This window comes from Salvia splendens, chromosome 14, assembly GCF_004379255.2.
Source record: "Salvia splendens isolate huo1 chromosome 14, SspV2, whole genome shotgun sequence".
Lineage (NCBI taxonomy): Eukaryota > Viridiplantae > Streptophyta > Magnoliopsida > Lamiales > Lamiaceae > Salvia > Salvia splendens.
Window position 1 is genome coordinate 16,440,956 of NC_056045.1, and position 72,089 is coordinate 16,513,044.

The 72,089-nt window shown below is 41.5% G+C and overlaps 4 protein-coding genes and 1 long non-coding RNA gene across 5 annotated transcripts; all 5 read left to right on the plus strand.

The window, feature by feature from the left end:
• Window positions 1-3,633: 3,633 nt before the first annotated feature.
• Window positions 3,634-6,121, plus strand: LOC121763697. Its single transcript, XR_006042463.1, has 3 exons — window positions 3,634-4,198; window positions 5,322-5,383; window positions 5,843-6,121. It is a non-coding gene; the product is annotated as an uncharacterized LOC121763697 (long non-coding RNA).
• A 1,176-nt stretch (window positions 6,122-7,297) lies between these two features.
• Window positions 7,298-8,605, plus strand: LOC121764254. Its single transcript, XM_042160307.1, has one exon. It carries the CDS (start codon window positions 7,298-7,300, stop codon window positions 8,603-8,605), a length of 1,308 nt encoding a protein of 435 aa, XP_042016241.1.
• Window positions 8,606-16,297: 7,692 nt separating this feature from the next.
• On the plus strand, window positions 16,298-17,257 carry LOC121765350 (protein ALP1-like; the record flags this gene model as incomplete). The annotated part of the gene is made up of 1 exon (XM_042161465.1): window positions 16,298-17,257. A coding segment is annotated over one exon (960 nt), but the record flags the coding sequence as incomplete, so codon positions are not given.
• Window positions 17,258-17,837: 580 nt separating this feature from the next.
• LOC121764255 (N-acylphosphatidylethanolamine synthase-like) lies at window positions 17,838-28,374 on the plus strand. Its single transcript, XM_042160308.1, has 6 exons — window positions 17,838-17,842; window positions 25,344-25,532; window positions 25,715-25,842; window positions 26,457-26,542; window positions 27,377-27,514; window positions 27,874-28,374. Exons 1-6 carry the CDS (start codon window positions 17,838-17,840, stop codon window positions 28,150-28,152), a joined length of 825 nt encoding a protein of 274 aa, XP_042016242.1. The 3' UTR covers window positions 28,153-28,374.
• Window positions 28,375-30,390: 2,016 nt separating this feature from the next.
• On the plus strand, window positions 30,391-31,287 carry LOC121764256. Its single transcript, XM_042160309.1, has one exon. It carries the CDS (start codon window positions 30,391-30,393, stop codon window positions 31,285-31,287), a length of 897 nt encoding a protein of 298 aa, XP_042016243.1.
• Window positions 31,288-72,089: the final 40,802 nt, after the last annotated feature.

A 72,089-nucleotide genomic window follows, 5' to 3' on the forward strand; every position in this document is an offset into this window, starting at 1 on the left:
GATATGGACTGATCTGGAGGACAATACTGAGCCTGTTGCAACGGAAGAATATATGAATTAGTTTCGCCAGATCACTGTGGTGTATTTAACCAAACCCGGCGTGCATGCAGAAGAGGGATTCCACGAAACGGCACCGTCTCATAACTTTACGGTACATTATTTATACTTAACTAAACCCTGATTACTTATTTAAATTCATATTATGATATGTACTTAACTTTGAAAAATTGTAGGTGGAGACGCTTCACAATACACGCCACTTTCTAAGTGGCCGAGCTGCGACAGGACATTTCTGTCCGGATATGAAAACCATTTCGAGGATGGTTGAAGAATGACTGCAGATATCCGGGGAGGCTCAGCTGATGGACTACCGTCCTTCGCAGCGCTCTGCAATGGACGTGGACATACCCGTAAGGCAAAAGGCAAAACGACGAACCAAGAAGAAAACCGCCTGCGGAGAGTCGTCATCTCAGTTCGTACACAACTCCGATGACGATTTTGTGGAACCACCTCCACCGAGCTCTGCACTTCGAGGCCGTCATTCTGTCAGTCACACCGGTGGGACCGGAGAAGATATTGGCCTTAGTGATGTCCCCGCTTCTCCACCGCGGTCGTCTGTGCAGGATGATTTTTTTGGGGTGGATCTTGAGAACGCTGTTGTTCAAGATACTCCTCCCTCAAGGATCCCTAGATCTACATCCAAGATTGGGAAGGGGATACAGCGCCTGTTTATGCGGAAAAGTCGTGACGAGTGAACTAATTTGAACTCTTTACATTAGTAATTGGATACATTCTCTTGATATTAGTGTTTTAACTCGTTGATTTTAACTCTTTATATTAGTAATTTGATATTGGTGTTTTTTCATTTGCTTTGAACTCATTGATTTTAAGTCTTTATGCTTAAGTCTTTGGATGTATGAATTATTATTTCGTAGTAGTTGAAATGAAAACTGGCAAATAAAGAGATAGAGGAAATAGCGACATTCTGAACAAACACGCCATTTCCATTGGCGTCTTAGGTAAAACGCCAATGCAGATGGCGTGTTTTGTGAAAAACGCCAATGTAATTGGCGTGTCTAAGTTGGAAGAAATTTTGGCCAGTTTTTTCACGACGCATTCTGAACAAAAACGCCAGTCCCGTTGGCGTGTTTATGAATTAGGTAACACGCCAATGCAGATGGCGTGTTTTGTTAAAAACGCAAATGTCATTGGCGTATCTAAGTTAGAAGAAATTTTGGCCAGTTTTTTCACGACGCATTCTGAACAAAAACGCCATTCCCGTTGCCGTGTTTTATTAAAAACACTCCAGTCCCGTTGGCGTCTATTGAAACACGCCACTCCCATAGGCGTGTTTCAATAAAAAATGCCACCCAAGTTAGCGTTTTTAGCTGATCATTTAATACTTACAACGCAATTTTACTCAATATATAAGTAAATACAAATATTACCCAATACATAAGTCCAAATATTACTAAATACAGAAATCCAATATTACACAATGCATAAGTTCAATTTCTCGCCTTTTCCGCGTAAAAAAGCTACGGATACCCTTCCCGATTCTGGCGGTTGAGAGTCTAGACGGAGGAGTATCTTGCACAACTACATTCTCTAAATCAACCCCGAAAAAATCGACTCGCACAGAAGTCCGAGGTGGAGAATTTGGGACATCACTGAGACTGATGTCTTCGCCTGTACCACCAGTGTGGCTGACAGAATGACGACCTCGAACTGCAGATCTTGGTGGAGGTGGAGGCATAAAATCGTGATCGGCATCATCAGTGTGACTGACAAAATGACGACCTCGAACTGCATATCTTGGTGGAGGTGGAGGCATAAACTCGTCAGCGGCATCATTTACCAACTGAGTATCCATCCTTGAAAGAGCATTCGGGCAGTTGCGCCTGTCGTGACCTGGTTGACGACAATGTTTACATCGGCGTCGAGCTCTTGGCTGGTCAGCTTCACGGACATCCATCTGATTAGGAATCCTAGTAGTACGGTATCGACCGCGACTTTTAGGCATTAACTGAGCTCGTGAACATTGCAAAGTCCATTCAGGCACGGCCCAATAATCTTGGTGTCTGGGTGGATTGAACACCGTAGAATATTGGTGTACCCAAACACTTGTGCGGTATACGGGATCAACAAGCGACAGCATGTTGTCGTTTCTAAACCGCGCAACTGCCGCTGCATGTGAACATGGAAGTCTCCACATCTGTCACTTTTGACATTTGCAGTGCGACTCCAAGTACTTTACCTTCCACTTATTAGCGCCATTTCCACCAATTCGACGCGTTGTTCGAACCACATAATGTCCTGCAATTGTGTTGGGTGCTCTCACATTATGTAATTGACCTTTTGCATCATTTTTGCACACCTTTTCATGCGCCCACGGGGTAAGTGGTGTGGCACACTGTGTTGATACAATTGACCGGTCATTGAACCATTCTATTGTCCTCCAGAATATCATATCAATGCAAGCTTTAATTGGGAGTTGTCTTGCGCCTCTCAACACATTGTTGTAAGATTCCACCATATTAGTGGTCACCTCACCCCATCTTTTGTGTTTGTCATACGCCAGATTCCATTTTTCTAACTCCACGGCATCAAGGTACTGCAAAGCCTCGGTGTTGACGTTTCGAAGTAAACGACGTCTGATCTTAAACTTGCGCTTCTTGGTAGCAATACCAATTTTCCAAACAAGTCTTTTGACCATGATACCTTTGTGATTCTGCAAAACATTCTTTCTAACATGTACCAAGCAAAATTTGTGATGACCCACATTGGGTTCTTCTTTCCATATGGGAGAATTCATTGCATCTATGATTCCCACATGCCTATCAGATATGACACATATTTCATGTTTTGCTACATGAAGTCTAATGCGTTCCATAAACCAATTCCAACTTTCTTTGGTTTCCTCATCCACCGTATACAAGCTCAATCGCTGTCCTCCGAGCATACCATGTTTTCTTGTAACTAACTTTGACATGAAATCTATTTTCAATATCCGCCACAATTGCTTTTACCTTGTAGCAAGGATCGTTTTCTATCTGATGTCGAACACTCAACGCTATCATACCTGACGAAAGATTAGCGTGCCCATTATAGTTACGATCCCCCATGCAAGTATGAGCAGTGCTAAACACTCTAATTTGCCAGTGTTCATCATGCTTTCTCAGTGTTGCTCGGCACTCCCACAAACATTTCGGTAATGAGGTATCCTTCGGATTTCCTTGTGGCCACTTACAAACTGCATGCCATCTCTTTCCTTTACTTTCAGCAACTGTATATTGTCGGATTTTTTCCAAATGCCAATGAGTCACAGCTGCCTTCAATTCCAACTTCGTTCTAAATTTAGTATGCAAACCGACATTGCTAGGATCTTTTTCACTCCAATAATGCACACTGGGATCATCACGTTCAAAGTTTTTGTGATCAAAACTATCATATGGACCTGGTAAGGTGCGAAAATAGTTGATTCCACGCTGTGGGAACTGTGGAACTACTCTTCCTCCAACTGCCCTTCCACCAACTGTTGTTTCTCCAAGTGGAATGGATGGTCTTGAAGCAACAATTTGTTCATCTGTAATACCCGTTTTTTTTTCTTCTATCTTTTTAAGTTAAGATTTTGTTTTAAGAACGAGCGAGTGATAGACCTTGAATAAAATACCGTGTTGTTTCGATTGGTTGTGAATGCTGGAATTGTTGTTGATTAATTGTGTGGTGTAAATTGTCGACGAGATTGACGCGAGAATTGTCGATGGGAAAATTTGGGCGTTCGTTTACAATGTACTTGGAATAACACCAAAGTACTAAATTAATAAAACACCACAATTTAATCAATATACTAAAATTATATATTTTTGGGCCTATCACTTTTGTCTATTTTTTTAGCCCATTTATCCTTATTCAATTGGGCTATTTTTAATATAGCCATTTATTCCTAATTCCTATTTCATTCCTGCAGCCAACATAAATCTCTTCCTCTAAACCCTCCTACACGTTTTCTTTATTCACCAAAACCTCTACTCCTAAAATCTCTCCACCACTCCTTAAAAATCTCCAACCAAATACTCTATTAACTCCATTTATACATCTCCTCCCACAATCTCAACAAACCGTCTGGAGGAGAAACCCAAAGAGTTGTTATCTTTTCAATACCTTCTCTTCTGCAAGTTCTGCTTCTTCCGTGAAGGTATATCCACTATTTTTTTTCTGAATCATCTGCATCCCATCCCATGATTTAGTTTTACATAATCACACACGGGAATAAATCCCTATTGAAATTCTTGAAAAACTTGTTGAATGCAACATTCTTGTTAACTCAGAATTGTTACTGCCATTGCAAGCAATCAATTCTGCCTTTTATCTCATTAAATATTAATTCTTGATAACCCATTTGTCTGCCCATATAATATTTGAAATCAAATAATTAGAGATGAAAGCTTTGTTTAAATAGATAGGGAAAAGGGGATGAAACTTACAAGTTGTGAGGGGCGGAGCTACTCGGCGACGGTAGGCCGCGGCGGCAGTGTTTTGACAGAAGCTGCCGCACTGATCTGGCGGCGGCGAGTTCTATCAACGGCGAGGAGAGATCGAGGGGGAGAAAGATGTTAGCTTTGTGCTTCTAATTTTGGGGATTTGTTGTTCCTAAATTGAGACACCAAAATTTGAGAGATGGTTTGTGAATTTTAGAAGAATAATATAGATTGGGGGGGGGCGTGAGTTTTTCAGAGGCAGAGAGTGAAAATTTGAGATAGAGAGAGAGACAAAGGGTTGCTGTGTTTGAAAGGAGAAGGGAGAGAGATACGTTGATGATGGAAGGGAGTATACTGTAGTTCATTTGTTTAATGGCTTGGGCCATTTAATTCACTTACAATTTTGGGCCCCTAACTAAATCTTTTTTTTTGTTTTAATTGGTTGAGGCACCACTAACTATATTATTTGATGGCCCAATTAGTTTTAGTGTATAATAGTTTTAAAGTGGGGATTTGATATTAATATATATACATATACATGTTTTGTGAGGGAGTATATTATGTATTTTATGGTCCTCTATTTACTTGCATATGATCTGTTTTGGTCAGTAGATGATTGCTACGAGATTCTTTTTATTTTGAGCTATGTTAAGCTAATGCCAACGGATGGAAATATAATTCCGGGGATGTTGTTTTGTTTGATTGATAAATCTGATTGATTATATGAGGTTTTGGTAGAAAGAATAAATGAATAATGTGAGCGCGCACACACTTAGGATGCATGCATTGTTAAGCTTATTTTGCAAAGTCTAATTTTACACATCATGTTATTTCTAAAAGGGTGAACTTGTGCACGTTGTTGCGGTTTGGAACAGAAAGTGATTAAGGAGTAAGCTTTTGAGGTGGGCTTTCTTTTAATAAGGACTATGTCCTAAATATATTTTGATGTGAAAAGGAGGTAAAAATGTTTGTCTTGCCATGTTTTGTGTTTTGAATGAACCTATCTGAAGTGGCTATGCCATGTATGTTTAATCGAATTCGGGTCCTAGTAGGGCCGCAAACCCTGCTCGGACTAGTGTACACCCCGTAGATCGTGTGCTATCTCTTTGGAGTTGGCCGGTCTAGTGACTTGGTTCGTGGCCACGTTCCTTGTCATGTATGTTCAGATATGGTGATGGTGAATGTGGATGGAAAATGGTTGGCCGACCGAACTTGTGAAATATATGTTTTGGTGTACTTGGGTTTCTTTTAATTAAAACCCCCAAGGTCACTTGATTATGGCTTGACAAACTCTGTTTTGGCATGTGTCCACTGAGTGCATCAAGTACTCAGCCCTGCATATTGTTTTTCTTAATGTGCAGATTGAGCGGCGATGGGCGTGGAGGATGTTGAGCAGAGTTCATGGATTGTTCTGTCATGATTAATAATGTTGGATTTGTCGTGTCTTCATACTCGGCATTTTCCGTGTCTTGAACGCTTCCGCTATGAGTACTTTTCTTTAGAATTGTTTATTCGTGCAGAGTCTAACTCGTTTGAAAATTGTTTATTGTCCATTCTTTATTCACTTAGAGTTGGTATTATTGTTAGGATAATATTATGACGTTTTAAAAGTTAATTCAATTATTAAATTTTTGGTCAAATGTGTATGTTTTTCCCATTTCTTCCCCGCTTCTTTAATCCTCCCCTAGTCGCGATTAACCGTATTTTCTATCCTTAGAAAATGCGGGCGTGACAGAGTGGTATCAGAGCAACTTTCTTTCCGCTCTGGACCCAAGCGTCTTTTTTCTTTCTTGATCTAGATTAGTATCCCTAGATCAAAATAAATAAATAAAATAAAATAATTTAATTTAAAAGTGTCAAAGGCTCAACATCCGACCATCGCGCTCAACCTGAAAAGAGGTAACCAAAATTTTTTTTGTAAGAGGTTTTGAGGTAAATATTTTGGGAATGGAAATGATTAGTTATTCATGGTGGAATTTGATGTGGCGGAAAAAAATTATGTTGTGGAAACTTGTGAATATTTTTGGAAATATGTGAACTTTAAGTGAAAGCATGCTAGTTCTTTTCCTATTGAGATTTTGAGGAACATGATGTTGTTATGTGTTGTGACGTCTAGTGATAAGTGTTTGTGTATGCTCGATTATGTGGCCTTTACGTGATGATTTGAGTCATGACTCGTAGATACTGGAGTATGATATTATGAATTCCTTGTGTGATTGCGGACTATTTTGGATGAACGTTAGACCTTACATCATCGATTCTAGTTGTATGTAGTAACTCAATTATTGCTTCTCCGAGCATATTAAATGAACGTGGAACAGCGAACCACAATGAATCTCTAATATCGAAAGGATAAAAGAAAAATAATAAGGATAAACGTTTGGAAAGTGCGAATGAAAGTTTGAGTGATGATAGTTAGTGTTACATGCGCATAGATATCTTGATTTATTATACGTATTCTATAATCGTTATACATGAAAGGTTGCGTGAGAAGTCTTGATACGAGAATGTAGTGATTAATAATCGGAGTGACCATATTGATCTATGCGTTTTGAATCAGAATGCCACCGAGACGTGGACGTAGACCTAGGCGTGGACGTGGAGAGGAGGACCCTGTGGACCCTCAGAATGTAGAGGGAGAGCAACCACCACCACCACCACCACCACCTCCACCTCCACCACCACCACCACCCCCGCCTCAACCCAAACAATACATTGATACCTTTTTGAGGCAAAAATCCCCACAGTTTGATGGACTGGGAGAGCCGTCTAAGGCAGAGACCTGGATACGCACCCTCGAGCGCATATTTGATTTTATGGAGTGCACCGACAAGGAACGCCTCGCTTGTGTGACTTTTCAATTAACGGGGCCCGCAGATTTTTGGTGGGATACCAAGCTAAGGACCATGAACCCTGAACGCCGTGAAGTGCTTACTTGGGAGATATTCAAGGAAGAGGTGTACAATAAGTACGTTCCCATGAGCTATAGGCGAGCAAAGGTAGTTGAATTCCATACTTTAAAGCAAGGGAATATGACGGTGACAGAGTACGACCGTGCACTGTGTGAAATTACTCGATATGCTCCCGAGTTGGTGGATACAGATGAGAAAATGGCAGAAAAGTTACGTGCTGGTCTCAAGCACGAAATAAGAGTAGCAGTGGCAAGTCGCAGAGGACTTTCATATTCTGAGATTTTGGCTTGTGCATTAGACGTGGAAGAAGCGTTGCCTAAGGAGATGACAGTAGCAAATACTACACCAGTGCCACTTCAACAACATAATTTCAGAGATAAGAGGAAATGGGATGGAGATCGGACTCCATATGATAACAAGAGGCAGCAACCCATCAGAAACCCACCGCAATATGGAGGTAGGCAGAGTGCTCCCTATCAGAGGGGTGACTTCCGGCCTAGAGCCCTCCAGTGTGCTAAGTGCTTTAAAAACCATTTTGGGGAGTGCAGAGAAAAGAGCAATAAATGCTACACTTGTGGTGGAAATGGCCACTTCTCAAGAGAATGCCCGAGTAAGATTATGGGGATGGGAGCAGGACAGAACAATCAAGGGTTCCGTCCGCAAGTGCGGGCACTACAAGCCGAACCGAGGGGATACTTACCCGCACCACAGCAGCAGCAGCAACAACGTCGTCAAGGACTTCCCACTCAGGCAAGCGCATATGCTTTAAAAGGGAAACAGTCGACGAACCAGCAAGGGAATCAAGAGCAAGGAAACTTGGCAGGTATGGGCACGCTCCTCGACATGCCTATTGTTGTTTTATTTGATACGGGTGCATCACATTCTTTTATATCAGCATCATGTGTGAATACTTTAGAACTGCCTATCAATAGAACTGAACAAAGAATGAGTGTGACTTCACCCGTAGGAGGAACTATAGATATTTCACAAATTTGCTCGAATGTAGAATTTACTATGGGAGAACTTAAGCTAGTTGCACACAAATTACAAGTTATGTCGATGGGGAGTGTAGATATAATTTTGGGAATGGATTGGTTGGCCGAGAATCATGTTACCATTCACTGCAAAGAGAGAGAGAGATCTCTTTTCAAACCCCGGGAAATGAGCCGACTATATTTTATGGGATATCTACGAATCGACGCAAGTCCATAATTTCTGCACTTCAAGCGACGACTATGATAAGGAAGGGATGCCCAGCGTATCTCGTCTATCTAAATGGAGAGGAGAAGAAAGAAAGAAGCATAGAGGATGTGGCAGCAGTGAATGAATTTCCAGATGTTTTTCCCAACGCCTTGCCAGGACCACCACCCGATAGACAGTTGGAGTTTACAATTGATTTGGAGCCAGGATCAGCACCGATATCTAAGGCACCATACCGTATGGCGCCTAAGGAATTGGAAGAACTTAAGATACAACTACAAGAGTTGCTAGACTTGGGTTTCATTAGACCCAGTGTGTCGCCGTGGGCAGCACCAGTGTTGTTCGTGAAGAAGAAGGATGGAACATTGAGGATGTGCATAGATTATCGAGAGTTGAACAAGTTGACACTCAAGAACAAGTATCCACTGCCGAGGATAGATGATTTGTTTGATCAACTCCGTGGAGCTGGAGTATTCTCGAAAATGGATTTGAGATCGGGATACCATCAACTGAGAGTCCGACGAGAAGATGTACCCAAGACGGCTTTCCGAACTAGATACGGCCATTATGAGTTTATAGTGATGCCTTTCGGATTGACCAATGCCCCGGCTGTATTTATGGACCTTATGAATCGTGTGTTCCATCCATACTTAGACAAGTTCGTCTTAGTCTTCATAGACGATGTCCTTATCTACTCAAAGAACGAGGAGGAACATGAAAAATATTTGAGGACTACCTTGGAGACATTAAGGGCCGAGAAACTCTACGCCAAGTTCAGTAAGTGTGAGTTTTGGCTCAAAGAAGTGAATTTCCTTGGGCACATAGTGAGCGCAGATGGAATTCGAGTAGACCCCGCAAAGGTGGAAGCTGTACAGAAATGGAAATCACCAACCACACATAATGAAATTCGGAGCTTCCTAGGACTGGCGGGATATTATCGGAGATTCATCGAGGGATTTTCTAAGATAGCGAGGCCAATGACGCAACAACTAAAGAAGGGGATCAAAGTGAATTGGACGCCGGAGTGTGAGGCCAGTTTTCAGTTACTAAAAGAGAAGTTGACCACCGCACCAATTCTCGCTGTGCCAGAGCCAGACACTAACTACGTGGTGTATACCGATGCATCAAAAGTTGGACTTGGATGTGTACTTATGCAGAATGGGAAAGTGATTGCGTATGCATCAAGGCAGTTGCGGCCGCATGAGTTGAACTATCCGACGCATGACTTGGAGTTGGCAGCAGTTGTACATGCTTTGAAGATTTGGAGACACCATCTTTATGGAGTTCGATGTGAGATATATACGGACCATAAAAGCCTCAAGTACTTCTTTGAACAAAAGGATTTGAACATGCGCCAGCGTAGATGGCTTGAGTTGGTGAAGGATTATGATTGCAGTATAAACTACCACCCAGGAAAGGCGAATGTAGTGGCTGATGCCCTAAGTAGAAAGTCTCAACCTCAATTAGCCACTTTTCTCACGAACGAAGAGAACTTGACACGAGAGTTCAGTAAAATGCGATTGGAGGTAGTGAGAGCACCCGAGACAGTGGAAGGAAGGATCGCCACCTTGGTAATGGAACCCGACCTAAGGGCTAGAATCGTGGAAGCTCAAAGACGCGATACTTTACTTGAGAAAATTCGTTCGGAAGTGAGGACAGGGGAGCAAGAATATTTTCACGAGGAGGCGGATGGTGCCCTCACATTTAAGGGTAGGTTGTGCGTGCCTAGAGACGAAGGGCTTAGGAATGAAATCATGAGGGAAGCACACGAAACACCGTATACTGCGCATCCGGGGAGTACCAAGATGTATCGAGATATGAAGAGACAGTTTTGGTGGAATGGCATGAAAAAGCATGTAGCGGCGTTTGTGGAGAGGTGTCTAGCATGTCAGCAAGTGAAAGCTCTACATCAACGACCTTATGGGAGACTACAACCACTTGAGATACCGGAGTGGAAATGGGAGCACATTGCAATGGATTTTGTGACAGGATTACCGAGATCCCAACGAGGAAACACTGTTATTTGGGTGATTATTGATCGTCTCACAAAATCTGCTCACTTTGTACCGATTCGTGATACCTATGGAGCCAATAAGTTGTCTAAGATGTATGTGAAAGAGATCATACGCTTGCATGGAGTACCAGTGACTATTACATCTGATCGTGATGCGAAGTTCACCTCTAGATTTTGGATGAGCCTACAACGAGAGTTAGGCACTAAGTTGAATTTCAGTACTGCATTCCACCCGCAGACTGATGGGCAATCAGAGAGGACGATACAGACTTTGGAGGATATGTTGAGAGCCGTAGTGCTAGATCGAGGAGTAGGTTGGGAGGAAGTGTTGCCACTAATAGAGTTCGCTTACAACAATAGTTATCAGGCGACTATTAACATGGCCCCGTATGAGGCATTGTATGGGAAGAAGTGTAGATCACCACTTTACTGGGATGAAGTGGGTGAGAGAAGAGTTCTTGGACCAGACTCGGTGGAAGAAATGATTGAGATTGTTCGACAAATTCGTGAGAGGATCAAGGAAGCTCAGGATCGACAGAAATCATATGCTGATGTTCGAAGAACCGATCTCCAATTTGAGGCAGGAGATAAAGTTTTTCTAAAGGTAGCCCCGTCAAAAGGAATAACTCGGTTCGGTGTGAAAGGCAAGTTGAGACCACGATTTATTGGACCTTATGAGATTCTTGACAGAGTGGGTACCGTAGCGTATAGATTGGCGCTACCACCAAGCTTTGGGAGAGTACACAACGTTTTCCATGTGTCACAATTGAGAAAGTATGTATTCGACCCTAACCACATAATTCATCAAGAGGAGATGATGATTTTAAATCCGAATTTGAGTTACGAAGAAAAGCCCGAAGCCATTCTGGATCGGAAAGTGCAAGAGTTGAGAAATAAGTCTATTGCTTCGGTGAAGGTTCGGTGGAGAAATCATGGCATTGAGGAAGCTACGTGGGAATTGGAAGACAAGATGAGGGAGAAGTACCCAGAATTATTTGAATGATCTAAGCAAATTTCGGGACGAAATTTTTGTGAAGATGGGTAGATTGTAATACCCGTTTTTTTTTCTTCTATCTTTTTAAGTTAAGATTTTGTTTTAAGAACGAGCGAGTGATAGACCTTGAATAAAATACCGTGTTGTTTCGATTGGTTGTGAATGCTGGAATTGTTGTTGATTAATTGTGTGGTGTAAATTGTCGACGAGATTGACGCGAGAATTGTCGATGGGAAAATTTGGGCGTTCGTTTACAATGTACTTGGAATAACACCAAAGTACTAAATTAATAAAACACCACAATTTAATCAATATACTAAAATTATATATTTTTGGGCCTATCACTTTTGTCTATTTTTTTAGCCCATTTATCCTTATTCAATTGGGCTATTTTTAATATAGCCATTTATTCCTAATTCCTATTTCATTCCTGCAGCCAACATAAATCTCTTCCTCTAAACCCTCCTACACGTTTTCTTTATTCACCAAAACCTCTACTCCTAAAATCTCTCCACCACTCCTTAAAAATCTCCAACCAAATACTCTATTAACTCCATTTATACATCTCCTCCCACAATCTCAACAAACCGTCTGGAGGAGAAACCCAAAGAGTTGTTATCTTTTCAATACCTTCTCTTCTGCAAGTTCTGCTTCTTCCGTGAAGGTATATCCACTATTTTTTTTCTGAATCATCTGCATCCCATCCCATGATTTAGTTTTACATAATCACACACGGGAATAAATCCCTATTGAAATTCTTGAAAAACTTGTTGAATGCAACATTCTTGTTAACTCAGAATTGTTACTGCCATTGCAAGCAATCAATTCTGCCTTTTATCTCATTAAATATTAATTCTTGATAACCCATTTGTCTGCCCATATAATATTTGAAATCAAATAATTAGAGATGAAAGCTTTGTTTAAATAGATAGGGAAAAGGGGATGAAACTTACAAGTTGTGAGGGGCGGAGCTACTCGGCGACGGTAGGCCGCGGCGGCAGTGTTTTGACAGAAGCTGCCGCACTGATCTGGCGGCGGCGAGTTCTATCAACGGCGAGGAGAGATCGAGGGGGAGAAAGATGTTAGCTTTGTGCTTCTAATTTTGGGGATTTGTTGTTCCTAAATTGAGACACCAAAATTTGAGAGATGGTTTGTGAATTTTAGAAGAATAATATAGATTGGGGGGGGCGTGAGTTTTTCAGAGGCAGAGAGTGAAAATTTGAGATAGAGAGAGAGACAAAGGGTTGCTGTGTTTGAAAGGAGAAGGGAGAGAGATACGTTGATGATGGAAGGGAGTATACTGTAGTTCATTTGTTTAATGGCTTGGGCCATTTAATTCACTTACAATTTTGGGCCCCTAACTAAATCTTTTTTTTTGTTTTAATTGGTTGAGGCACCACTAACTATATTATTTGATGGCCCAATTAGTTTTAGTGTATAATAGTTTTAAAGTGGGGATTTGATATTAATATATATACATATACATGTTTTGTGAGGGAGTATATTATGTATTTTATGGTCCTCTATTTACTTGCATATGATCTGTTTTGGTCAGTAGATGATTGCTACGAGATTCTTTTTATTTTGAGCTATGTTAAGCTAATGCCAACGGATGGAAATATAATTCCGGGGATGTTGTTTTGTTTGATTGATAAATCTGATTGATTATATGAGGTTTTGGTAGAAAGAATAAATGAATAATGTGAGCGCGCACACACTTAGGATGCATGCATTGTTAAGCTTATTTTGCAAAGTCTAATTTTACACATCATGTTATTTCTAAAAGGGTGAACTTGTGCACGTTGTTGCGGTTTGGAACAGAAAGTGATTAAGGAGTAAGCTTTTGAGGTGGGCTTTCTTTTTAATAAGGACTATGTCCTAAATATATTTTGATGTGAAAAGGAGGTAAAAATGTTTGTCTTGCCATGTTTTGTGTTTTGAATGAACCTATCTGAAGTGGCTATGCCATGTATGTTTAATCGAATTCGGGTCCTAGTAGGGCCGCAAACCCTGCTCGGACTAGTGTACACCCCGTAGATCGTGTGCTATCTCTTTGGAGTTGGCCGGTCTAGTGACTTGGTTCGTGGCCACGTTCCTTGTCATGTATGTTCAGATATGGTGATGGTGAATGTGGATGGAAAATGGTTGGCCGACCGAACTTGTGAAATATATGTTTTGGTGTACTTGGGTTTCTTTTAATTAAAACCCCCAAGGTCACTTGATTATGGCTTGACAAACTCTGTTTTGGCATGTGTCCACTGAGTGCATCAAGTACTCAGCCCTGCATATTGTTTTTCTTAATGTGCAGATTGAGCGGCGATGGGAGTGGAGGATGTTGAGCAGAGTTCATGGATTGTTCTGTCATGATTAATAATGTTGGATTTGTCGTGTCTTCATACTCGGCATTTTCCGTGTCTTGAACGCTTCCGCTATGAGTACTTTTCTTTAGAATTGTTTATTCGTGCAGAGTCTAACTCGTTTGAAAATTGTTTATTGTCCATTCTTTATTCACTTAGAGTTGGTATTATTGTTAGGATAATATTATGACGTTTTAAAAGTTAATTCAATTATTAAATTTTTGGTCAAATGTGTATGTTTTTCCCATTTCTTCCCCGCTTCTTTAATCCTCCCCTAGTCGCGATTAACCGTATTTTCTATCCTTAGAAAATGCGGGCGTGACATCATCATCCGACGGATCATCATCTGAGTCTGTACTAACCGGGTCGGAATCTTCAGAATAATAAGGTGATTGTGGATCAAGAGAGTCGGCTTTATCAGGACCTATTACGTCCTCAACCGCATCACAATTGTCACTTTCCCCTAAATGCACGCCTCCAGCTTCAAAATCTTGTGTTGCAGCAAAATATGGTTCTTGGGCTCTCGTAGACGTACCAACATCAAAATCTTGTGTTGCAGCAAAATATGGTTCTTGGGCTCTCGTAGACGTACCAACATCATAACTTATGACATGATGACTATGATGTTGAGTAATTGCCGAATACTCAACATATAATTCAATTAGACCTCCAATAACCATACTCTCACTAAACATTAGTTGCATGCATACTTCGTCTAGTAGAACACCTACAAACGTGACTCCGGCTCCAAAGCATATTGTACGTTTCCATATTATTTGAATGTTGTTTTCATATATGATTATCCCCATCCTTTCACAAATTTTTTCCACAAGCTCATCGTACGAAATTGTTTCATCCAACATAATGAATCCTTTAGCAAAAGGATGATCATACGAAATAACTGCTCCGGGAATTATCTTTCCACCCCAATATAAATTGACACACCACGTCATATTATCTGCAATAATGTAAAACACAAATAAATATGTATTATTTTTACATACATCATTATGTAGAGTGAGCCAAATATGCTAAATAATAATTCTACACAATAATAATTCTACACAATAATAATTCTGCACAATAATAATTCTACACAATAATAATTATGCACAATATTTCAACTCAATTCACAATCAATTACAAACTCTAGCTAACTATCCAACAATTACTCAAATAATGTAAAAGATAAGCATACTAACCGAAAATAATATACAAATTTGGGGGAAAATAGCACTGATAGATGGATGGAGGGCGAATTCGCGTGGAGCGGTCTACCTTGGATAAGAGTGTGTGGGCTGAGTTTTTCGCGATTTGGGAGTGTGTGGGCTGAGTTTTTCGTGATTTGGGAGTGTGTGGGCTGAGTTTTTCGCGATTTGGGGGAGGAGAAGGGGATATATCAGATCTGTATAAAGCCGCCAATGACAATGGCGTTTTCTTTGAAACACGCCGACCACGTTGGCGTATTTTATCAAAACGACATTCTACCCTGCGTTTTTACTTGAATAAACACGCCAACGAAAAAGGCGTTTTATATTATACACGCCAATGCGAATGGCGTTTTATACTCAATACTGTATTTATAAAAAATACGACTAAAATGCGTTGCAATTAAAAGACGCCAACGTAGTTGGCGTTTTAAATTAAAACCCGCCATTGTTGTTAGCGTTTTTACTTATAAAAACGCCGATGCGGTTGGCGTTTTTCCCATATATGGAACAGATAACAAAACGGGTACATTTCCGTTATTTCTGAGGCCAACTGGCCTAGAAATGCGTTTTTCCCCTTAGACCATCCACAACGCGTCTCGCGCCGGGCTCGCGTCTCGTCTCGGAGAGACGAGACCCCCGCGAGACGCATTGCAGCGCCCATCTCGTCTCCAGCTCGCGACCGTCTCGTCGCGTAGCTCGTCTCGGCGAGACACGAAACGAGATGTCTCGCCACGCGCCAGGGACACGTGGCACGTCCCCATGCGTGCGTGACGCCCACTCGCTGGCCCGCGAGTGGGCGTCGTCACTGATGACGCAATAATTCATTTTTTTAAAAAAAAATCGATTTTTAATAAAAAAAAAAAAAAATTTCAAACGGTAATATTACCGTTAAATATTTATTTTCATTTTTTAAATTTTTAATTTTTTTACTCTATAAATAATTCTATTTCATACTCATTTCAAACACAAACACACATCTATTCCTCTCAAATCCTCTCTATCACTCCAATTTCCATCTTCAATCAACTCAAACAAATGGATCCTTTTGAGCAAATGCGCCAATTAATGGAACAATCACTCGAAGAAGATCGACGACGAGAGGCGGAGGAAGCCGCACCACCCCCACGACGCTCCCGGAAGTACATCAATCGGAACCGGGAGGAAGCCGCCGCACGGTTAGTACGCGACTACTTCTGCGATAACCCGATTTGGGGAGATACCTATTTCCGTCGCCGTTTCCGCATGCGGAAACCGCTATTTCTCCACATAGCGAATACTTTGGCGGCCAGGGAGGAGTTCTTCCGAGAAGGGTTCGACGCGGTCGGTCGTCCCAGCCACACGACGCTGCAGAAATGTACTGCAGCCATCCGGCAGCTTGCGACTGGACAAACGGCCGACATATTCGACGAATACCTGCACATCGGAGACAGCACTGGGCGCTTGTGCTTGCTCAACTTCTGCAGAGGCGTCCGGGCAGCCTTCAGTGACGAATTTCTCCGGAGGCCAACCACGGAGGATTGTCAGTTCCTCCTCAACCTGCACGAACAAGTGCACGGATTCCCCGGGATGCTTGGCAGTGTCGATTGCATGCACTGGCAATGGAAGAATTGCCCGGTGGCTTGGAGGGGTTCCTACACGAGCGGCCACAAAGGCACCCACCCAACCGTTGTACTCGAGGCCGTTGCCGACTACCGACTTTGGATCTGGCACGCGTACTTCGGGGTCCCTGGCTCGAACAACGACGTAAACGTGCTCCAACAGTCCGACCTCTTTACCGAAGTTTTGGATGGTAAAGCGCCGGCCATCAACTTCGTCGCCAACAACCGGCGGTATAAAATGGGGTACTATCTCGCCGACGGCATCTACCCGAAGTGGCCGACCTTCGTGAAGACGTGCGGCAGGCCAGCGAACCCAAAGCAGGCTCTTTTTGCGCAGAAGCAGGAGGCTGCGCGCAAGGATGTGGAGAGGGCGTTCGGGGTTCTCCAAGCGCGCTTCAACATCATCAAAGCCCCGGCTCGTTCGTGGTTCATGGAGAGCATGGTCGACATCATGTATACGTGCATAATCTTGCACAACATGATTGTCCGAGACGAAGGACCCGATGCCGGAAATTGGTTCGACCCCGAATCCCCCGGAAGCTCAACCGCAAGTAGTCCGCCGCGAAGTGGAGCGCATCCATCTATACAAGAACGGTTGGCTATTCGGGCAAGGACACGCGACTCTAGCGCCCACACCCAACTCCAAGAGGATCTAATTGAGCACATTTGGGAAAACTTTGGCGGAGAATATTAAATTATGTCATTTTTATTTTTTTAGAATTTTAATTATGTCTTCGTTTTTTTTAATGTTAAGTTGTAATATTGTTTTAATTTTAATAAAGTGTGTTTGTTTAAATTGAATTGGGTTTTAAAAAAAATTATAAATTAAATTGAATGAATAGTAATTAAGAGACGGTATAGAGACGGTTAAGAGACGGAGCGTTGCAGGTTCCGTCTCTTAGTTAAGAGATGGAGGAAAAAAGGGCAGTGGGGCCCTCAAATAGTGCTCAAATAGTAGTTAAGAGACGGTTTAAGAGACGGTATAGAGACAGCGTTGTGGATGGCCTTAGGTGTGGTTTTAGTTTGAGGTTGCATCGGAAATCGGAATCAACAAAAAGGCAGCGGCGGATATGGAGTGGGCGGCGAGAGGAGATCACTGATGGATCCGCGAATTTCTGATGTTTGTAAATGCTGGTAGAGAATGAAGATTATGACACAAAGAATTTACGTGGTTCGATTTACTGAAGTAAATCTACGTCCACGGGAAAAAGGGAGGGCAAGATTGTATTGCTTGATCTGTTTTCTACAGCTTACAAATACAAACTTGCTATTTGCTATATGGTGTTTTATCTCTAGAGAGCTTAACCTTCTCATATCAGATCTAAGTTCTATTTATATCTTGGACTAAGATCGTGGCTTGCATCACCACCCTAAGTCGTGGATGTCGTGTAGGTCATGGCCTAAGATCGTGGATGTAGCGTAGGTCATGGCCTACGATCGTGGCCTGAGTTGACACCACGTGGTAGTTGGTGTGTTGGACATCCTGTATGGGTCCACTAACTCCTTGTTCGGTCGAATACTGAGACCGAACTGCTTTGGTTGCCGATCTGAGAGTAGAGCTTGATGCCGACCTGAGAGCAGAGCTTGATTGGATGGCTTTTACCGAGCTGTAGGCTGAGGCCGAACTCTTTGGTAATGCCGAACTCATACTCCTGCTTTGGTTGCCGATCTGAGAGCAGAGCTTGATAGGTTGGCTTTTACCGAGCTGTAGGCTGAGGCCGAACTCTTTGGTAATGCCGAACTCATACTCTTCCTTGGGCTTTGGGCTGACGGGCCGTCATTGCTGTTGGGCTTGTTTAGTACGCACCCCATCACTACCCCCCCCGAAAAGCGAAGTGAATCACTTCGGCGAAGCGAGTCACTTCGGCATTCTGCAAAAGGGGACGGGGGAGGCTGAAGTCAGGGGACGTGCCCTGCGCGTGACTGCATTAAATGCGGCATTAAATGCGACAGTAAAATCCGGCCGTCGAATCCTGAAAAGGTGGGATATGAAACGGTGCGATGATTTGAAATCTTTTCCAAATCTGATAAATACCGCCTTTCTTCATCATTTGAACACCTTTGCTATTGGCTTCTTCTGCACTCTCTATCTTTTGCGTGAAAAATTTCCTTCCGCTTTCAAAAATTTCCTCAGGATTTCTTCAAACTTTCAAAGAGTAAGAACCATGTCTGCTTCTTCTTCGTCTGAGTCTGGTAGCGGTAGAAAAGGGGGTAAGGGGTCTTCTAGCCGGAAAGAATCCGGAGAGAAGACCGTAGAGTATTTTCACAGTATCTTGAGTAAGGATACTGTGATATCCCTTTACGAAAAATACTCTTTTCCTGGGGGGAAGGCGGTGGTTCCCGACGATGATCATAGGGCTAACGACCCGCCGGAGGGTTATGCCACCGTTTACGAAGCCTGCTTAGAATGCGGGCTTCGTTTCCCTCTTCCCCCACCTTTTGTAGAGCTTCTTGATTTTTTTCAACTCCCTTTAGGTCAGGTGACTCCGAATTCTTGGAGGCACTTGTCGGCTTTTGCTGCCGAACTCCGTAGGTTAGATAAGGATCTGTCTCTGCGGGCAATCCTTAATTTTTTCCAATTTAAAAGGAAGGGATCTTGGTTTTACTTGATCCCCTTACAGCCTTTTAGGGCATTCTGCAAAACCAAGTGGCCGAAATGGCAAAACCGCTTCTTTTTTTATAATAGGACTTCGGCTCCGGGCTTTCCTTGGAGAAGGCCGAAGTCCGTGATTCCCCATCCTCGGTTAGAACCGTTGGCCGAGCTCGAGGGCGAGCTCAATAAGATTCCTATGATTAGGAAACAGTATTCGGAAACTGAGCTCGTCAAGGGCGACCTCGTGTTCAATATCTCGTCTTCGGACGAAGAGGCCGAGGGTGAGGATTTCTCTTTATCTTTATGCTCTACTGCTTTAACGAAGAAAACTAACCTTGTTTTCTTGCTTTTTGGCAGTGTTCATGCTGAATAAGGCTATCCGAAAGTCCTCCGAGCTTGAGGAGCCGGAGAAAGAGAAGGCTACCAGCTCGGCGCCTGATGCCGAGAAGAATCCGAAGAGGCAAAAGACCTCTTCGGGTCCAAAGAAGCCGGAGTCGACTTCGGCAAGTAGGAAGGGGAGGACCCAGAAGCCCCCGAGAGCGCCAGAGAAAGACGTGGTCTTGGCGCCTCCTTCGGAGCATATCTGTGAGCCATTTTTATGGCCCACGGACTTCGCCGAGGTGAATTGTCTTCTTGATTCTTTGGCCTGGCTTCTGTCCTGTATTTTTGGTGCCCTCTGTTGACTTTTTTCCTTATCCATTTTCAGAGGAACGATATGCTCTCCAAGCTCGTCGCCGTCGAACTCTCCAAAGCGTCCAACGACTATGCTGAGATGCAGAGGAAATTGGCGGCTGCTTGTCACCGGGCCGAGCAGGCCGAGGCAAACTTTGAGAAAACCAGAGCTGCTAGGATTTCGGCCCAGGATGAAGCTCAGCTTGCCAAAAACCAGCTCGTCATCCAGCGAGAGCAGACGAAACGGAGTGATGCTGCCGCCGTGGTTGCCCAGGGGGAGGCTCTCCGTGTTTACACGGAGAAACTCTTTTTGAGCAGCCAGTTCTCGGCCTTTGTCGGTAGCCTGGTAAGGCTAATTGCCGATAAGGGCGAGCAGGGGGCCGATGTCGTGCTGCCTCTGTACAGCCGAGAGATAGCAGCTCGGCTTCAGAATCTGCCGCTCCTTGAGGAGCTCGCTTCATCCTCGGTCCTGCTTTCTGCAGACCGAGTCCGGAGTTGTCGAGCTGATCGGGACGAGAACCTGGAGGCTATCTTTGCCTCCGTGGGACCCGTTTCACCCGCTTCGACTTACAACGGAGAGGGTGAGGCCGAGCCGCTGGAGCGGGAGGCCGAAGTCGAGCGAGCCGGGCATCCGGAGAAGGAAGCCGATCAGGAGACGCAGCAGATCGGCTACGGTGGCGCCGAGCAGGCTGAGGAGAGCAAGGAGGCAGAGGCTGAAGCTGAAGCAGATAAGGAGAAGGAAGCTGAACCTCACCGAGAAGGTGGAGACGAAGCTAGCGAAGTATGATTTCGTCTCCCTTCTCTTAGTTTAGTTTCTTCCTTTATGTAAAATGGCCTTGAAGCCCTCGTATAGAAAATTTTTTTTTTTTTTCTTATGAATGAAAAAATTCTTCTTTCTGCTCTTGTGTCTTCGTATAGCCTTTCGTACTCTCTTACTCCTGTTGTGGTTTACTACCTGCTCGGTAAGCTGAAATGCCGAACTGACGTAGCTGCTTTGTATTCTTAACTCTCAAGGAGCTGGAGGTACTTCACTGGAAGCGGCTGTACTCTTCGGCTTTAGACGAAGCTGAGAAAAGAGCTATAGCCGATCAGACGAAGAATGACGAGCTTCTGGCTCGTTTGGTGAAGCTGGATGCCGATAATAAGGACTTAGAGTCCGATAAGAATGATCTGGAGGCCGAGCTGAATACGACCATTGCTGAGAGGACTGCGTACGAGGATTACATCCGTGTGCGCGGGGGAATGACCATATCAGATGTTCAGAGTCGAGTTGACGAACTGTGGGAGGAATATAATGTACTCCGGAGGAACAATGCGCTGGAGAGCTCGGCTTGCCAACAAGTCGTGACATCATTGCGGCGCTGGGCTTCTCGGTACAACATTGTTCTTTCTCGGCGCCCCTCCATAGAAAGATTCCTTCGGCATATCGTGCCAACAGATGCTCGCACTCCAGATCAAACCTTTGATTCACTTGCTCAAAACCGTACTCCAAGTCAGCAACGAACTCTGGAACAGCCGGAAACGTCAAGACGAGAACAGGCTGAAGTTCGTAGAGGAGCTGTGATTATGAGTGAGCAAGATCAACAAATGCTTCGTGAAGAGACTCTTCGCCGCCGAGGTGCTAGGGCTTCCCGGGCTCAGAGAAGAGGTGGCAGGTCGATTAGAGCATCTCGTCGACCTGCTTATTCTGCAGCTGCCTGGAACGCCCGAACTCAGCTTCACGAGGATTTTGTGAATAGATGGCTCAACTTTAGCAACCCTGGACAGTAGAATAGTCATTTGTAATAGCGTAACGCCATCTTGTAGGGTAGCGGAGTTGTGTGCCGAACAAGATTTGAAAATGAAATTTTGTTTTTGTTTTCGCTTCTAACACTGTGTATTTACAGCTTAGCGAAAAAATTTCATCGTACTTGTCCTCGGTCTTATGAAGTAAACTTCTTTGACCGGACTTGTCTTTGGTCTGATGAAATAAACATCTTTGACCGGACTCGTCTTTGGTCTGATGAAATAAACATCTTTGACCGGACTCGTCTTTGGTCTGATGAAATAAACATCTTTGACCGGACTCGTCTTTGGTCTGATGAAATAAACATCTTTGACCGGACTCGTCTTTGGTCTGATGAAATAAACATCTTTGACCGGACTCGTCTTTGGTCTGATGAAATAAACATCTTTGACCGGACTCGTCTTTGGTCTGATGAAATAAACATCTTTTGACCGGACTCGTCTTTAGTCTGTGTTCTAATTTGGCGATTTTTGTCGCCGGGATCGAACTTTCCCTTGTCCTAATTCGGCGAGTTTTATCGCGTGGATCGGACTTTCCCAGTTAACCGAAGTGGTCTTATGCAGTAAACCTCTTTGACTAGACATGGTCGTCCTCGGTCTTATGAGGTAAACTGCTTTGACCGAACTTGGTCGTCCTAATTCGGCGAGTTTTATCGCATGGATTGGACTTTCCCTTGTCCTAATTCAGGCAAGTTTTATCGCGAGAATCGGACTTTTGTTGCAGTTCGTTTCAGACGAAGTGCTTGATTCTTAAGCAAAATTGTGGTCTTGTATCCTCTTTAGAAGCTTTGACACACAATCTTTGGCTTGTTGCAGCTCGTTTCGGACGAACTGCTTGTTTAAGCTGAATTGTGGTCTTGTATCCTCTTTAGAAGCTTTGACGCACAATCGTTGGCTTGTTGCAGCTCGTTTCGGACGAACTGCTTGTTTAAGCTGAACTGTGGTCTTGTATCCTCTTTAGAAGCTTTGACTCACAATCGTTTAGCTTGTATATGTTCTAAGAAGGGGATCAGCCTTTGAAGAACGAGATACCTCAGTTTTATTTGTAAGAGACGACACTCACATAGACACAACGCACGTAGAGACAAGAACAAGTAAAAAACAAAGAAAACACATAAGACTGACTGACCGGACTGTCTCTTACAAATGGAACTTTTTGAGGTTGGAAACGTACCATGTTCGGGGTACTTGTGCTCCTGACGCGTGAGTCAATTTGTAAGACCCTTTGCCGAGGACTTCTGACACCCGATATGGACCTTCCTATGTGGGCTCGAGTTCGCCCAGCTTTTCTGCTCGGCTTACTTCGTTGTTTCTCAAGACGAGATCTCCCACTTGAAATTGCAGCTTCTTCACCCTTTGGTTGTAATACCGGGCTACTTGCTCCTTGTACTTGGCTGCTTTTAGGCAGGCCAATTCTCTTCTTTCTTCGGCAAGATCTAGTTCGGCTCTCAGTCCATCACCATTCATTTCTGAGGAGAAATTGAGTTCGGGGACTGGATATGCCGATCTCAACCGAATCACGGCTTCAGTGCCGTACACCATCGAGTTCGGCTCCGGTGTGACTTCGGTCATTTCGCCGGCCTCTGATTCCGGCTGCTGTGATTGCTATGCTGGATGGTGCCGAACTGATTGCTCGGCACTTTTAAGCGCAATCTGCGAACACACTTGCTCTTTTTCGATCACCTCGGATGACCGCTATCTCTCCTTTAGTGGAGAAGGTGTTCGGCGAGGATGCCTCTGATCGCTATGACCGGGCTTCTTTTTGTCTTCTCTGGATGAGCTGTCTAAAGACCGTTTTCGACGGTCTGCCTCATCGGCACGAGAAAACTTGTCCGCAATGTCCCACATCTCTTGAGCTGTTTGCGGACCGCACTCCACGAGCTTTCTGTAGAGAGCTCCGGGCAGGATTCCATTTTGGAATGCCGAAATGACAAGTAGATCATTGAGATTATCTACTTGTAGGCATTCCTTGTGGAATCTCGTCATAAAATCGCTGATCTTTTCGTCGCGACCTTGACGTATAGAAAGCAGCTGAGCCGAAGTGATCCGGGCTTCCGCTTTCTGAAAGAACCTCCTGTGGAAAGCATCCATTAGATCTCGGTAGGATCTAATGCTGCCTTGGGGGAGGCTATCGAACCACCTTCTTGCGTTCCCGATAAGCAGCTCGGGAAACAGCTTGCACATGTGGACCTCGTTGAGACCCTGGTTCGCCATGTTATATTGATAGCGTCCCAAGAAATCATGAGGATCCACGAGTCCGTCATAGGTCATCGACGGAGTTCGGTAGTTCTGTGGTAGGGAAGTTCGGGTAATATCGTCCGAGAACGGAGTCCTCAATGCTCCGTACATGGCGAACCCGACATTTCTTCGGTATGGAGGAGATGGAGTTCTCCTGTGATTCCGGTACCGAGGATTCTTTCTTCTGGAAGACATGATACTACTGCGGTAGTGACTGTCTCGTATGGAGGGAGAGAGAGAATCCGCCGTTTTCGCCTCCGGCTGCTTTTGGCTTCTCTGCAGGAAGGTTAAGAATTCCTCCTGCTTTTCAGCCAAAAACAGCTTGACAGCCCCGTTCAAATCGGGCTGCTGGGAAGACTCGGTGTGACGGCTTTTGGAGCGGCTTGTTCCTCCGCCATGAGAACTGGTGGTGGATTTATCCCTAGGCTGTTTTCCAGACCTATGGGATGGATTGGCTTCCTCCTGGTTCTCCCGGGCAGGAATACGGGTACTCTGCGATCTGGTATGCATTTTTTGGGTTGAAAAAATGGTCAAAAATTCGCTTTATCACAAATTTGGTTCTCTGTTTCCCACAGACGGCGCCAGTGATGGATCCGCGAATTTCTGATGTTTGTAAATGCTGGTAGAGAATGAAGATTATGACACAAAGAATTTACGTGGTTCGATTTACTGAAGTAAATCTACGTCCACGGGAAAAAGGGAGGGCAAGATTGTATTGCTTGATCTGTTTTCTACAGCTTACAAATACAAACTTGCTATTTGCTATATGGTGTTTTATCTCTAGAGAGCTTAACCTTCTCATATCAGATCTAAGTTCTATTTATATCTTGGACTAAGATCGTGGCTTGCATCACCACCCTAAGTCGTGGATGTCGTGTAGGTCATGGCCTAAGATCGTGGATGTAGCGTAGGTCATGGCCTACGATCGTGGCCTGAGTTGACACCACGTGGTAGTTGGTGTGTTGGACATCCTGTATGGGTCCACTAACTCCTTGTTCGGTCGAATACTGAGACCGAACTGCTTTGGTTGCCGATCTGAGAGTAGAGCTTGATGCCGACCTGAGAGCAGAGCTTGATTGGATGGCTTTTACCGAGCTGTAGGCTGAGGCCGAACTCTTTGGTAATGCCGAACTCATACTCCTGCTTTGGTTGCCGATCTGAGAGCAGAGCTTGATAGGTTGGCTTTTACCGAGCTGTAGGCTGAGGCCGAACTCTTTGGTAATGCCGAACTCATACTCTTCCTTGGGCTTTGGGCTGACGGGCCGTCATTGCTGTTGGGCTTGTTTAGTACGCACCCCATCAATCACCTACGTGGAGTTCCTCGCAAAATGATTTTCATGGCGGTGGGAGCATTCTCCAAGGCTGTGGCCAATCTGCTAAACACCACCACCATTTACAACGCCGAAACCCTCCTCCGCCTTGTCCGCCACCGCCCGCCTGGCGTCCCCCTTATCACTGTCAGCAATCACATGTCCACGTCAGTCATCCTCTCATGTAATTAAACTGCTAGCACTTTCGTCTTGATTTTATACTGATTTCGGAAATTGGAGAATGTTGATTAATTTATAGAGGATTTTCTATGAGATCGGAAAATATTTTTATTTTTTTGTTTTCTTTCATTGGGTAATGGTGAATTTTGAAATTTTATTTTTTGTTCAGGTTGGATGACCCAGTATTGTGGGGATTCAAGGGTTTTCCTATAACGGATGTTGAGTTAGGGAGATGGGTACTTGCAGCTGAAGATATATGCTTCAAAAACCCACTCTATTCATATTGTTTTCGACTTGGTATGTATTACTATTGCTTAGTTGATATATGTTCTGCATAAGTTCTATTACTATTGTTTTCTACTGGAAATGGCCCTATTCTTGAAGTTGCTGGTTTGTGATTATATGTGATCTTGAAACACAACAGAGTAACCCTTTAAATGATACTATAAAGCGTTTATGTTAACTTTCGCCTTTGCAAAACCTCATCACTGGGATTAGAGTTACTTTGTGGTCTGGCGTAGTTTATAATTGTTCACTACTTAATAATGCTTCTGTTTCCAGCTATTGCTGGTGGTTTCTTGTGCCTACTTGATCTTTGAGTAATGCTGCTAATACATACTCCGTTCGTCCCATTCAAGATGTCCATATTCTTGAGTGGCACGGGATTTTAGGAAGAGTTGTTAGGTGGAGTAAGTAGAGAGAAAAATGTAGTTGAATATTTTAATGAGAAGAGAGGACTGAGAGATTTTTTTCCAAATATAGAAAGTGGACGTCTTGAGTGGGACAAACTATAAAGGAAAGCTAGACATCTTGAGTACTATTTTATTAGTATTTGTTTGTTTATCTAGTAGAAAGTACTTCTCTGAAATAGTAACCGTTACTTGAAGTCACATTGGGTGTGGAATTAACAGGGAAATGTATTCCTATAACAAGAGGTGGTGGAATCTATCAGGAGCACATGAATGAGGCACTTGATCGCTTGGCTGATGGAGCTTGGGTATTTTCCTTTGTCTTACTTATTTTGAAATTTTGGAAGAATGGGGTGCGCTCGCGTGTTTCTTTTTAGCCCGTGTGTATATTGGTAGGAATTTACCACTCCTATCAATTATTAGGACTACTAACTTTTTTTTATTGTTGCTTGATTTTACTCTTACCTCTGTAATACACAGAGATTTGAAACTTTGATGTGGCCAGTTGCTATTCAGTAAAGGCTTTCATTTCTGTCTCACATTACCTATTGGCTAGTGAGTTTAAAACAAGTTATGTTTGTTAACTTCGTGTCTTTTCAAAACTACCAAATTTTTGAAGTGACTGTCCATAAGAATTTTTTCTTCAGTAAAATAAACATTCTATGGTGTAAATAGCAATGCTAGATTATATCAATTATCTTTTGTGGTTTCACATGTGTTGAGGATCTTACATTATAAGATAGCACATGTTTTGTCTGATTATGATTTTAAGCCACTAATTTATTGTAACCATCAATTTTTGACTCATTTGATATAATAAATATTGATGCTCAATTATATAATTTCTATATGTTTCATATGACCTTGGAACCCAATAACTATGACGATATGCTGATAACTACCAGGGTATACTACTATCAAAGCTTGTGATTTAGAGTAGACATTTCCTCATGCATTTTTTTATGCTGTTTGGTGAATATAGTGTGTAAGAAAACTGTCATATGTAAACCCAACCAACTAATTATGATTATGTTGTCAATATCATGACCCTGTGCTACGATCAGAAAATTATATGTTCCCACAAATAGAAAAAATGCAGTTGCTCTGAAGAATCTGTTTTTACTTTTATGCCAAATGAACAGTTGCATACATTTCCTGAAGGGAAAGTGTATCAAGAAGATGCACCTATACGGAGGTTGAAGTGGGGAACCGCCAGTCTCATTGTTCGTGCCCCCGTCACTCCGATAGTTTTACCAATAGTTCATCATGGTTTTGAACAGGTATTCCTTCTGTCATCAATTTAATATGATGTACCTTAGAAGGTTTGCCAATTGTGATCTTGATTTTCTCGTGCTTGTGTTATAGTTATAATTATAATATATTCAGAAGTCATGAGCAAGTTACCAACCTATACTATGTACAATTTTCCTGGACTGTTTGCAAAGATCACTTTGAGCTTATTTGGGTTTTGGCACTGTTGAGTCTTCTCTCCATGAAGAAGTTTATTGAGCAAACTAAGGGCTTGGGTTAGGCCAATTACAGTTGTATCTGTTGTTTGTGGTAGTAGCTCTTCAAGAAATGTACAATCACGATTCGCTAGTTCCCTTGTTAAATAATTAATGAATGTAGCATTTTTCAGGTTATGCCTGAGAACTATATGTTTGGCAGAAGGCCTCCTTTCCCTTTGTGCAACAAGGGCGTTCGGATACATGTAGGCGAGCCAATTGTGTTTGATGTCCCGAAACTGAAGAAAGAGGCAGTAGAAACGTCGAGGGATTTATCATTCTCTCACTCTGGATGGCCCAAGACCATGTGTGGATTGGATGAGTCAGCACAGAGATCGCTTTATACCAATATATCGGACCAAATACGACAGGTCTTGGAGAGCTTGCGGACATCATCTCTCAAACCCAACTGATTCACTCTACGCCAAAGAATCTTCATTTTCTAAACTTTTTTATATTGTTGTTAGATATCGTTCTCCTTATTACACATGAACATCCAAATTTTTGACAAGATGCCATTTTTGCTATACTTGACTTTCTTCTCGTCTTTTTATTCTCATAGATTCTCAATTAGGACGGCCCCAACCCCATTAATAACGGTTTTCTTTTTTTTGGCTCATTATGTTTTGTTTATATACACTTCATCTGTTCTATATTACTCGCACTTTTTATTTTAGGTCGTAAATTTGAGATTGATTTTTTAGTGTAATTAAATTAGAATTTTAAGTGTAATGAGACATCACTTAATAAAAGAGCTCTTAATTTAAACTAACATATTAATTAAATATATTAATTCTAATTTAAACTAGAAATAGTGTAAGTAATTTTTGACGAGTTGAAATGGAACTGTGCAAGTAACATGGAACGGAGGGAGTATATATTTGTAATTTTTGCATATCTCAATAGACCATTAATTTTTTCTCTATCTACTATTGCGGGTTTGTTTTTGAGTGAAAACAAGATAATTATAGCATTTCCATTTCTTTTTGCACCGAAATTGAGGAAGGAGTGTTAGCGAGAAGAAAGTTGGAGATTGAGTATAGCAGGTAAATGTTAATAGAGAGAAAAAATAGAGATTTAAAGATATTAGATATGTTGATTTTTATTATAAAATAAAATGACATATTAATTGTAGAATGATTATGCGCGTGAGTTACTCTAATAGTAATATGATTAATATCCTAAACTTAAGATCTTAGGTCAAATCCATCCTATACTTCTATTCATTTGATAATGAATCTTTTATTGACAAAATAGTTATACTACAAACGTTGAGATACTATTAAGGGGCTTCTTGGATGGATGGTATTTGGTATGAATGGAATGGGTTATGCTTGGTGAACGTAAGGAATACAAATGGAATGGAATTGGTATTGTGTGTGAATTATGTGTAATGTGTGTGGTGTATGTATAATGTGTGTAGTGTGTGGATTTTTTTAATAATTAGAAATTCTATAATTTTAATTTTATTATAAAATTGAGTGGTATTGAATTTAAATATATTTTGTGAAAATCTAAAATAAAAAGAAAAGAGAATGAAATGGAATGGAATGTAATGACCATTCTAAAATTGAAGGAATGGCTATTCCCATGTGGAATGGAATGGTGATTCCAAATGGAGGTAGGAATGTCATTCTATATTCCTCCATTCTATTCCACCATACCAAATAGCCCCTAAGGGGCTTCTGGTTATGATGGAATAGAATGAGAAGGGAATGGAATGGAGATGGGAATGAGAAGTTCCAATCCATTCTCGTGATTGGTGAATGTACGGAATACAAATGAAATGAAATTGTGTAGTGTGTGTGGTGTGTATGCGCATAATATGTAGTGCGTGTGTGTGTGTGTGCAATGTGTGTGTAGTGTGTGTGCGCATAATGTGTGTGTAGTGTGGATTTTTTTAATAATAAAAAATTCTATAATTTTAATTTTATTATAAAATTTAAAAATTATTAAATTGAGTGATATTGAATTTAATACTCCCTCTGTCCACGAAAAATAGAGCACATTTGTCATTTTTGGTTGTCAACGAAAAATAGAGCACATTTAAAAAAGGAAAGTTTTCAACAATTTATCTCTTACTTTTTCCCTTCTCTCTTACTAATAATATGAACCTCACATTCCACTAACACTACTTCTCTCTTACTTTTTTCCTTTCTCTCTTAGTAATAATATGGATCACATATTCCACTAACACTACTTCTCTCTTACTTTACCAATTTCATATTAAAATCCGTGTCATTTACAATGTGTCCTATTTTTCTTGGACGGAGGGAGTATAATATACTAATAAGTAGTAAAATTTTGTTAAAATTTAAATTAATAAAAAAAGAGAATGGGATAGAATGGTCATTTCTTAACTAAATGGATGGAATGATTATTTCCATATAAAATGAAACGATGATTCCTAAAAAAATTTACAAGCAAATAAATGAAATGAAGGCAGAAATGTCATTGCATTACACCATACTAGTCATTCAAAAAGCATGTGTTAATGAATCTTTTAGTGACAAAATAGTTACCGAGTCCTATTTAGTGGCACATGTTTTAAAATATATAAAGAAAGGTGAGTTTAAAAATATGAAAGTAAAAATTGATTGATATTTTATGGGACTTCTAACGTAGATAAGAGAATACTATATGCGTCGAAAATGGTAATCCTAAATCTACAGCAATCTCCTTCTACGGCGAGCGGCCGCCTTATCGCCTTCACCACCCCACAGAACTACGCCGTTAGACTCTCCCGCCTCATCCAACTGAATGGCTGGACTCCTCTCTGGTGCCCCACAGTCACCGTTGATCCCACTCCGGCAACCATCTCCGCCCTCCAGCACTTCTTCCTCTCACCCAATTTCCCTCTCCGCCACTTCTCCGCCCTAGCATTCACTTCCAGAACCGGAATCGCCGCCTTCTCCCAAGCCCTGGCCGGAATCGACGCCCCTCCTCTATCTCCAATTGGGGAAATCCTCACCATTTCCGCCCTGGGCAAAGATTCGGAGCTTCTGGATTCACATTTCATAGGTCGATTATGCGAGAATCCGAGGCGAATTAGGGTTCTGGTGCCACAATTAGCCACGCCGAGTGGGATGGTGGAGGCGTTGGGATTAGGGTTAGGGAGGAAGGTTCTGTGCCCCGTTCCGGTCGTGATCGGACTCACGGAGCCGCCGGTGGTGCCGAAATTGGTAGCGGATCTGGAGCGGCGGGGCTGGGAGGCGGTCAGAGTGAGCGCCTACGAGACGCGGTGGCGGCGCGGCGGCGCGGCTGAGCTGGTGGAGAGGATGGGAGAGGAATGCGGCGTGGACGCGGTCGTTTTCACGAGTACTGCGGAGGTGGAAGGGCTGCTGAAGAGCCTGGCGGAATTGGGGCTGGATTGGGGAAGGGTGAGAGAGATGTGCCCGTGGATGGTGGCGGCGGCGCACGGCCCGGTGACGGCGGCGGGGGCGGAGAAATTGGGGGTGGGAATTGATGTGGTCAGTTCGAAGTTCGATAGTTTTCAAGGGCTGGTGGAGGCGCTTCAGTACAGGTGGAATTGCTCTGAACCTAATTAATTATGTTAATTATTTGGTACTAATAACTTGTTTTTTGTATTAATAGTGATTCTCTTTTGAATGATTATTCGTTAGAGTAAAACTTTGATTCCTCCCTCCATCCGTGAAATGTTGTCCAGTTTTATTATTTTGGTTCGTTTGTAGCTTTTATTTTATTTTTAGTAAATGATCCCCACTTTCCACTAAGACTCTTATTTACTAACTTTTTCAACTCACTTTTCTTTACATTTCTTAAAACTCGTGCCGAGTGAAACTTGAACAATATTTCATGAACGAAGGGAGTACAATTTTATACTCTCTCCCTTCCATAGGAGTGGAGGCTTTTTTTTCGGTACGGAGATTAAGATAAATTATGTTAAGTGCGTTAAGTAAAGGAAGAATAAAGTAGAAAATAGAAAAGGCAGAGAGATAAAGATAGAATAAAGTAAAAGACAGTAAAGTAATTGAGAAGAAATGTGTGGACTTCTACTCTAAAAAAATCAAATGACACCACTATTATAGAACGTACCAAAATGACTTTAAAATGACAAAATGACTCCAAAATGACAAAATGACTCCAATACTATGGAACAGAGAGAATAGTAACTAGAAAGAATGGAAATGTTTAATATGTTAAGACACATTGCAAAATGCAATTGCAGTTGATAAAATGTGTTGAGAAAAAATGTGAATAGTATAAGAGTATAAAAATAAAAAATAGATATAAGTTCAGAAAATATATCTATAAGTACTCAATTGTAAGGGCCAAAAGTGATCCTTTACATGTAACGATTTTATTATTTTTGTCTAAAATATTATCTTTTGAATTATTGAGTCCCAAACATATAAAAATGGAACAGATTCGGTCCAATTTTGACAGAACCATTTATTTTTAACAATCAAAGTTAATTAAATGTCATTTGACTAGATTAATATTTCTAATTAATATATTTAATATTTTGTAAATAATAATTCCAGTTGAACCCCACACTTCATCTTCTTCTTTCATCTTCTTCTTTCATCTCCTCCATAACCACCTCCACACCACCTCCGTAGCCACCACCGCTGCTGCCGCTACCATCACGGAGAGGGCCACGGAAACTGCCGCCGCCTCCGCTGCCGCGAGACTGAGCCTCGATGACGGTGATGCTGCGGTTGTCCAATTCCTGGCCGTTCATAGATAAGAGAGGAAAAAATGATAGAAATAACTCTAAAAAGCCCAATTCAGTAAACTACTTAGTGGGTTTCTGGGTTTCTTCTATCTTTCAACTCCAATAGCAAATTCGATGTTTCTTAGTGGCCATCGTCTTCTTCCTCCCCTCCGCTGCTTCCGCCGCCATTGGACGTCAGTGTTATACTTAAATTTTCTAACATTTCCCAATTTTAAATCTGACTTTCCCTCCCTTCACCAACACTTGTTCCATATCTTCATCTTAGCATTCCCTTTTCAACTTCGTCATCTCACTGCTCCCCAGATTCGCCGCCTCTTACCTTTCCAAACTCTCCTCCCACTTCACTTCCCCTTGCCTCTTCTTCTCCATCTCTCCGCACACATCGACCACAGGCAGCCACCGCGGCACGTGCTTCAGTTTTCCTTGATTGTACCACAAGCTATTATCCCTAATTGTCAACACTATACCCTTGATCGGAGAAAATCATCCTCAACGGCGACGGCTGAGCAAACAGAATTCGATCCATATACTTCACAAACAACGGTGGCGGTGGCGGAGGCGAAGGCGGTTTCCGTGGCCCTCGTAGTGATGGCGGAGGCTATGGAGGTGGTAGTGGTGGCTACGGATGTGGTGTGGTGGTGGTTATGGAGGAGATGAAAGAAGAAGATGAAGTTCAGCTAATTATTATTTGCACAATATTAAATATATTAAATAGAAATACTAATACAGTCAAATTTCATTTAATTAGTGTTGACTATTAGAAATAAACGGTTCCGTAAAAAATGGACCAAATCTGATTTCTTTTTTATTTGTTCGAGGCTCAATAGTTCTAAAAAAAATGTTATTGACTAAAATCGTAAAATCGTCATATATTTAGAGCATCCACAATGAGAGCCTATCTCCGGAGCCTATCTCCATTTTTTCCTGCCACGTCAGCAGGCCCATCCCAGAGCTTATCTCTCTGCAATGAGAGCCCATCCCAGAGCCTGTCTTAGAGCCCATCTCATTTACACAACATCACTATTTTATTTCACTTTTAATTGTTGATGTAAATTAAAAGACAACGTAATATACATATTTTATTTTAAAAACTAAATAAAGCATAAATGTCTAAATAATATAAATAAAATTACATAATAAATTCATTCTTCGATGTATTACAATATTGGAAAACAGAATATAACGAGAACTGAATTTAAATAAAATTACAATAACACATCAGTGCCTCCGTAACCAAAGTTCTTCAATCATATCATGTTGGAGTGCACGATGGGCTTCGGCTTGCGCATGTCAACAAATGCCTGAAGACGCTCATCATCGTTGTATGGTAGACCTTGGCGATGAGACTCGCTTGCAACACCGTCGCTTGGTCCAGCAGTGTTTTCATCGATGACGTCTGCGATTCCTTCATCTTCATTTTCGACTATCATGTTATACATGATGATGCATGCATACATGATATCAGCGAGATCTCCAAGGTAAAATAGACACGAAGGGCCTTTAACTAATGCCCAACGTGCTTGGAGCACACCAAATGCCCGCTCCACATCCTTTCGAGCGGCCTCTTGCTTTTGGGTTAAGATTTTCTTTAACTACTGGACTCAGGGGAATTTAAGAGCACTTAACTAACTACTAGACCTAGGAACGAGAAAAAGCACGTACACATGCATGACTCATGAGATTAAAATTAGCTAAGAGGTGCAACAATCAAACTACCAGGTCATGTTGAATATTTCCCAAAACAGTTAGACAGACACGTAAGAAAAAAACTACCAGATCGGACTTCAAACATTACGATTAAGCAGAAAAAACTACCAGATCTAAACTACCAAGTCGGGCAAATCGAAAGCCACAGTAAAAACAGCCATAACCATGCAGATCCAAAGCAGTACGTATCAGATCCACAACTCCAAACCACGATCCAAAACAGATCCATCTGATCCCTACTCAACCACGTTCAGATCCATGTCTACTCAACTCCGATTCAACCGATTCAACAACAATTCTACTCTGATTCAGCCGATCTCAGATCCAACTCAACAATCAATTGCGAAAAGCATCCAAATCCACAAAACATCAACATCGGATAAAATAGAAAACATAAACATCCATAGCAACTGGAATAAGGTTCAAAATAGAATACTAGATGTCGAGCTTCCAACAGAGAAGTTCACGACGACAAAACAACATAAAATCAAAGCAATTGTATCTTCGCCCCCTTGGGACGGTGTTACACCACAGAAACAAAGCTGAACCGCTGTGAATGCCCAGAATATTTACCTCATAGATGCCAAGTGCGCAAGATGTGTGTGAAGTGAACTAAGCTAAGCGAAACTAAAAGAGAATTTTGAGGTGATGAAGCTGCCTCTCTTCAAGGTAATGGTCTCCTTTTATAGTTGAGGCTTAGATCTCTAGGCTCTTCTTCTTGTTGATTGCCATTTCTGCCCTTCGAAAGAGATCCTTTAAAATATGCTCCTTGTTTCACTTTTTGCTCCTGTTAGCATTTTTGTGATTCTCCTTGGTCAGGTTAATGGCTGGCACTTTTCACTTCAATATCTTCTGCTTTCCTCTGCCCGGTCAATTTGCATACGTTTCCTGGATCTGGCAGATTTCTCACGCACCTGAACTTATAAATATTGATTAGTCCACTAAAATCACAGAATTTAGCCCCATAACCAATGCATGAAATGAGCATTATCAACTGCTGATTGAAGAGTGGTGAGGACTGCAGGACGTTGAAGTCGTTATTCGACCCGACAACACCGCAGTAAGCATGCCAAATCCAGAGCCGTTGATCGGCAATGGCTTCGAGTATGATGGTTTGGTGCGTGCCTTTGAACCCGGTTGTAAACTGGTCTCCCCACGCCATTGGACAGTTCTTCCAATGCCAATACATACAATCTATGCTGCCCAGCATTCCTAGGAAGTTGTGCGTCCTCCCGTGCAAATCCAACAAGTACTGGCAATCAACTACAGTCGGCTTCCGCAGATAGGTGTCTCCGAATGTCTCTCTCACTTCCTGACAGAAATTCTTCAGACACTCGCGTCCGGTCGTCTCGCCAACGTGAAGATATTCGCCGAACATATCGACGGTTCCTCCGTAAGCCAATTGTCGTATGGCAACCGTGCATTTCTGCAGCGTCGACAAACCGATCCTTCCGGCGGCGGCGGTGTGGAGCTGGAAGTACTCATAACGCGTTGAAAGCGCATTTACAATGCGCAAGAAAAGCTCCTTCTGCATTCTAAAACGCCGACGGAAAATTACCGCCGGATAGCGTGGCTCCTCGGCAAAGTAATCCGCTAACAGTCAATCGTGAGCTTCGGCGTGGTTACGGTGAATCCTCCGACGACGCGGATTGGCCTAGGGACTGTCGCCTGTACCAGTTCCCGCCGCTGTTGTTTTGCAATCTCCGCTACGCACTCCCACATCTGGACAATGATTGGGTTGCTCTCATCGACATCGGAATCGGAATCCGAAATGAGGGTGAAATTAAACATATCTAGTGAGAAAAAATGTGAAATAAAGAATGATGTAGGTGTGTGAAATGAAGAAGTGGAGATTGAGGTATTTATAATAGGAGAATAAAATTAAAAAATTAATTTAAAAAAAAAGAAAATCAGCTCCGCCATCGGCCCGAGCCTCCGCAATGGAGGCCTATCGAGGGCCGATGCGGAGCCGATGGGGGCATCGGCTGAGCCCATTGATCGGCGGTTGTGCGGAGGCGTTGGAGAAGGCCGATCGGCCCTCCCTCCGCAATGGAGGCTGATCGGCGGCGATGTGGTGGCCGATCGATCGGCTGTAGTGATCGGCCACCATTGCCAATGCTCTTAGGACCACTTTTGGTCTTTACTCTTAATTGTTTATCTTGATTCGTGCATTGAATCATTGGAGATTTGAACTTTAAATTCGTTTGTTTTTAAAACATACGTCTAGTATGTCTTAATCTACATAGTGATTAGATTGATAAAGATTAAGTTGTTTCATCCTTATTGAGCTATATTAACACATAAATTTGACTTTATTCTTCAAATGTCCATAACTACTATTTTAAGTGTTTAAGCCTATTTCTTTGGATGTTAAACAATGAGAATGAGTTACTTACAGTCATCTTGGTAGTTATTTTAAGTTTTTAAGCTTATTTCTTTGGATGTTAAACAATAAGAATGAATTACTTACACTTATCTTAGTAGCTATTTTAAGTTTTTAAACCTATTTCTTTGGATATTAAACAATAAGAATAATTACTTACACTCATGTTGGATAGAATTAGACCTGCCCAAGGTTTACCGAACCGGCGGTTAAAATCAAAACTGTAACCGCTGATTACGGTTCCGAACCGAAACCTCGAGAAATATGCCGAACCGAAACCGTGATTTTAGAACCGTGGTTCGGTTCAGGTTCCAAATTTTTCGAACCGAAACCGCGACCAAACTGCCGGTTCCGACATGAGGCACGAGGAATCGCTGCACCAAGTGACGTTTCAGCTTTTTGCGCTCAGTTTGTTAACCAAAACTGGCGGTTCCAATGTTTTCCTTTTTCCCATATTTCATGTTTTTTTGTTTACGTTGAGTCGAGTACGATACTTGTAAATTTTATCACATTGTAATTTGTTTGTAAATTTTATCACATTGTAATATGTAAATGTAAATTTTATCACATTGTAATTTGTATATATAAATTTTATCACATTGTAATTTGTATATGTAAATTGTATTTGTAATGTATTGTTGTCCGTTTCAACTCTAATTTAATGAACTTGATATCATTTTCATGTTATTCGTCTTACTTCAATTTAAACTATCAATTTTCTTGTTCCAGTTTATTTAATAATTTCAAACTACATGGCAAAAGAACCCTTCGAAAACTAGCAGTTCAGAACTGAAACCGAAACCGAAACCGAAACCGAAACCGAAACCATGAAACAGCCTCACGGTTCGATTCCGGTTCCATATTTCCCAAAACCGGTGGTTCCGAACCGAAACCACCGGTTCATGAACCGTGAGTAGGTCTAGATAGAATACTTTGCAAAAAAATTGGATATATAAGTAGAGGTGAGTATAAAAACTGAAAACCGAATATCTGGACCGAACCGAACCAAACTGAAATTTTGAAATTCGGTTCGGTTCGGTTTTGAAAATATAAAATTTTCGGTTTTTCGATTCGGTTCGAGCGAAAAGAAAAACTGAAAAACTAAATAATCGGATTATATTTTTAAGTATAATATTACTCCTTCCTTCCCACTAGAGTTGTCAACTGGGCCGGGCCGGCCCAACCTGGCCCGGGACTACCGAGGCCTATATTGAGGTTTAGCCCGGCCCAGGCCCATGTCTGAGGCGGGCTGGGTTGGGCCGGGCTTTTTCTAATTTTTCTAAGCTTGGCCCAGCCCAGGCCCACTTGCTATTTGGGCCCGAGCTGGGCTGAGCTTTGTTTAAATTTTTTGTTTATGTATTCTAAGGATATCCAAAATGTATTATATGCAAAAATAAAACATATAACTTGTATTTATATCTCATTAACTACATTTAAATTTAAATAATGTGTTTAAGTTCATTTATTGACTTTGTATTAATAATATTTTTCATGTTCTTTATTCTATTTGAAAGAAAGTGTATAACTAAAGGATTAACCAATATTGTTAGTTTTGTTAGTAAATGATGAAACATGAGTTGATGTTGTATTTTTAAAACTACAAGTATATGAACTAACTAACAAATTTAAATAATTCTATAATTATTCATCAAATATTAAGGTTTGAATACATGATATTCCTAAAGTTAAACTTTATAACCATCTTTTTTACCTCTTAGATAAAAAAATATAAGAAAAAAATTAGATGTAGTGAAGATTGAATGTTGCAATCATGATTAGTTGGAAACTTATGTTGATATTGTCCAGAGCCTTTGCCCTGGCGGCAAGGAGCTTAGACATTATTGTATAAGGTGTCGAGTTCGAGCCCTCTTGACATCAGTTGTAATTTCCACATTTCTATAGGAGTTTATTTGTAATTTTCTCCATATAGGAGATAATTTTTTAAAAAAAGTAACTTATGTTGATATTAAACTATTACGCTGTTTAAGTCCATTCGGAGACACCAAAAAAATGAAATAATATAGACAAAATTAACATGTCTCGTGCACAAAATAACATGCATAAATAGAAATATATACTATTATTAGTGATTAATCACCTAATTACATTTAAAAATATTAATTATAGAAGGTGGGCCTCAGATGGGCCCGGCCTGGGCTAGTCATGGGCCTGGGCCGAGCCTGGGCCTGGGCTGGGCTTCAGATGGTCATGGGCCTGGGCAGGGCCTGGGTTTACAAAACGGCCCAATTGGAGCCCATCTCAACTAATGAGCCCAGCCCAGGCCCGCTTCGTTTCATTGGTGGGACAGGCCTGGGCCGGCCCATGCCGGGTGATACGCTCGAATTTTTTGCACTGTTTTAAAGTCATTATTTGGTTCATTTTGAGTGTCAAAGTCGCATTACATGTCCATTATTTGCATATTTTATCCATTTTGGTATTTTGACGTGTTTTATGAGAAATGTGCAACACAGGGCAGAAAAAGAGCATAAAAAGATCAAAATTCGGAAGCTGGAATTGAAGCGCAACCCAGCGGCCCGCTGCACCTAATGCAGTGGTCACTAAACCGAGTCCAGACTATTCTGGAGCTATCCAGCGACCCGCTGGATAGCCTGTGTTCAAACTCAATTTTCTTGAATTTCTGAAGTCCTATCAGGGCGTTCTACATGTCATTCTCTTCTACTTCGAAAGAGATTTACGTTGGTACCAAGTTTATCACAATCGGAATTTTGTGGAGAAAGTTATGGCCATTCTACGAAGACTGCGCAATGTTGTCAAGTGCAGACGGGAATTTAAAGAAGGAAAAAACTATTACCTTGTTAAGCCAAATCTTTTCCTTAACCTATGGGGCACGAAAATACCATCTTTCCTATTATTAGGAGGACACCTTTTACCATGTTTAAACATTTTTCAAGTCTATATATACTCCATAACCTAATTCATAATATTCACACATCCATAGCCCCAAAAGGGGAGCCTCCAAGGCTCCTCCCTCCATTCTCCATAACCTAATTCTTACATCATTCTTGGAGATTGAAGCAAGGGAAGAGGAGCATGAAGACATCAAGATTCAACCTTGGGTTTTGTTTGTTTATTTCATGTCTCGTACTTTAATTATTGTTTTAGTTCTTTTTTTAACTCTTATATGAAGGAGGAAATTACAAATAAACTCCTATATCAAAGAGGAAATTACAACTGATGTCAAGAGGACTCGAACTCGGCACCTCATACAATAATGTCTAAGCTCCTTGCCGCTAGGACAAATGCTCTGGACTAATTATTGTTTTAGTTCAACTGTCTATGGATTGCTAAACAATAGAATTTTGAGGTTTGATAGTATTTGACTTTTATGTAGTTCTTTTTATGTTTAATGTTCAGAACTCGTTTCCACTTGATTTTTCTTGAGCTTTTGTTCGACTAATTGGCCGTTACCTTGATTATTGTCAATCTTTGATCGGTGATAGTTTTGATTGGTTTATCTTATATGTTCATACAATAATTGTGACATGAGTATTGATGCATGATAGGGAGAAATCGTGGTCAAACTTGAGTCGGATGAACATAGAACTAATTAGAATAACTAAAGAGTTAGTGAAATCATTATCCATGAAATTTATCTATTTGCCTAATTTTATCTTTTTAGCTTTGTTTCTTTATTCATTTATGTTTTTATATCCAAAACTTTGTTTCTCTAAATAGTATATGACGCTTAGTATATGATAGCCAGTTGCAATTATATTCCATGAGTTCGATATCCTGGTACTGACCTTGAGCTATACTATTTCTGCCTTGTATACTTGCAAGTAGTTGTAGTGCTAAAAAATAGGGCATCAAGTTTTTGGCACTGTTGCCGGGGAATATTATTGCTTTAAGCTGATATTGTAAAAAGGTTGATAATACTAATTTAGAGTGTAATATTATTTATTCTTTTGATTTTTTTTCCAGGTACTGCAGGAGAACAAGGAGCACAACAATGAAGGTGTACCAATTTTGCTTTATTTTTCTTTAGATTTTTTTTATTTTTCATTTCTTAAAAAAAGATAAAAAAATAAAATATTTTTATTTTTCATTTTTTATTTTCGTCTTTAAAAAAATTTATGAAATTAAATTTTTTCTGTTTAGTTTATTTTCATTTAAAAAAAATATTAGAGTAGCGAAAGAAGAACAGTGAGGACAAACCATCATCAGCGGTCCGCTGGACTGCAGTCAGCGACCGCTGTGGTAAGACAGGCACGACAGTTTTTTATAAAGTATGTTTCCTCATTCCTTCTTTCATTCTTTTTCTTTGTAACACTAGCATCCACTCTCCCCCTCTCTTTAAATTCAATTTTCTCCACATTATTCACATACCACACTTCAAATTCGCATCCCCTACTCAAATTCTTTGGATTCTATCAAATTGTTCTTGTGCTCAACTGTCAACCAACGCAAGGTACGTTCTTTTTGTAATTTCTGAGCATTGATCTTGAATTCTTTCGTTGAATGACTTTGTTGTTGGTATATATTTTGGTAGTTTGAATTGGAGTTTGATGGGGGATGATATCATTGTGATAAATTGTTGGTGATTTTGTGAGTTGGATTTGTTGGAATTAATCATTGTTGTGTATCATTGTTGGGTGTGCATGAATTGGCTTCTTTTTGTGGATGAAATTTGAATACCTTTGACTTGATTGTTGATACGCATAGTTCATGTTCATAGCGTTGTGAGGCTATTTTATCTTGCATGACTTGTGCATATTTTTGAGCTTATATTGTTTTGCATGATCTTGGTCTATTGTTGAAAATTCTTGCAAATTATTGGGGGATATATATCATGATGGGCGATGATTTTTTTTAGTCAAGGTAGATTAATTGGTCTTGCATGTGATTATTTTTACACCTTGATTTTACTCGAGTTTGGGGGATTGCCAAATATTATGTGTTGTATCTACTATAATTTTCTTCATTCTATGCTCACATTGCGAAATTGTAGGTACAAAGGCATCCCAAAGGAATTCCCACGATGGGAGATAACTCATGAACTTCAAAGAACGTCATGCTAAAGATGAAAAACAAACGCTTGTTGGGAGGCAACCCAACCATTTATTTTCAGTTTTTGCAGTGTTTTTGTGTTTAATTTTCGTTTTCATGTTGATTGGAATTTTCGCAGGTTCTGGACTCCGACCAACGACCATTGGCGCTTGCGCAGCGGCCCACTGGCTGCTCACTAGAATGGTTCTGACTCTTTCCCAGTGACCGCTGGATACATACAGCGGCCCACTGGCCATTCATCGCACTCCAGCCGTAATTTTTTGAATTTTTTGAATTTTTGCCCCGTCCAGCCTCAACGCAAAAATTTCAAGGTATCTTTACTGTTTTCATAGTTTACTCACGTCCCTACCGATTCGAAAAACTTATTTTACACTTTGATGTAAATAAGTTTGGGGGATGAAGTGGTGGACCGTGAGTTTAGGTTTTTATTTTCTTTTTGTTTTAAAAACCCGAGGTGAATTGTGTCATGAGCATAACATGGAGAATCTTAGAAACACGCATATATAGGGACACATTAGACCGAGTTTCCAACGATATTAAATTCTTTCATTTTTTGATTAAGTATGGCTTATCGTTTTGAGTTGATGGCTTGGTGAAAGTATGCATAATTAGTGAATTGCTTGTTCTCCTTGAATCATGTTTATACCTTGTGAGATTTGAGACTCAAATTCTTTCTTGGGTGATTTATCTGCATCCATGTATATGTTTCTAGAACTTGCTCCTAGTCTGCCTAAGTTTACATAGTGTTTAAGTTGATTTAGGAGGATGATAGGCCATCTTTTCATAGCTACTTTTATATCCAAAATTTTTTACCCTTTTCGAAAAAATTCTTTATCCCTTTGGAGCCAATTTTGAGCCTTTAAGCCTTTTCTTTGGAAACCAAATCAATGGGGATAATTCATTGGGTTAGTACAGTTATTTTATTTTATCTTTTGTAAAGGAATTGGAGAGATAAGGGGAATTTATGAAAAGTGAAAAGTAGTGTGCTTAAAGTTGTAAAAGTACATGGTGAAAAAGATAGAAAAATTCAAAAGTGTGCTTGATCTAAAAAGGATGCCTATGTAAAAAAAGAGAACGAAAGGAAAGAAAAGAAAAGAAAAAGAAAGAAGGTTGTAAAGAAAAAGAAAAGAAATATCAAAGGTTTGGGAATGTGAGTTGAAGGAGAATAAACGTCAAAAGTGTCTTGGTTTATAAGAAAAGTGGAGTCTATTGTACTCTACTTGGAATTTTATTTTTAGCCACTTTTTAGTCAAATATTCTTCACCTACCAAAGAGCCTACATTACAAACAAAAATTAAATACCTTTCGGACGTTTGATACTTAATCACATCTAGTAGAGGAGGGATTAGACTTTGAGCAAGCCTATGGAAAACTTTGCATGATGCATGATTTGAGTGCTTACATACACATTGCCATATACACTTTGAGAGTGAGAGAACACTTCCCATCATTGGAAGTTTGCCACATGTGGGTGCATGAATTCAAGGTGTTCCACTAGCTAGTAATGAAAGTGCATTAATAAGTCTTACTTGATTTGATTTCGTTAATTCATGCTTAATCTATTTATTCCATACTTGAGGCAATTATGACGTCTAGTCCTTGTGCAATTCGTGCCTCTATTTTATATTTCTTTCTTCTTTTGTCTGGGGACAAACAAATATTCATGTTTGGGGGTATGAAACGCTCGGATTTTACACTGTTTTAAGGTCATTATTTGGTTCGCTTTGAGTGTCAAAGTTGCATTACATGTCCATTATTTGCATATTTTATCCATTTTTATGTTTTGACGTGTTTTGTGAGAAATGTGCAAAACAGAGCAGAAAAAGAGCATAAAAAGATCAAAATTCGGAAGCTGGAACTGAAGCGCAACCCAGCGGCCCGCTGCACCCAATGCAGCGGTCGCTGAACCGAGTCCAGACAGTTCTGGAGCTGTCCAGCGGCCCACTGGGCCCGGTCTCGCACAATAGCCTATGTTCAAACTCAATTTTTTGGCGATTCTGAAGTCCGATCAGCTTTTCTACATGTCATTCTCTTCGTCTTTGAAAGAACTTCACGTTGATACTAAGATCATCTCAATCGGAATTCTACGGAGAAAGTTATGGCCATTCTACGAAGACTGCAAATGTTGTCAAGTGCTGACGGAAATTTAAGGAAGGAAAGAAACTATTACCTTGTTAAGCCAAATCTTTTCCTTAACTTATGGGGAACGAAAATTCCATCTTTCCTCTTATTTGTAGGATACCTTTTACCATGTTTAAACTTTTTTCAAGCCTATATATACCCCATAACCTAATTCATAATATTCACCCATCCATAGCCCCCAAAAGGGGAGCCTCCAAGGCTCATCCCTCCATTCTCCATAACCTAATTCTTCCATCATTCTTGGAGATTGAAGCAAGGCAAGAGGAGCATGAAGACATCAAGATTCAACCTTTGGTTTTGTTTATTTATTTCATGTCTCGTACTTTAATTATTGGTTTATTTCATCTGTCTATGGATTGCTAAACAATAGAATTTTGAGGTTTGATAGTATTTGACTTCTATGTAGTTCTTTTTATGTTTAATGTTCAGAACTCGTTTCCACTTGATTTTTCTTGATCTTTTGTTCGACTAATTGGTCGTTACCTTGATTATTGTCAATCTTTGATCGGTGATAGCTTTGATTGGTTTATCTTATATGTTCATACAATAATTGTGACATGAGTATTGATGCATGATAGGGAGAAATCGTGGTAAAACTTGAGTCGGATGAACGTAGAACTAATTAGAATAACTAGCGGTAAAGGGCGCTGGATACCGCGACCATCCTGGAGGTCACGAGTTCGACCCCTAGGAGGCGCATCTTGGGGATTAATTTCCCTTGGGGGTGATGGGTTCACTGGCCTGGACCCAGGAGCTGGGGGAGGTAGCCTGTACCCATGTTTAGGGGAGTGGCCTGGACCCGTGCTTGGGGGAGGTAGGTGAAGGGGTTGGCAGCGGAAGCGTGCATGAATTACCGATCACATAAATTTGATCTATTTAGCAGATTATTTAGACAAATTCTATTCGCGTAATTATCATCATAACTTGAATTAAAATCATGCTTTAGAATATAAAATCCCTAAAACATGCATACTACAGAGTTAGCCAAATTACCTCGTTGATTCGATTAAGAATCGAAGATAGCTTGCGTCTTCTCCACGTGAAGATCTTCAGTACTCGACCTCGGACCTTCTGACTGGTGTCTCGGACTATACACTGATATTTGTGTGGGCAAATCTCACCAACGTACTAGGACTTGAATAACGAAAACAGAAACTGCTCACGGAGGAAGCACAAATTTCGAACTCTCTCTCTAGAGGGGGACGAAAATTTTTGATAGAAAAAAATGTATTTTCTGTCTCCTTTATTCTCCTATTTTATAAGTCACATATTGGGCCCAGTCAGGGATCTAAGGAACAATTTGGATCAGGCCTCACCCAATTAGCTTTTTACTAATTAAATTGAACCCATAATTTAATATAAGCTTATATTGGAATATTACAAGCAGCCACTACAGAAGTAATATTGCACTGCCTTCCAAATCCGAAATTACAAGTATTCCGGGTTTCCTTTAATTGCATTTAATTTATTTCCCGTGCTTAAGATAGAAACATCCATTAATTAATTATTGTCTGCTATGGACTTAATTAATTAACATATTTTAATCTCCAAGAGTGGACTTAGCAAGAAACTCTTATTTATTATTCACAGAGTAATTAAACTCTAACTAGCTAGGTTCCGAATAATAAAACCTTGTTTCGAGCTCCTCTTGTGGATGTTATCAAACGAGACTCTCCTCGCGCACGATTCAACGTAATATGTCACGCCCGCATTTCCTAAGGATAGGAAATACGGTGGACCGCGACTAGGGGAGGAATAAAGAAGCGGGGAAGAAAGGGGAGAACAAGAATACTTGACCCGAAAACGTTTAATTAGAGGAAGTTCACTTCAAAACAATGTACTGTAGCGACATTTCTAAAGTTAAAGTAAACAGAGTTTAAATGAAAACATTGTATCGGATTACAAAGCAGCGGAACAGACCAAGAGATAGATAATGCCGGGTATGACGACACGACACCATCCAAAAGGCAAAGTAAAAACACAATTTTGACTTTAATTGCTCAACATCCGTCATCCCCATCGTCGCTCAACCTGCACATTAAGAAAACAACATGCAGGGCTGAGTACTTATTGCACTCAGTGGACACACGCCAAAATCATAGTTTGTCATGCCATATCAGTGTAACCTTGGGGTTTTAAGTGTAAGAAAATAACCCAAGTACACTAAAACATATTTCATAAATTCGACTGCGCAGTCATTTTCAGATATTGCCACCCTTATTCCCACCATCATACACTATCTGATCCAACGGGTGACAAGGGGCGTGGCCACACCCCAGGTCAACTAGACCGGCCAACTTGCTCTCAGATGGCTCCCGATCTCGTGTACACTAGCCTGAGGGTTCGCAGCCCAACAGACCCGAATTCGATTAAACATATGTGGTAAACCACTTCAGATAGGTTTCAAAACAAAACAGTTGGCAAGACAAACAGTTCATCTCCATAAACATTTCCGGAACAGCGTCCGTATTAAATATAACCCACAAAATAGTAGGGTAGAAAAGCCCACCTCAATTGCTTAGCTTTTAAATAGTTCCCTTCTTCAACCACAATTTCCTCGTAAAAGATCACCCTTTTGAAAGATAAATAAATATCATAATTAGAGTCAGGAAAGACGAGGTTTAAACGACAATGCATGATTCCTACGTGGATGACTTCAACATCTAGCACGTTACACGTACACACACTTAACAACATCTTATAAGCCAATCACACAAAATCACACGTCCGGAACACACCACGCACGCACCCGACACGCATACAACGTACTCAAGACGCGCACACGACACACACGCAACACTCATACTCCCGGCATACCCTCACTGTGCAAACGGCTCACTTGGCTCGGAAAAGGTTCGGAAAAAGGATCGGCGTCTCGGCCTGGCTCGGTGTCTCGGCCGCCTGGCTCGGCACCTCGGCCGGCTGTCTCGCCGCCTGGCTCGGCACCTCGGCCGGCTGTCTCACCACTTGGCTCGGTGTCTCGGCCGACCGTCTCGGCTGCCTGGCTCGGTACCTCGGCCGACTGTCTCGTCCGCCTGGCTCGGCACCTCGGCCGACCGTCTCGGCCGCCTGGCTCGGCACCTCGGCCGACCGTCTCGGCCGCCTGGCTCGGCACTGGCTCGGCGTCTGTCTCGGCATCTGGCTCGGCACCTGGCGCGGCACCTGTCTCGGCACTGGCTCGGCACCTGGCCCGATCAAGTGTACACCCGTTTTCCCCCAACCCACGATTCTCAAACCTTATACGACATTCCCACCATACATTCTACATCCCAAAACACACCCAAACCCATGGGATCAACCCTTCAAAACTCTCCACAACACTGCCCTAGGCCGAACCCCAAAGCTCTCGGCCAACACACACAAACCACCCGAACCAAACGCTGTTTTCCCCGAGCCATCCCCTGGCCAAACACATCCACATACCTCACACTATCGAAGCACCCAGAATCACCCCCATTGCACACAAATACATCCCCCAAAAACATACATCCATCAGAAAAGCGCAGTTCACTTACAAAAATCATTATAAAATCATCTGACATCCAATGAAGCTGAAATTTACACACCACACAGAAGACACACCAAAGTTTAAACAGTTAAAATTTCGTACTAAAAGGAGATCGTTTGCTCAGTCAAAAAGGGGTAGGAACCCACTGTCAGTCACCACCGAAGACATACCCCACACAAACACATAATCACAAAGCCTATTCAGCATCTAAAACATTCAAAACGTCCTAAATGCATGTGTTTTCGAAATTATCATGAGTTAGGGTCTTGGGTTACCTTTCCCGGATAGTTCAAACGTAGTTCAAACGCTTTACTTCCTCTTCCGACTCCGATTCACAACGAGAGAGAGTAACACCTTGAAGAATCCAAGATTCGATGAGAGGGAGTGAAAGGAAAAAGGTGAGAACCGAGGGGGAGAAAGAGAGAAGCCTTACCGGTGAGAGAACAACTTCGAGAGAGAGAGAGAAATGAGCGACGGTGAGAGGGAAAGGTTGAGAGAGAGTAGATAGTTTTTTTTTTCTATTTTGGATCGGTTGTGAGGAGTGGGGAGAGGTTGAGAAATTAGTGGGAGAGGGGGAGGGGTTTTCGAAAAAGGGAGAGGGAGAGAAAACAATTAGTTAATTAGGATGTTTAATTCATTGATTAATTAATTATCCCAACTAACAAATGCTTAGGTAAAAACATATCCACAAAACAAAAAAAAAAAAATTAAATAAACAAATAAGATTTACCAACCATATCTTAAACAAGATATTCACAAAAATTCAAACCTTACTTAAAAGAATAAAATTCTATATTTTTTTTTTTTCGGATATTACATTCCTCCCACCTTAAAAGAAATTTAGTCTCGAAATTTGCCTAGATTACTCAAACAGCTCCGGAAACTTCTCTCTCATCTTATCTTCTAATTCCCATGTTGCTTCTTCGACCCCATGATTCCTCCACCGTACTTTCACCGAAACAATTGACTTATTCCTCAATTCTTGCACCCTTCGATCCAAAATGGCCTCGGGCTTCTCCTCATAACTTAGATCGGGATTTAGGACCATCATCTCTTCTTGGTGAACTATGTGTGTGGGGTCAAACACGTACTTCCTCAATTGTGACACATGGAAGACGTTGTGCACATTTCCAAAGTTTGGTGGTAGGGCCAATCTGTATGCTACCGCGCCGACTCTATCCAAAATCTCGTACGGACCGATAAATCGGGGTCTCAGCTTTCCTTTCACACCAAAACGAGTTATTTCCTTAGAAGGGGAAACTTTCAGAAAGACCTTTTCTCCGACCTCGAATTGTAAATCGGTCCTTCGAACATCCGCATATGATTTCTGTCGATCCTGTGCCTCCTTGATCCTCCCACGGATTTGTCGGACAATCTCTATCATCTCTTCTACAGAGTCTGGTCCGAGAATTCTTCTCTCACCCACTTCATCCCAATAAAGTGGCGATCTACACTTCTTTCCATACAATGCCTCATATAGAGCCATCTTGATCGTCGTCTGGTAACTATTATTGTAAGCGAACTCAACCAAAGGCAACACTTCTTCCCAACCCCAACCTCGATCTAGCACCACGGCTCGCAGCATATCCTCTAAGGCTTGAATCGTTCTCTCTGACTGCCCATCGGTTTGTGGGTGGAAGGCAGTACTAAAATTCAATTTAGTCCCCAACTCGCGCTGCACGCTCGTCCAAAACCTAGAAGTAAATTTGGCATCGCGATCGGATGTAATTGTCGCTGGTACTCCATGCAAGCGTATAATCTCCCGCACATATATTTTAGCCAACTCGTTGGATCCATAAGTAGCACGAACCGGTACAAAATGAGCAGATTTGGTGAGACGATCTATAATCACCCAAATCACAGTGTTTCCTCGCTGGGATTTTGGCAGTCCTATCCCAAAGTCCATTGCAATATGTTCCCACTTCCATTCTGGAATCTCAAGGGGTTGCAATCTCTCATAGGGCCGTTGGTGTAGCGCCTTTACTTGTTGACATGCCAGGCATCTCTCCACAAATGCTGCAACATGCTTTTTCATACCGTTCCACCAAAATTGCCTCTTCATGTCTTGATACATCTTGGTACTTCCTGGGTGAGCAGCGTATGGGGTTTCATGTGCTTCTCTCATGATTTCGATCCTCAGGCCTTCATCCTTAGGCACACACAACCTTCCCTTGTATGTGAGACCATTATCCGCTGCCTCACGAAAGTTTCCGGGTTCACCCGTCCTCACTTCTGAGCGAATCTTCTCTAGTAACGTATCTCGCCGTTGGGCTTCCACAATTCTGGCTCTTAAGTCGGGTTCCATCACCAACGTGGCTACTATTCCTTCCACAGTCTCGGGCATTCTCACTACTTCCAACCGCATCTTACTGAACTCTTGGATTAGACTCTCCTCGATAGTAAGAAAGATGGCCAGCTGTGATTGAGACTTCCTACTAAGAGCATCGGCCACTACGTTTGCTCTTCCCGGATGGTAATTTATACCACAATCGTAGTCCTTCACCAACTCGAGCCACCTACGTTGGCGCATGTTCAACTCCTTTTGCTCAAAGAAGTACTTTAGACTCTTATGGTCCGTATATATCTCACAACGGACTCCATAGAGATGATGTCTCCAGATCTTCAGTGCATGTACCACGGCTGCCAGTTCTAAGTCATGTGTCGGATAATTCAGCTCGTGGGGCTTCAATTGCCTCGATGCATATGCAATCACTTTCCCCTTCTGCATAAGTACACATCCAAGTCCCACCTTCGACGCATCCGTGTACACCGCATAGTCAGTCCCTGACTCCGGTACAGCTAGAATTGGTGCGGTGGTCAATTTCTCCTTCAACAACTGAAAGCTCGCCTCACATTCTGGTGTCCAAATCATCTTGACTCCCTTTTTCAGTTGCTGTGTCATTGGCCTGGCTATCTTCGAGAATCCCTCAATGAATCTTCGATAATAGCCCGCCAGTCCTAAGAAGCTTCGAATTTCATTTTGTGTAGAAGGCGACTTCCATTCCTGCACCGCTTCCACCTTGGCCGGATCTACACGAATTCCATCTGAAGTTACTACATGTCCAAGAAAATTCACTTCCTTGAGCCAAAACTCGCATTTACTGAACTTGGCATATAGTTTCTCGTCCCTTAGGGTTGCTAGGACGGTTCTCAAGTGCGCTTTGTGCTCCTCCACGTTCTTTGAGTAAACGAGCACATCATCGATGAAAACTAGGACAAACCGATCCAAATACGGTTGGAACACGCGGTTCATAAGGTCCATGAACACTGCCGGGGCGTTCGTCAGTCCAAAAGGCATCACAACGAACTCATAGTGACCATATCTTGTTCGAAAAGCCGTCTTGGGTACATCTTCTCGCCGAACCCTCAGCTGATGGTACCCAGACCTCAAGTCCATCTTAGAGAAGACTCCTGCCCCTCGAAGTTGGTCAAACAAGTCGTCTATCCTTGGTAGTGGATACTTGTTCTTCAGCGTCAGTTTGTTTAGCTCTCGATAGTCGATGCACATCCTCATCGTTCCATCCTTCTTCTTCACAAACAACACTGGTGCTCCCCATGGCGACACGCTAGGTCTAATGAATCCCAATTCCAGTAGCTCTTGTAGTTGCACCTTAAGCTCCTCCAACTCTTTTGGCGCCATCCTATAAGGTGCCTTGGATATTGGTGCCGATCTGGGCTCCAGATCGATCGTGAATTCTACTTGCCTGTCGGGTGGGGGTCCCGGCAATGCATCGGGGAAGACATCGGGATATTCACTCACTATCGCCACATCTTCTATCTTCCTGTCTTTCTTCTCCTCCCCATTCAAATAAACAAGGTACGCTGGACATCCCTTCCTCATCATTGTAGTGGCTTGCAGCGCGGAGACAATGGACTTGCGTCGGTTCATTGAGATTCCGTAAAACCTCGTCGGCTCTTTTCCTGGGGTTTCAAACGAAATTTCCCTTTCTCTACAATGAAGGGTAACGTGGTTCTCCGCTAACCAATCCATACCCAAGATTATGTCTACGCTACCCATCGTCATTACTTGTAAATTATGAGCCAACAAACTGAGTTCACCTATTCCAAAGTTCACACACGCACAAGATCGGGATATATCTATAGTCCCGCCTACCGGTGAGGTCACACTCATAGTGGGTTCGGTCTTAACAGTAGGTAATCCTAATGTATCCACACAAGAAGTTGATATAAAGGAATGCGATGCACCCGTATCAAACAAGACAACTATAGGCATGTTGAGAAGTGTGCCCATACCTGCCAAGTTTCCTTGCCCAAAGGTTTCTTTCCCGTTTGCCGGCTGTTTCCCCTTCAAGGCGTAGGCTCTTGCTTGCGACGGCAGTCCTTGGCGGCGTTGTTGCGGTTGAGGTGCAGGTAGTGCCTGGGATGGTGGACGGAAACCTAACTGGTTCTGTCTCGCCCCTGTCCCCATGTCCTTATTTGGGCAATTTCGGAAGTAATGGCCACTTCCACCACAGCTGAAGCATCTGGGGTCTCGACACTCTCCGGTGTGGTACTTGAAGCATCTTCCACATTGAGGGTTCCTCGGCGGAAAGCTTGCCCTCGGGTGATAGGTATTCTGTCTCCCGCCATTGTAGGGTGGGTTCTTCATGTGTTGTGGCCTCTTGCCACCATACTGAGTGTGATCACCATCCCACCTCCTCTTCTCTTGATGACCTGACTGAGCTTGTAGGGGTGTCGCGTTTGTTGTCGCCACCACTTTTGGTTTAGGGAGTGCATCTTCCACGTCCAGTGCACAAGTCAAGATCTCCGAGTAGGAGAGTTCTCCTCGACAAGCCAATGCGGCCTTTATCTCATCCTAGAGCCCGGCCCGGAACTTCACCGCCCATTTCTCGTCGGTGTCCATCAACTCGGGCGCATATCGTGCCATCTGTGCGAGGGCTCGGTCGTACTCAGTTACAGTCATTCGGCCTTGGCTCAGCGTGTGGAATTCTACCACCTTGGCCCGTCTGTACGTCTTTGGGACATACTTGTTATCAATCTCCATTTTAAACTCCTCCCATGTTAACGCTTCCAAGCGTGCAGGATTCATAGTTCTTTGCCGAGTCTCCCACCAGTAATCGGCATCACCTGATAGTTGAAAGGTGGCGCAAGCAATGCGCTCCCTATCTGTGCACTCCATGACCCTGAAAATACGCTTGAGGCCGCGTATCCACTCTTCGGCTTTTGAGGGATCTCCCTGTCCATCGAATTTAGGGGGATTCTGCCTGGAGAACGTAACTATGAATCTTTCTTGCTGAGGCGGGGGTGGAGGTGGTGGTGGAGGTGGTGCCTCCACGTTGGGTCCTTGTCGTGGTTGGCGTACACGTCTTGGCGGCATTCTGATTCAATATCCAAAAAGTGTTACTACAATTCTCATCCAAAATTACCACTTTCTCAAAATTTTCTCATAATCTTCATGTAGTAAGATGCAACACATAGGATATATATCAAAATCAAATTCTCATTAAAAGAAAGGAGGTCAAACGTTGTTTCCCAAGAGCAGATCGTACTAAAAACAAAACTAAAAAGACATCAACTATTCTATTTCTAGACTACGACTCGATCATCCTCATCCATAGGCCCTTCCTCCGGGTCTTCGTCATCGTCCTCCTCGGGGTTCCCTTGCGGAGCCTCCTCGGGTTCCTCCTCATAGTCATCTTCAAACCCTTGCTCATCCTCGTACATACTCACGTACTTGTCCTGATACACGATCCTCTCTTGCACATCCTGTGGGGGCTGCTCCTCGCGAGAGTCTACCAGTGCACAATACACGGCCTTCCGAAAGCCAGCCATGTCGCCCACCATGTCATCGGTAACGGGCTCATGCCACGTGTACCTCCTCGCCGTTCTTTCAGCCCACTCCTTCCAGCTGTCAGGGAGCAATTCTATTAGCTTCTCAATGCCGTCATGCTCTGTCACTCCGAACTCCTGAGCTGCCCTCCAGAGGGTATCGAAGTGCGCTACGAACTCAATCAACGGTATGTGATCCTTCTTCCGGTACACTCTATACTCCCTGAGCACCCTCTGTGCCCTAAGTCTATCACGATCACTCCGTCGCGGGGTTCGGAACATACGCGCCATCTATAGAAAAACAGAAACAATCGCCTCGCATATAAAAACAGGGTGCATAACCGAAGAAGAGAGAGATATGTGTATGCAGACGTATCGCTGTTCTAATTCCAAGCCCGCTGGTGTTCAAAGGCCATAAGTCCTTATCTACTATAGGTCCAAGAAGCACTAGTGAAACCTCTCACGTCTAAGTTCAATCATTCAAAAGGCCAACACATTCACACGTAAAAGCTCACATCAACATTCACGTCATCATAGCATCACACATCAGCCACATGCTTTCATATAAATTCAACACACAATAACAGTTCATAACTCTCCTAATTTCCAACTTTTCACATCACTTTGTACCATTCCACATGCATCAATATTTACTTAAACTTTCCAAAAATCATTTTCAAAACCCAAAATCACAATTTCCTCCACTTCCATATACTTTCCAAAAATTCAAAATTTTCATTACCTCATTTCAGGTTGAGTGCGATGAGTCGGATGTTGAGCCAATGACACTTTTGAAAACTTACTCAAAACAGAAAAAGACTCTTGGATCCAGAGCAGAAAGAAAACCTAGGCTTTGATACCACTCTGTCACGCCCGCATTTCCTAAGGATAGGAAATACGGTGGACCGCGACTAGGGGAGGAATAAAGAAGCGGGGAAGAAAGGGGAGAACAAGAATACTTGACCCGAAAACGTTTAATTAGAGGAAGTTCACTTCAAAACAATGTACTGTAGCGACATTTCTAAAGTTAAGTAAACAGAGTTTAAATGAAAACATTGTATCGGATTACAAAGCAGCGGAACAGACCAAGAGATAGATAATGCCGGGTATGACGACACGACACCATCCAAAAGGCAAAGTAAAAACACAATTTTGACTTTAATTGCTCAACATCCGTCATCTCCATCGTCGCTCAACCTGCACATTAAGAAAACAACATGCAGGGCTGAGTACTTATTGCACTCAGTGGACACACGCCAAAATCATAGTTTGTCATGCCATATCAGTGTAACCTTGGGGTTTTAAGTGTAAGAAAATAACCCAAGTACACTAAAACATATTTCATAAATTCGACTGCGCAGTCATTTTCAGATATTGCCACCCTTATTCCCACCATCATACACTATCTGATCCAACGAGTGACAAGGGGCGTGGCCACACCCCAGGTCAACTAGACCGGCCAACTTGCTCTCAGATGGCTCCCGATCTCGTGTACACTAGCCTGAGGGTTCGCAGCCCAACAGACCCGAATTCGATTAAACATATGTGGTAAACCACTTCAGATAGGTTTCAAAACAAAACAGTTGGCAAGACAAACAGTTCATCTCCATAAACATTTCCGGAACAGCGTCCGTATTAAAGATAACCCACAAAATAGTAGGGTAGAAAAGCCCACCTCAATTGCTTAGCTTTTAAATAGTTCCCTTCTTCAACCACAATTTCCTCGTAAAAGATCACCCTTTTGAAAGATAAATAAATATCATAATTAGAGTCAGGAAAGACGAGGTTTAAACGACAATGCATGATTCCTACGTGGATGACTTCAACATCTAGCACGTTACACGTACACACACTTAACAACATCTTATAAGCCAATCACACAAAATCACACGTCCGGAACACACCACGCACGCACCCGACACGCATACAACGTACTCAAGACGCGCACACGACACACACGCAACACTCATACTCTCGGCATACCCTCACTGTGCAAACGGCTCACTTGGCTCGGAAAAGGTTCGGAAAAAGGATCGGCGTCTCGGCCTGGCTCGGTGTCTCGGCCGCCTGGCTCGGCACCTCAGCCGGCTGTCTCGCCGCCTGGCTCGGCACCTCGGCCGGCTGTCTCGCCGCCTGGCTCGGTGTCTCGGCCGACCGTCTCGGCTGCCTGGCTCGGCACCTCGGCCGACTGTCTCGGCACCTCGGCCGACCGTCTCGGCCGCCTGGCTCGGCACCTCGGCCGACCGTCTCGGCCGCCTGGCTCGGCACTGGCTCGGCGTCTGTCTCGGCATCTGGCTCGGCACCTGGCGCGGCACCTGTCTCGGCACTGGCTCGGCACCTGGCCCGATCAAGTGTACACCCGTTTTCCCCCAACCCACGATTCTCAAACCTTATACGACATTCCCACCATACATTCTACATCCCAAAACACACCCAAACCCATGGGATCAACCCTTCAAAACTCTCCACAACACTGCCCTAGGCCGAACCCCAAAGCTCTCGGCCAACACACACAAACCACCCGAACCAAACGCTGTTTTCCCCGAGCCATCCCCTGGCCAAACACATCCACATACCTCACACTATCGAAGCACCCAGAATCACCCCCATTGCACACAAATACATCCCCCAAAAACATACATCCATCAGAAAAGCGCAGTTCACTTACAAAAATCATTATAAAATCATCCGACATCCAATGAAGCTGAAATTTACACACCACACAGAAGACATACCAAAGTTTAAACAGTTAAAATTTCGTACTAAAAGGAGATCGTTTGCTCAGTCAAAAAGGGGTCGGAACCCACTGTCAGTCACCACCGAAGACATACCCCACACAAACACATAATCACAAAGCCTATTCAGCATCTAAAACATTCAAAACGTCCTAAATGCATGTGTTTTCGAAATTATCATGAGTTAGGGTCTTGGGTTACCTTTCCCGGATAGTTCAAACGTAGTTCAAACGCTTTACTTCCTCTTCCGACTCCGATTCACAACGAGAGAGAGTAACACCTTGAAGAATCCAAGATTCGATGAGAGAGAGTGAAAGGAAAAAGGTGAGAACCGAGGGGGAGAAAGAGAGAAGCCTTACCGGTGAGAGAACAACTTCGAGAGAGAGAGAAATGAGCGACGGTGAGAGGGAAAGGTTGAGAGAGAGTAGATAGTTTTTTTTTTCTATTTTGGATCGGTTGTGAGGAGTGGGGAGAGGTTGAGAAATTAGTGGGAGAGAGGGAGGGGTTTTCGAAAAAGAGAGAGGGAGATGGAGAGAAAACAATTAGTTAATTAGGATGTTTAATTCATTGATTAATTAATTATCCCAACTAACAAATGCTTAGGTAAAAACATATCCACAAAACAAAAAAAAAAAAATAAACAAATAAGATTTACCAACCATATCTTAAACAAGATATTCACAAAAATTCAAACCTTACTTAAAAGAATAAAATTCTATATTTTTTTTTTTCGGATATTACATAATAGCAATCCTAGCACCGCTAGATAATGATCACCACTACCCAATATACCTGGATCGTTGGGTGACGAAAAACCCGCACCTTTGGTAAGTCAAAGTAGTAGATACTCAATATCGTATGCTCAATGCTAACGTACATTGATTAAGAAATTAATTATCAAGACCTCGTCTTTCAGTAGATAGCATAAAGACTCGTCTTTCTGTTAGATCCATTCAGTGCTATACCACACCAACGTCATCTTATTTCAATAAGGCTTAGAAATAATCGGACTGACATTGCAACATTTCGCTATAGGTAGTCTAGGGCTATCTAGGTTGTGAAAGAATATATATATATATATATATATATATATATATATATATATATATATATATATATATATATATATCAATAGAATATAAAATTAATATATATATATATATATATATATATATTAATTTTATATTTTGATATATATTTTATTATATAAATCAAAATATATTATATATATTTATTAATATATATATTATTTTTTTGGTTTTCAGTTTTTTTATTTAATTTCAATTTTTCGGTTTAGTTCGGTTTTTAAAGTTCGGTTTTCAGTTTTACGGTTTTGATTTTTGGGTTTTTTGGGTTCGATTGGTTTGGTTTTGAACTAAATTCGATTTTTTCGTTTTAGTTTGGTTTAGGAAAAAACTGAACCGAACCCCAAATGCTCACCCCTATATATAAGGAGAAGAAAAATTGAAAGAATCTAAAACCAAACTTTTATTTGATGCTTAATACTGACCTCCTACATTAGAATCAAATAAAAGACATTTCAAATTTTTGCTCTTCAATCACATGAATAGAGAATGGATTAGACTTTGAGCAAACTTATAGTTAAATTTTGCATATTGCAGATGTGAGAGTATACATTTTTCTTATATGCACTATAAGTGTGACTAATAAACAGACATCCAACACTTGTGAAATCATGCGATTCAATGTGACATATGAGTTAGTAAAGAAAGTGCACTAATAAATTTGTTTGATTTGATTTATGTCTTAGTGAACTTATTTCTTGTCCATGTTTATGATGCAACTAGGAAGTCTAGTCCCTAGTATTTGTTTTTCTTTCTTACTCTCTCTTTCTTAGTTTAGCGACAAACAAATAGTTAAGTTTGGCAGGTTTTTAAATGGAGAGTATAATACCGAGGCCTAAAATTGTCTTGTTTTGAATGCAAAACATGTATATTATGATCTTATATTGCAGATTTTATAAATATTAATATTTTGCATCTAACACCTCATTCTCTTAACGATGTTTAACCTTTATAAAAAGGGTCTTTGTTTCTTTCGACTTGGGTTTTTTAGTTCAAAATGTAGTTTTGTTATGGTTTGAAATCGTTGATGGGTTTTAAGTTGCTAATAAAATATTTTTGTGAGAAAACAATATGCTCGAAGAGTTTTGATGTGCAATTAAATATAAAAAAATTATCCAATAATTATATGCGTACAATTATAGCCAAAAGAATTTTAAATATTCAGATACAGATAATAGTCATTTCTCTGCAAGTGGAAATGCACTAAGGCCATGTTTGATTGACGGGAAAGTAAAGTTGACAATGAAAATGATTCCTGGGAAAATAAATCCTGGAAATATGATTCCTAATAACTTTACTTTCCTATGTTTGGAAAATATCAGAATTTTAAATTTTATACTATTTGATTTAAACACCAAACTAAAAATATACTCCTACTTATTACTATTTTTATTTATAAAAAAGAATAATAACATAAATTTTTTAATAAATTACTAATTACAAATGATAATAATTATATTGTTATATTTATTATTAGTTTAAATATGCAATATCCATCTTAATATATAATAATATAATTGTAATTATAGTTAGTTGGAGTATTATAATCATAAATGATTATAATAATAACTATGATTATTATAATAATAATTATAATATTTACGGATAATATAATTGAATAAATTTTATAATTTAAAATTTCACTACGACTTTATTAATTAATTATTAATTTATAAAATAATTATTATTAATTATTATCATATAATTTGTACTATTTTATAGTTATATTTTAATTATTTATAAATTATTAATTATTATTATGATAATTACAAATATATACAAATATTATAATAATATAGTTATGATTAAGATAATATTAATTATAGTTATTTATTATACCGAAATTAAGTATGATTTATAATTTTATGTCATTTTTAATACATTGTAGTAGTAATAATAATAATAATAATAATAATAATAATAATAATAATAATAATAATAATAATAATAATAATAATAATAATAATAATAATAATAATAATAATAATAATAATAATAATAATAATAATAATAATAATAATAATAATAATAATAATAATAAACAATTGTAATAATAAAACTATACTTATATTGCATTAAATATGTAAGAATCCTAAAACATGGAAAAAGAATACCTAAGAAAAGCTAGGATTCAGAATCCTGGAAAGTTGTACTAACTTTTCATGTTCTTGGATTCTGATCACTTTCTCAGTTTGATTAAAAACCGAAACAAACACAATAATTTAAAATTTAAGGAATCAGATTACTTTCCCATACAGAATCCTGGCAACCAAACATGGCCTAAGTGTATTTAATGATTAATCTATGCTACTATAAAGACAAGCTAGGGATTTTTTCCATACAGTTGATGCTCCATCTTCAGGAAGCCCCCCCAGTTCCCAAGCATGCTCCTAAAAATTAATAGTGCTGTGAGTAGTATGAATAGTGTCATTAATAGTGAATAGTATCATAACCATTGCTAGATAGTGAATGAATAGTTTTCTGATGGATATTAGAGATGTATTTTCGAAAAAAAAAAATCTCATGCTTCCAACTTTGTAAGAGCATCCGCAATGGGCGGATGATTGCACGCCCGATGGCGCGCATCGTCCGCGCCATCCATCGTCCGCACCCATTGCGGGTGCGTGCCATAGGGCGCGGACGATAGTCGCGCCCTATACTTCGGTCGCGGAGGATAGCGCGGACGATGGTCATCGTCCGCGCCATCGTCCGCCCCATTGTGGAGGTCGCGGACGATCGACGCGGACGATGGCACGCGGTTTTGATTTTCTATTTAAATCTCGTTTCTCATTCAGTTGTGCATACGAACATATCGACTATCTCTTTACATATTCTCTCTCTACATCCAACCAAAATGAATCTCGGCGACGACACCAATAGTTCTAGTTCGTCTGAATCTGGTGGTTCGCTTGACGAAGCATTAGATGCAGCCGTTGAAGAGGCCATGGCGGCATGCTATGCGCAAATGCAGCGCGAGAAGGAGGCGGCGGCAGCGGCGGCTGAGCAAGTCCATTGGCCTATTCGACATAGGTCGTATATCCGACGCGACCACCAGGAAGCTCACAGACGTCTGGTTGAAGACTATTTTGCCGATCAACCGCGATGGGGCCCGACTGTTTTCCGCCTCCGGTTTAGAATGTCGAGGTACCTTTTTCTCAGCATTGTTCGTACATTGTCTTCACGTGATGAATACTTCACGTTTCGGGAGGACGACATTGGGAAACCCGGCCTTACACCATTGCAAAAGTGCACGACTGCTATTCGTCAGTTGGCATACGGCACCACGGCGGACCTTTTTGACGAGTACCTCCACTGTGGGGAGACTACAGGCCGCGAGTGTCTGAAGAGCTTTTGTCGGGGGATAGTAGAGGCCTATGGCGACACATATTTGTGCAAGCCGACAACCACTGATTGCCAGGGTCTAATGCAGATGCACGAGAGGGCGCACGGGTTTCCCGGGATGCTCGGGACCATCGACTGTATGCACTGGGAGTGGAAGAATTTTCCGACGGCGTGGAGAGGCCAATTCACAAGTGGATACAAGGGCAGCCACCCGACGATGATCCTCGAAGCCGTCGCTGACCATCGGCTCTGGATCTGGCATGCTTACTTCGGCGTAGCCGGGTCGAACAACGACATCAACGTCCTCAACTCGTCCACCCTCTTCACCGACCAATGTAACGGCAACGGCCCGGCCATCGAGTTCACTGCCAACAGATGTCAATACCATATGGGTACTACTTGGCCGATGGCATCTACCCACGGTGGCCAGTTTTCCTAAAGACGGTCAGCTGCCCAATTGGTGAGAAGAGGGTTTTATTTGCGCAAAAGCAGGAGGCGGCGCGGAAGGATGTCGAGCGGGCATTTGGGGTGCTCCAATCACGGTGGGCAATTGTGAAAGGGCCGGCTCGTTTCTGGTACAAGGAAGTCATCGCCGATGTCATATATGCATGCATAATCATGCACAACATGATAGTCGAGAGTGAAGGCGGAAGTATCACCGACTGGAATGAAGACGACCGTGCATCTAGCTCTTCTGGCACATCGACCGACACACCCGATAGAGGGTTACCGTTAGGCTTCGAATAGGTTCTATCTAGACAGGCCTTAATGCGCAACCAACAGGAGCATGCGCAGCTCATGAGTGATATGATTGTAGAAGTGTGTGCTCGTAACCGCCGTCGCTGAGTTTGCGTTTTTTTTAATTCGCATTGTAATGTATTAATTTTTATTAAATGAAATGAAGTTTATGAAATTCGTATTTTAATGTATTATTTTTTTTTAAATTCGTATGGATTTTGTAAATATTAAAAAAATGATGACGTGGCGCGCTATAGGGCGCGCCTTAAGGCGCCCCACTGCAGGTGGGGAGGTAGGAGGATAAAACTGCTGACGTGGCGAGCCATAGGGCGCGCCTTAGGGCGCCCCATTGCTAATGCCCTAAGGATTGATTAAAGATTTCACAGTAGAAGCTTTTAATCGCTTCACGTACGAGCTTTATTTCTCCTTCACTATACTACAAATACCTCAACCTCTCTCTCAAATTTCCTAAAACTTTGCTAAGTTCTCAATCAAGTATTTATCAAATTTCAAGCAAGCACGGAGGAAAAGGAGGCATGCAGGGTAAGTCCTATACCAAATATATGTTTTAATCTTTCAACTAGAGATGGCCAAGGATTATGGCTCGGGCGGTTAACCATGAAACCGTAACCGGCGGTTACGATTCCGAACCGGAACCGTGAGATTTTAAATAGAACTAAAATCGTCACTTTTGGAACCATGGGCCGGTTCAGGTTCCAAAATTCTACAGCAGAAACCATGTCGGAACCATGAAAAACCGCAGGAAAATCGTGAAACCTAGCCGAAACCGCAACAACCGTTGATTCAGAACCGAAACAGAAACAAGCGGTTTTAGAACCGGAACTGTAACCGGAAAACACCCTCGTAGTTTGGTTCAGGTTCAACAATTTTTAAAATCGGAACCGGGGCCGTTACCGCCTGTTTCGAAACCTTGGGCATCTCTACTTTCAACCATGCACTATCAAATGCGTAGCGAATTTTAGAAGCTTTCAAGAACTTTAAAAACACAATCCTTGCTCCAACTTCATAGCCAAACATATTTTCGATGTTAAAGAACTCAACTTCTTCATTAAAATTCAAGAAAGAAAAAAAGCATCTATTTTGTTTCAATTTGAAAATAAGCTTCTTACAATGGCAGCCTCTTCTGAAATTAATAAAGGGAAGATCTAACCGATCAAATTTAATATCTTTCGGTCAAAAAGAAGTTAGATTAGTCGTCTACCATTAAAATTTTAGAACAATCAGACAATGTTTGAACCTCCGATCATGTAGAAACTGACACTAAAACTGTTGTCAACGGCAGCCCCTTCGGAAATTAATGACGGAATATCTAACAATAAAAATTTAATTTCCTTTAGTCAAATTGAAGATAGATGAGTCTTTTACCTAGGGTTAAAATTTCAGAACAATCGAACAATGTTTTGGTCTCAATCGTGAACAAATTCGAGACAACTATTGTTAAAGAAATTTGCCGCCCTTTGCTTTTCCTTTATTTTCCCATTTCCCAACGTTTGATGGCTTAAGTGGTGGAGGCAGCTACATATAGAGATGCCCAGGGTTCCGGAACCAGTGGTTATGATTCGGACCCGCCATTTCCAGTTTTGGAAATTGTCGAACCGGAACCGGACCGCGAGGATGTTTCACAGTACGGTTACGGTTCCAAAACCAGCGGTTATCGAACCGAAACCTTAATCGCCGGTTTTCCGGCGATTTTTACGATTCTGAACCACCAGGTTCCGGCTCGCTTTCACGGTTTTTCGCGGTTGAACCGGCGGTTCCAGCACATTTTCAGTTCCGAAATTTTGGAACCTGAACTGACCCATGGTTCCTGAAGTGACGGTTCCGGTTCGGAATTGTAACCGCCAATTACAGTTTCACGGTTAACCGCTCGAACCGCAAACCTTTGGCATCTAGTTGCATATATTTATTTCGGGCAAGATGTGGAGAAACTTCTTGAGAGAGCGGAGAGCTTCTATCTCTCATTATGCTTTTGTGCGTATGGGAAATGAAGATGTAGAATTAGGGGTGGGTGGGTACGGTATACCTTACCGAAACCACCATACCGTATACCTTACCGTAAATACGGTATGGGAAAAAATCATACCTTTACCTTACCAAAGTTTTCGGTATACCGAACTTCAGTATACCTTATTTTCGGTATGACGAATTTCCATACCGATACCGTACCTCATTTTCGGTATACCATACCGAAGTTCGGTATACCTGACTTTCAACATCAATTAAAATAGAAAATTAGAGTTTTTAGAATATTATTTATATTTTATAATTTTAAAAAAAATTAAATATAATTTATTCATAATTATATTTATATTTCACTATAGATTTTATAATTTAAAAAAATATAAAATATATTTTATATATAATTGTGTTTATATTTTGTGGTATATACCTTAGTTTACGGTATATACCTTAATTTACGGTATATACCGAATTTCGGTATGCAGCGGTATACCGCGGTATTTGAAAATCCATACCGTTACCTTACCGAAATTTTTCGGTAAGGTATCATACCATACCGAAAGTCACGATATACCAAAAATTTGGTATTTTCGATATTTTTTCAGTACGATAAGACCGGCATTTCGGTATTTCGGTATTTTTCCCCAGCCCTATGTAGAATAGGTGTAGTCTTTAAATAGTGGACTAGGATTTTTTGGGCTAATTTTTCTTTTGGGGTTTTATTTTAATGGTATTGAGCTAAAATAAATAGCTATTGTCCACTACTATCCTAAATGTAAATTATCTAATTTTATATTTAAATTTTCCAGTTTAATTAAAGCGAAAGCATTAATGTTTGAAAGAACGAGAAGATAGGATGCATATCCTAGGTGCATATTATCTGCTTTTTATTATTTTTTTAAGCTAAATAGATTATTACTCCCTTCGCAAATAAAAATAGAGATTTTGGGTTATAATGTGAAATTGGTAAAGTAAGAGAGACGTAGAAAGCAAAGGTGATTGCAATATTGTTAGTGGAGAATGGGACACACCTTGTAAGAGAAAAAAGACTTGCCAAAAATAGAAATGGGTTATTTTTGTGGGTGGACCAAAATGGAAAAAGAAGACTATTTCTATGGGACAGAGAGAGTATCTTTTATTGGAAAAAGTCCATTGCAACGAACTTAACTCCAAGTGAGTTAATATTGTCTCACGGAGTTTGGAAGCATACAAAGTTAACTTTTCTATCCTACATACATGTGTGGATAAAAATATGAAATAATTTTGAGATGACAAGTATTTATGCAAATGATATTGTCTTGCCATAAATGATTTGTTTTATGCATGATGTCTATCTGTTTGGTTATACCGAATGTGTTATGCAAATGTTATTAATCGAATTCAACTTCTAACAAGAAGAGAATCCCTACTCGGCCTAGTGTACACGTGGTCTATGTGTCATCGTAAGGGTTTGCTGGTCCGGTGAATGTGGAAAGAGCCTAATTTCCCGGCACGAGATATTCGGATATGGCGAACTACAGAAAGAACTTAGATTGCGCAATCGAACTTTAGCTCACAAACAATTTCATAAGCTTGTGTGCCTTTCTAAGAAAAACTCCTGAGTATTACTACGATGACTTGACACTATTTTCAATGTATAATTGTATGTTTTGGCAATGCGTTAATCGAGATCATTGTACTTAGTCCTATCCAAGCCCCCTAGCTCAAGTGGTTGACGAGGGTGGCAAGGATACCGCGCCATCCTGGAGGTCTCGAGTTCGACTCCTGGATGGCGCAACTTGGGATTAATTTCCCCTGTGGGCCAAAACAAGGCTTGTTGCCTTGTGGCTTTGCAAGCTTACGGGCCTGGACCCAACTGAGGGTGGACAACTTACGGGCCTGTACCCGTCTGAGGGTGGACAACTTACGGGCCTGGACCCGTCTGGGGGAGGCTAGTTCGTGCGGCCACGAGGGGCTGGGGGAGGCTAGTTCGTGCGGCCGCGAGGGGCTGGGGGAGGCTAGTTCGTGCGGCCGCGAGGGGCTGGGGGAGGCTAGTTCGCTTGCCAATGTATCTCGAACTCAAAAAAAAATCATTGTACTTAGTCGTGCATGTATTTCTAAATGTGCAAGTTGAGTAGTGATGGAGTGGAGGGTGTTGATCCAAGTGTGCTTACTCTTGTGTATTTGCATTACTCTCGGAGGTTCATGTCTTCGTACATGTAACCCCATTCCAGTTGTTTCCCCTGAGCTTTTAAGCAATTTAAATTCAGTATTTTCTTTAAGACTCTAATGTTTGACCGGCTGTGTTGTATGAACATCAGAGTCGATTAGTCTATTCAAGTATTTTCTTTAAATGTATGATTGATCCATGTACATTTCCTTGTTTCTATCCCATCTTCTTAATTCCTACCCTTAGTCACGATTTATCGGGCTTTGGCTATTCTTTAGCAAGGTACGGTCGTGACATTATGTATTTGTTGAGTATTGATAGAAAAAATATAGAAAAGGTGCAAAAACTAGCTAGGTATTTGTACAAGAAAACTTTAATTATCGGAACATCTCTTTGGGATAATATCAACTACTGCATATCGATACACGAGACATGATTTTATAAAGTAACAATAATAGCTCTTCATGTATGTTGATCACTGCTGCCTAAAATGGTATGGTGTTGAGTTATGAAAAATAAGTGGTCAAATTTTAAAGCTCCAACTCTATAATTAAATAACGCATTTCCTCATCTATGCCCAGTCATGATAAGAGCATCTCTACGGAAGAAGGTAAATAGAGAGAAAGGATAAAAAACTACTCTCATTTTTACCTTTTCTTTATGAAAACTCCTCTAATAAGAACATATCTAAGAATGTATTATACCTTCTTCCATTTTGAAGGGGTATATTTACCTCTTCTACACTAAAAAGAAAATATGACAGTTATTTTTATACTATTTTTTTAAAATTTAAGTTTTTTCCTTGGAATTCATTTTTTTAAAATGATTACGTATTTAAAAAAATAAATAAGAAATATACTTTCTCCATTATATTCTTTTATATTCTTAAAAGAAGTTCTAACCAACTAGCTGGCGGTGGTCATGTAAGTGTGGGTTGGTGACCAACTCTAGTCGGATACAAATGTATTAATATAAAATTATTTAAAATTTAATCATCGCCTAATTATAATTATTAATCATGGATATATATTATAATTGCGCTAACAGATGTGATGACAGAGTTTATGTAAGAGAATCGAGTTGGACTCAAACTCTATAAACGCCTCCAGTTACATCCTATAAACCAGCTTAACTTTTGTTGCATGGCTAGATAAGCAGCGCGACTAAATTTTTCACTATCTCCGTCTCACTCAAGATGTCCACCTTTTCTTTTTAGTTTGTTTCACTTAAAATGTCCACTTTTCATATTTGTAAACAAATTTATCTCTCCTTTCTTCTCATTAAAACACCCAACTACCTTTCTTATATCTACTATATTACACTAAATAATTTTTCCTAAAATTCGGTGCGATTGTGGATATATTGAGTAGAAGGGAGGTACTACAAACATACTACGTAGTCACATAGGATGTATAGATATCAAACTTGTGCTAAGATGTCTTAAACTAATAAAATAACATAACAAATTTTCTACATATAATAAGCATGGAGGAACCGGAAACAGTCTTTTTTAACTGCAAGATCCCCATCAGATTTGGTTATTATTGCAAGCAATGGAACTTATTATCTATCCGCCTTCCTAAACAAGCAAGGATGCATCTTCGCTCTTTGTTTGGTACTTCTTTCAAAAACTTAGAAAAACAATTATGGACCTCTATGTTCTACACCATCACATGGTCCAATAGGGATATTCAAAATAAGATTATTTTTCAAGCTTTCAAGCGTAGTTCAGAGTTGGAAGAGAAATGGCTTTTTTTGGCGCTTAGGCATGTGAGTGAAATAATGGTGCCCGTACTTTCCATTTTCCCGTACGCAAGCAATGAAAAAGTTTAGTGACATCAGAGGATGGAAGACTTCAAGGTACCCGAACAAAGGGTTTTGGTGCTGGAACACTCCCCTCACAAAGGATCTCTTGAGGTCTCTTGTTGTTTTGGTTTGTTCCCTTGTTGTGCTTATTGGTGCTTTAAAAGTGTGTGGTTGTGCGACTTGTTTTTTTGCTTAATTTTTGTTTTGTGGGTGTCTTTTGGTTGAAACTCGTAGTTGAGTAGGTGATATTTTTCTTTTGTTTTTATCTTTCTCATTGTCTCGTTCACCTAGCATTATGGCTCGAGCTTTGGGCTTGGCCCCTGTTTTATAAAAAAAATATTCTATGTACGATTTTCATAAACTAAAAATAAAAAAGACATACTCCTACAAATTTTCTGTATAAATAAATGCTTCAGAATTAATTATTTTCTAACTTTTTTTATGAATTTCATACTACATTTTCTTATGTCCACCTTATATTTTTATTTTCTATTTTTATTCGGGTTAAATATATTTTTATCTATAATTTTAATTTTGTTAATGATAAGATGTGTATATATTGTTTATAAAAATATAGGATCTTTACAATTAACTATTATACTATAAGATAACTTTAAATAATAGTTTTAGTCCGACCAGCTCTCTTGGCTAACCCGAAACCCTAACATTTGCACCCGGTAAGAGCATCAGCAATAGCGGACGTCCACGCGGAATTCCCATCGGCGTGCGGGAATTCCGTGGCAGACATCCGCCATTGTGCGTCCCTTCCACGGATACGGAATTCCGCAAAGGAATTCGCGGTTCCGCTGCATTCCGCGAAATTCCGTGGGGACATCCGCCATTGCGTTGACGCCCGCGGAATTCCGTGCGGAATTCCCGTTTAATGCATTAAATGTTTTTTTTTCGGTTCCTATATATACATCCCGTTGAACTTCATTTCATTCGCACCACTTGTATTAACAAGTTTATCTCTCTCTAAATTTCTTTTATATATCCGTAATGGCCGGTAGTGGTAGTGGTAGTAGTGGTGGTGGTGGTGGTGGTGGTAGTGGTAGTGGTGGTGGTGGGCATTATGAACACATGATGCAGATGATACACGCACGTGTGCGGGAGGCCGCGGAGAGGGAGAAACAAGCGGCCTCGGCGCCGGCGGTGCCTTGACCCATCCATCGTCGCACTATAGTGCCCCGGGATCACCTCGCTGCCCACAGGCGGTTGTACGAGGATTACTTTGCGCCAGAGCCACGGTTTTGGGAGAACCTATTCCGGCGACAGTTTAGGATGCATCGGCCTCTCTTTATGCGTATCGTGGGCGCTTTGGAGCGTCGATACGGGTATTTTAGGGTGCGGGAGGATGCGGCTGGTAAACCCGACCACACGCCGATTCAGAAGTGCACTGCCACAATTAGACAGTTGGCATACGGAGGTTCGACCGACATGTTCGACGAGTACCTCCACATCGGCGAGACGACTGCGCCGACTGCCTGGAGTATTTTTGTCAGGGCTTTAGAGAGATATTCGGGGATAGGTATCTTCGGAAGCCTACCCCCGAAGATTGGCAGGCTCTGCTGGATATGCGCGAGAATTAGCACAGGTTTCCGGGGATGTTAGGCAGCATAGATTGTATGCACTGGGAATGGAAGAACTGCCCCGCTGTCTGGAAAGGGATGTATACTACTGGTTTCAAGGCCAAGAATCCCACGATGATCCTTGAAGCGGTAGCTGACTACCGGCTGTTGATTTGACATGCCTATTTTGGAGTAGCCGGGTCGAACAATGACATCAACGTCCTCCAGTCATCGCCCCTTTTCAACGACCAGTGCATGGGCGTTGGTCCGGCCGTCAACTTCGTCGCCAACGACAACCAGCACAACATGGGCTATTATTTGGCGGATGGGATATACCCTATGTGGCTCGTCTTTGTGAAGACGATCAGGTGCCCAGCAGATGAAAATAAGATATATTTTGCGGGTCGCCAGGAGGCAGCGCGCAAGGATGTGGAGCCGGCATTTGGGGTGCTACAGGCTCGATGGGAGGCAGTGAAGGGTCCCGCACGGCTGTGGTATGTTGACAGCATCGCCGACATCATGTACGCATGTATTATCATGCACAACATGATTGTCGAAGATGAAGGTCTAGCACTGACTGATTTGACCAACGATGACGCGGATGCTGCGGGTCCAAGCCACGGCGTGGCCACTGGCAATGTCCGCACGGGGATACCCCACAACGATGTCGATCGAGTCCGTGCATTCGCCGACATGCGCCAAAAACAAGCTCATGTTCGACTCCAGAACGATATTATTGAAGAAGTATGACAGCGAAGGGGTCGTCGTTGATGTGGGGGTGGGCATTATTGAAATGTATTTTTTAATTTGGTGAAATGTACTTTTCTTTTTTTATTAATGGAATATTTTTCCCTATTTGTGTCGACTATTTAATTCCGTAAATTTCTTACTTCCGGAAATTGTTTATTTTGTGGATTTGTGAATTTTTTTTATTGTGGGTATTCCTTCTGGAATTCCGCGGGGAATTCTGCCACTGTGCAGTGGGAATTTCGTATGATGTGGCAGTGCAGTGGGAAGTCCATATGACGTGGCAGGAGGTGTTTTTGGGAATTCCGTGGGAAATTCCGCGGGGAATTCCGCACCACTGCTGATGCTCTAAGTCCGTAATTTAAGTAAAACTGACTCGAAATCCGCTCGAGCTACCTTGATTGACATCCCTACGTGTGACTGCTGCCACTGTAGTTTAAACTCTAGAGAGATTAATGCTAAGAATATCTCAATTACCCATCTTCAAACTGTATAACAGAAATAAACAAATAAAGTTACGCTCGTATCTTTATGTGGCTTTTTCTATTTGGGTCAATTGGCCTTATAACAACTATAAAAACCCAATGGGCCATAAGGAGATGACCTATAAGATATTTAATCATGGGCTTTACTTTCAGTTTTTAATGAAAGCTTTTTCCTAGACCCGTATTATAGCGAAAATTTCATGTTTCAACTTTAACCAAAATTGCATGTGCATTCTAAAGAAAAAGGTTGCATATAAAAGAGCTTTATATAATGGTGTGTAGTATTTCGTTTTGTAAAATCATGGAATATAATTTCCCAAAATGTAATTGATAAAAGTGCTCTCTTCTTTCTCTATACTATTATTCGCTTGTTCAAAAACTAGTAAATCAATGCTGTAGTTTGGGTTAGATGATCACTCAAACCAGCTCAATCAAGCTCAAGAACTGAACCATCCATGCAGGGTTCGCGTTTTGGAAAAGAATGAAGGAAATCAAGATTTAACGGCTAGTTAAATCTGAGCCGTCCGATTGTAAAGATTAGTTAGTTAGAATCCTAGCCGTTGGATTTAAGTCCGTTAGTTTTCTTGTTAAGTTTTTTTTCAGTTAAGCATAGCGAAAGCTTTTGTAATTCAAGATTCAATTCAGCTCAATAAAAGTTTTTTCTTCTCTCAATTCAATTTGTGTTCTTCAACATTCGAATTCCAAAGTTTACAATTGGCGCCGTCTGTGGGAAGCGCACGCAATCGGAACGAATTGCAGCTTGATTTTCTTTTGGAATCGAATCCGCGGTGGTAATGGCGGCGAGGTTGGAGGCCGAAAAGTTCACCGGCAAAAATGACTTCGGTCTGTGGAGGATGAAGATGCGCGCGATGCTCATTCAACAAGGGCTATCGGCGGCGCTTGAAGAAGAGAAGATGGAAGCGGGGGCCGATCTTGATGAAAAGGCGGCGATTAAACGAGCTGATGTTTTGGCCAGAGCTCACAGCGTGGTGGTTCTGTGCCTGAGTGATAAGGTGCTCAGGGAGGTCGCGAAGGAGAAGACGGCGGCCGGAGTCCTGAAAAAATTGGAGAGCCTATATCTGGTAAAATCCCTCGCCAATCGATTGTATATGAAGCAGCGACTCTATTCTTACAGATTCTTGGAGGAGAAGGCAGTAATGGAGCAGCTTGAGGACTTCAATAAGGCAATCGATGATCTTGAAAACATCGATGTGACAATTAGCGATGAAGATAAGGCGATACTTCTACTTAATACTCTCCCGAAATCATATGACCATTTGAGAGATGCTATTATGTATGGAAGGGAGGGGTCCATTACACTCTTGGAGGTTCAATCTGCTCTGAGAGCCAAGGAGTTGCAGTCTTCTGGGGTTAAGCTCGTTGATTCTGCGTCTGAAAGTTTGAATATCAAAGGATCAAAGGGCAAGAAACAATTCAAGAAGAAGTTTGAACCAACCAAGCAGTCATGGAATGAAAGGAAAGAAACTAGGGTGTGCTATTGGTGTAATAAGCCCGGTCATCTCAAAAAGGATTGTCACGGTTGGAAGAAGAAGCAGGCCGCACAAGGTAATCATGGTGCGAGTACCTCTGACTGTGTTGAGTCAAATAATGCAGTAGAGGTGTTGAATGTGATGGAAACCATTGATGGAGCCTCTTGGATCATGGACAGTGGCTGTAGCTTCCACATATGCCCAAACCAAGATTGGTTTGAGACTTTATCCGACTCTGATGGCACAGTGACTCTAGGGAACAATCAAATATGCAGTGTGAGGGGTATAGGCTCAATCAGACTTAAGCTGCAGGATCACTCAATCAAAGTTCTTAGTGATGTCAGGTTCATACCTGAGGTGAAGAGAAACTTGATATCACTAGGATCACTGGAGCAAAAAGGTTGTTCATTCTTGTCCAGGGAAGGTAGGATGCAAGTCAAGAAGGGTGAAAAAGTGGTCATGACAGCTGAGAGAAGAGGGAGTTTGTACTATCTCTATGCTTCTGTGATCAAGATTCAGAGGGATGGTGATGAGCTGAATCTGGTAAAGCCTCCAAGCTTGAAAGTTTGGCATGAAAGGCTGGGACACCCTGCAATAGGAAGCATTAAGGAGTTGATCAAGAAGCAAGTGATTGCTGCTGATGAGTCAGAGAATATTTCACCTTGTCAAGATTGCATCCGAGGCAAGGCTAAGAAATTGCCTTATCCCACTGGTAAGCATACTTCTACATCTCCATTGGATTATGTCCATAGTGATCTTTGGGGGCCGGCTTCAGTCAACACCATTGGGGGAGGAAGATATTATATGTCTTTGATTGATGATTTCTCTAGAAAAACCTGGATATATATATTGAAAGAAAAGAGTGAGGCATTGGCTAGGTTCAAAGAATGGTGTGATGAAGTTGAGCTTGAGACAGGGTGTAAAGTGAAGTGTCTTAGGACAGATAACGGGCTTGAGTATGTGTCCAA

Bases quoted from the DNA above. Each gene is read 5' to 3' on its own strand.
- LOC121764256 (XM_042160309.1), top strand. From the start codon at position 30,391: ATGGTAATCCTAAATCTACAGCAATCTCCTTCTACGGCGAGCGGCCGC.
- LOC121764255 (XM_042160308.1), top strand. The intron at 25,533-25,714 runs GTCAGTCATCCT...TTTTTTGTTCAG, and splicing joins GTCAGCAATCACATGTCCAC to GTTGGATGACCCAGTATTGT. The intron at 25,843-26,456 runs GTATGTATTACT...TGGAATTAACAG, and splicing joins TTCATATTGTTTTCGACTTG to GGAAATGTATTCCTATAACA.
- LOC121764254 (XM_042160307.1), top strand. From the start codon at position 7,298: ATGGAGTGCACCGACAAGGAACGCCTCGCTTGTGTGACTTTTCAATTA.